Below are 72,089 nucleotides of genomic sequence, written 5' to 3'. Positions count from 1 at the left end.
AACACTGCCAGGAGCCATTCTGTTGCATCTGATACTTTAAGTACATTTTGCTGAAAATACTTTGGTACTTTAACTTAGGTAATATTTTGAGTGCAAGGCTTATATATTAGAGTACACACTGACTACATATTACTTTTACTTAAGTGAGCTACTGTATCTGAATACTTCTCCCACCACTGGCAGTAATTATGGGATGAGCTGGGAGATATTCCTGATCAATGGTCAATGAGCGTAAGACTATTTTGTGATATTTACATACAATCAGTGTCCACTTTAGTCTAAAACAAATCTATACCATAGTTCTGGCACGGAGTTTATTTCTATGTTTGTGTTGAGACTGTAAATTACAATACATGTAATATAAGCCAGTCCAGTACAACACCACTGTTAACTATGACCTCATCAATACACATTTATTTACACATTTCCAACCACAGGAAGTGAATATTCTAAACTTTGTAAAGGTAAAATTCATGGTTGAACTGTTGATTTGCAATAGACTGCACATGTACACAGACTATAATAAAGTGGCCACTGAGTGTGTATCACCATATGCTAAATGTGTTTAAAAATCACATTAAAAATCATTAGTGACATTTAGAGTCGTGACCCGTGTTTTACATTTAAAGATCACATTTTGTTAGTTTTAAATTCAAACAGTAAAGACGAGACATCTGTAGACATCAGGCTGAGGTCATATTGTCACAGTGATTCTGCTCAGAGTCAGTAAGTGATAATACCTATTACCATCCAGTCCAAAATGTTTATTTCATATGACTATACCATATATCAGCTACAGACTGTCCACCCGGTCATGGATCCACTGGTCCTCAACAGCCATAGTGGAGAAAATGTTCATTGCAACCACACTAAAAGTAGAGAGTGTTCTCTGATGTGTCTGTGTATTATTTTGCCAACATGCTCTCCTGGCTCAGCCCCTGTGGCTCTGATGGCTTTAATTGACTGTCTTGCTGTGATTAATGGTCACATGTTAAACATGCACATTGTGGACATTCTTACACAGATGTGGAAGGCAATTTGAAGGAGCGGGGCCATCTCTGGAGAAGCACTTATCTCTGACTGTGAGCTCAACGTTTGGGAAAGAGGGGCACTGCTCTGGTCTGCAGGCCCCAGGGCCGACCCACGCCGTGTGCAGTGACATTGAGGATATTTAAGGAAATGGCCTCCCCCCACTGGGCCTAAGACAGTGAGCTCTGATAGCAAGGAAATTCATGGCTGAGGCATGATGAAAGTTGGAAAATAGAAACAAGTCTTTGTTTTTACCATTCTTGGAAACCAACAGATATAATAAAAATGTGTGTTATTGGGGCAGAAATAATTCACATCAAGTGCCAATAAATCAGTTCAAAAACTAAAACTGAATTATATCCAAGTATTTCACATCAGCAGCTACATTTAGTGCTTTGAAAATCCACTAACACTGTCAAGTCACGTATGTGATCAGAGTCCTGTGATCCCCTTACACACTTCATTTGGTCACCACTGCAGATTACATAGCTTGCCACTGATCAAGGCTTTAAAGAACCAAGAGATTCACTGCAGTGACAGTGTTTACACAGTGGGGTCCACCAGGCAGGGCCCTGTATGGAAGCACAGGCCAGCATCAATCAACCCAGCACCATGCAGCTACCAGTCATCAAGACCAACCACTGTTCAGACTGATTATCAGGGTAGCAGTTACATCATTAGCCCAAACCCCTGCCCCTTTAGCCTGCCTCCTAATCACCAACAGCACTTGACAGGCCACTGCTGAAATGTCTTGGCCAACATAACCAAGGACCCACCATTACCAGGAGCCACATAAACACCAAACAATTTGACCCTGTTCACCGAGGGACAGGCGATAAAATGCACCTCATGTCAAAGCCCTAGAATGAGAGAGGTCAGTACTGGAGCATTTGATTGAGCTAATTGAAATCAACATCCATGACTGGACACACAGGCGAGGGCACTTGGCAGCACATCTCATGCCAACATCAGTCACCGTTCGACGTGGCCCTGCCGGCACTGAGGGCAGCCGGCTGAGGAGTGGCACGGGTCGCATCCCTGTCACGTGTTTACATAGGAAGGGATCACAGAGGAGCTTCAGTAGTGTCACTGGCACTCTGTGTGCCTGCGTTAGCCCCCCTTCACAAGGACGTTGAAGATGGAGATCAGAGGCAGCTCCGAGCCTTCACCCCGAGTCGGAACTGGACTGGGTCTAAAGCACTCTCACCTCCCAGCAGGCTGCCTATGGGCTAATGTTAATGGCGGCTGCTCCACACTCCCCCAGCAACTCTGGCACCATGCATGCCCAGGGCTGCACACATTAATGCTACACTAATTAGCAAAGGAGCTGACCAACCAATTATGCACAATTCAGTCAAGATTCAGAAGTTAAAGGGCATCCTAATGCTGCATCACACACTTCTAAATGATCTAAATGTACAGTAGAAATGAGCCAGCTGTGGGGGTCTCCAAACATACTGCACCACCCAAACAAGGTGCATTTTCACCTCATGAATTCAAACACGCACCTACTACAAAGGTATCATGAGAGACAGAAGGCACAGTCATTTAGAAATCACCACGTACAGTAGTACTGTATGTTAGGTTTAGGCAGGATGGATCAAGTGTTTGTTATGTGAATTACACAAACAAAAGCTGAATTGCCAACAGCAACCTCCTGGTAGGAGAGACTATCTGAAATATTAAGGTAGCTTGTTATTATTACATACCAGATAAATCAAGTTATTGTCTGTTTCACAACATAAACAAGTCCAGTATTCATCTAAACATCCTCATCAATACTGAGCTGTAAAGACCACACTGACTTATTGCTTGTTATTGCAGTGTTATTTTGTTGAGGTTTTTAATGCAACCTGAAGAGGATTGCAGCATTATTTATCAGTTATTGCTTTATTTATGATACAAAAAGTACAGGGACCCATTTCTGACGCATGCTTTTGTCAGTGGGTTGTCACACAAGAACAATGTGAATTCCCGATCATAGCAGATATCGCATTGACAAAATGTGATCAAACACATGACTGAATGGTTGAGTTCACAGAATGACCCAACCACTGATTAATAACAGCCAAATTAGAGTTTGTTAATACACAGAAATGATACAAACACTGGTCCATGACTGGAGATCCCTAGTTGGAAGCTATATAACTTTATGTGCACACTAAAGGAAGGCACAGGTACCAAGTGAGTACCACTGAGGATTCATTAACACAAATAATAGGATTTCATAATAAAAATAATAATTATCCTAAATTAAAATGTGTAAACCATCTTTATTCCCGTTGTAGTTGATCTGGTGAAACCTGTGGCTACTGGTGCATCCTAATAATACAATCCCAGAATTCTGTTCAAAACACGTTTATCAATCACTGGGGGCAGGAAACTTGTTTTGAGGAGCTACTGTATAGGACATATAACAGAAGAAAACAAATAACTCTTGAGTTACAGAGGGGCTGCTATATTTTTCCTAGTGATTTGGCCATGATGAAAATTTGATGTCTGCAGCTATACATGTTCCAATGCAAATATGCTTCCTATTCAAAATGCCCTAGTGTTTCCATTTATTTATTTTTTTTTTTTTTAGATTACTTGACATACGTACATACATGCATATAAATTATATGCAGTGTGCGCACGGCCCAGCTCTAGGTTTTCAAATTTCTTCTGCTATGTGCAGATGTTGTCTCCTGTGACTCTAGTGTGCAAATCTATGCAATTTCACTGCAGCGAGGAAAGAGCGGACTCTGCCACTGACAATGCGAACTGCATTACACAGAGGTAAGTGGCAGCATATTCAACAGCTAGAGCACAATACATGCTAGCCATAAATAGTATTAAAATGGGCCTGATATGATGAAAATGTTTGATTGTAACATTAACAAATAAAACAAAAACAGGACAATTATTGCTGACTGAGACCTAATTCTCTACAATCTATGCTAACAAATGAACCGTGACTCACCTTCTTGTGACAGTACCTTTTAATGAGTCTATATGAAGTCAAAAATAAAGTTAAAGGCCTTCACTTGATATGCATGTAACCACAACATCAGACTATCTTCCAGAATAGTGCAATCAAACTTCTGGCGCTGGTATCCAGGGGAAACTGTTTCTGAAATCTACCCACAGCCCAATTAGCAGGGATGTTTAAAAGAGCAGACTTGTGACCAGAAGGTTGGAATCCCAGCTGGGACACTGCTGTGTATCTAAGGTACTTAACCCGAATTGCCTCAGTAAATATCCAGCTGTATTAACAAATATAGGACATACAATGGGAACACACTTACCCTTCATATGGGATTTAATGGTCAACATGAGCACTCTGTCAGTTTTGCAGCTTTCTGTAAATAACTTCAATAACTTTGCACAAATGAAAAGTTTGCTGCCATAAAAGCAGCAACAGCACAAGGCTATGTATTATCCCAGAGGTGGCCATTATTGTGCCTTTGTCCTAACGGGATCCACAGTTCACTCTATTGGACTGCAGTCATTTGTATTCTGTTCATACGGCACTGATCATCTGCCACCATCTGCATAGTTTTACTGCCTGTGATCATGGTGCTGTTCTGAGGGGCTGTCATTATGCTTTACAGCATTGTTAAAGCCTGCCTGGGTACAGCATCAGAAGAAATGGCTCATTCAAACATGGCTCTCCCCTCTGCTTCTCCCTGGATCAAGGGTTACATACACCTGTTTTGCACACAAGTGCCTAAAGACAAATCTGACCAGCACTTTGCAAAGTGATACACAGAGTCACTGAGGCATGGACTTAAAAGGTCTACATTTTCAGTGCTGTGAGCAACAGAGACAGACTTTTTATTCTTCATTAGACAGACACAGTAGACACACACATAAAATATCCCCTCATACAGCTACAATACAGTCAGTCAGTTGCTTATGTATATAATAAAATGCTTCAATGTGAAATACAACAAGCCCAGGGTTATGATATGTAAAACCATATTAACTATTCAATGTAAATAAATCATGTATTTTACTATGCCATAAAAACAAAAATATGGAACTTCTCTGAATAATGACTTTCCAATGATTTAATGCTGAAGTCTGCTTCCTTCTGAGAGTCCCAGGTGATGGCACTTTGCATATTGTTGTGAATAACATCCGTTTGTGTGCAGGAGAACCTAGCATTGCCCCTTTGGCAATGTAAAGCAGCTCTTTAGTGCGAATCACATAGCCAGAGGTTATCACTTCATATTCTTGAAGTCAGAGGCAAATCAAAGGGAGATGTAATTATTCAAAAAGACAGTCAACTATTTTGTAAAAGTGGGTGTTGTTCAAGCTAAACACTTCAAATTCAGCTCATTTGCAGCTTTTACTACTTTATTAGTATGTCATCAGTAATGTAAGGCTTACAGCTGAGGTGCACGGCTCTTACTTTGCAAGAAAGACTAAGAAGTGCTGTGCAAGTGTACAGGATGGATTTCCTTCATTAAAACGTTCCTCATGAGTCTGCATAGCGGCCTGGTCCGTTTCCCGAGAACAAGACGAGTGAGACAGCAGACGTCCTGGAGACCAGTCGCTTCTATAGTATCGTTTACACAACATGTATTTTGTTTGTTCAAATTCATTTGAATGTTTCTTTTTCCTCTAAGTCACAACCCTACTGTTCATTGATGGGTTCACGTATATTCTTAAGGAAACAACATCACAATGAACCAACTTCCTAACCAATCACTGAGTTACATTAAATTTAATTCAACTGAGACTATGCAGGACACATTCTACAATTTAAAACTGAAAAGGTGAAATACTGAGCAATAATATACTGCTCAACACACCCAGGAGTGCTGCTACAGCCTGACTTGGTCCAATATGACCAGTCTCTTATGACAGCTAAAGTTAACTAATGTAATCCTATAGACAGACATTCAACTACTAATAAAAGTAGCTTATTTAACGCCTCTTCCTCACTTGTACAATTGCTGGAGCACACTATGTCCTGGTAAATCCAATTATCCTGCAACTTTCACTGTTCAAGAAAGCAGACTCACTTTGACAGTCCAGGGTTTCTCACCCCTGTGAGGCCCATGATGCCATTTTTACTCCGAAGACTCAAATAAAATTTGTCAATCTTTTATTTGTATTTGAAAATGGCATATGATATTTTCACAGATAGGCCTTTCATTAAAAAATACCCCATCTGTATACAGGAATATGCAATCCCAATTCCTAATATGTAAATGTGGTATAAATATAAGGCCATACTACAGCAATATCTGTATTGTACAAATGATCTTAACGGTGTTGTTGCTAATTTAACTAAAAATGGAATAGGCAGTAATATGAAGGCAGATAATGCAGGAATGTGTGACAAGTTTATAGGAAGAAGGGGCTAAGAAAAAGGAGGTGGTGGGCTCAGGAAGGCCTGTTGATTTCTAAAATACATTCTAAAAGGTCCCATGCCTAACTTTAGTTTGACAGCTGGATTTGTGAAGACTTTGAACTACTTCAGAACGAGGGTGCTGAGATAACTCCTAACAAGACAGCGCGGGTGTGGACTGGGCTAAGAGGGCCTTAAGGAGACAATCAGAAACAGCTGAAGACTGCTTCAACTGGGATTGGGGGGCCAACTGTGGGCTACAACCATTAATGGTATGGGAGGATGCTGGAAAAATACTTGGCTCAAATTTGCATGTAAAAAATGCCAGTGGCACATTCAGATAACAAGACAACAGAGGAGGAGGAGGAGGAGGAGGCAGGGTGGGAAGAGTCAGCAGCATCTTTAATAATATCAGAGAAAAGCCAGAAAATGAAAACTCTGCCTATAGGTACGGGGCTAATTAAGAAAGTTTTGTCTGAGAGAAGAATTCGGGGCAAAAGAGAATGGTTAGATTCAATATTCCCCACAGACTGTCTTCAAAGCTTAAACTGAGGATATTAAATGCATCAGAAATAATAATAACGTGAGTGTGTGTCGCTGCTGGTTGCTTCCGTCTCTCTGAGTAGGCAATGTGTGTGTGTGTGTGTGTGTGTGTGTGTGTGTGTGTGTGGTAAAAACCTAAGATGCTTTAAACTCATGAAATCATTATCAACAAACAACAATTTTCGTGAAAAGAACGACTATTTTCCATACATGCATATATTCCCAGACAACACACACATCCCCCCCGTCCTCTGTGAGACCCACCCCCTGGAGATCCCCCATTACTAATTAAAACTCTTGACAAACCGTCTGTCTGCATGGGACATGGTCACCATAGGACCCCATGTGTTGATGAGATGATGAACAACACAGATGAGCAGAAGTTTATTTTTTAACACATTCTCCTATAGTCAGAAGACAGCCACATTTATCTCCACAGTAATTGAACCCGTGCCATTCTTTCAATTCATCACCGGTCGGGACGGCTAGTTTCATGTAAATGTGCTCTCATCAAGCGACTCGTCTGCTGCAAAGTCAATGTATACTGTACAACGCAGCTTTGTCTCTAAATTCTTCTCGTTTTTGACAGAAAAATAATGTGAGATAGGGTTGAAAGCTAGTGGGCTGTGAGCCTTAAAGGCTGGTAATAGTTTATATTTTCCTCTTTGCCAACTAATCTTATAAACCGGTGCTACAAACTGTAGGACTGTGTGTGCAGCCCAAGACCAATGTTACTCCTTTGTGTCATAGCGTTCCACTGTTGTTCTAAAATAGTTTTATACTCTACAGTAAGCCCCACTGTTGCACTGAGTGACAGGTTCCTTTATTATCGTGAGCATGGGCACTGTAGTTGACCTGCACCTTCCTGCTGCCAGAAATATTCATTAGTGCATCAAATCAGCACATGCAGTTGTTTCAGAAAGCTCTTTTGCCTTTTTTATTTAAAAAAAAAAAAAAAACTCCAGTAAGGCTACGTGGGCTTAGGGCTGGATACGGATGTTGGAAAGTAGACAAACTGTTGGTTTTGTTTTTGTTGACAATATGACTTTTTTTTTTTTTTTCGTCAAACTACTATTTCACAGGTGAACACTGAACTGTCATGTTCAGCAACTTGCTCAGATTTTGAGATGTCTGTCTCCAAGACCTCTGCCTCCATGGAAATGATTGAATTTTCATTTTATTGCCATTAGGTTGCTCTGAACAATCCACAGATCACACCAGAAACAGTTTCTGTTAAATCCATTTCTTCAGTATAAAGTTGATCCAGTGAAAACTGTTCAAAGTGAAATTTGAGGATTATCGAGAGGACCAAGGACATCATTTCCAAAAACACACATTGTTAAATTATTTCAAATGCCTAACAAACAAGGTTCTTTTTATTTCGACTGTATAGGAAAGAAGTCTGGATAAATAAAAATAATCTGAGAAGCTAGTGGCTAACAGCTACCACTAGAGGCAATTCAGAAAATTCATATTTTGGAAACAACTCTTTAAGATCACTTACAATGAATGGGAACTATCTAAAGTGCATATCACTGTATAATCTCTGTGACTGTTGCAGTAGCTGCAGCAAAAACTGGTTAAAAGAGTTTTTCCTTTGAGGCAAATCTCAAATATCTAAGGCCAATTCAGCATGGCAATAAGTGAAGAATTACCATGGAAGCACTCTTGGTTTGAGTCCTTTAGGTTTCTTCCAGCAGCTTGTTTACAGAAGGGCTAGCTGAAGGTTGACCCCAGCTCTTATCAACCTTGAGCAGGTCTCAAACTCCAGGCCTGTCCCGTCCAGTGCCTCTATCCATTTATGGATCTTGGAGGGCTGAGCGGTCAGCTCCATTCTTACACCATCAAGCCCCCTTGCCTGGATCCTCACTCTGCCAACTCCACTTACCGTCTCCTGCCCTGTCTCCTGCTCCCTCTGCAGTCTGCCGCTACCTCCGACCGACCCTGTTACATAGCAGAGCAACACGAGACATTTCCCTCTCAGCCAGCAAGGAGGGTTATATGTTGTGTTATCTTTCACTCTCTGTGCCTTTCTGCATTTTTTTCCTCTAACTGTCGACTCACATTGAATTACAGTTGCGTGCTACAAGCCATTGCAAAGGATCAGCTCCTATTAGGGCACCTATTATCATCCCAAATCAGTCGCATTTTAGCATTTAAGTGTGGAAAGTTCACGCTGAATTTTCCAGCACCGTGCCTCAAGGTACAGAAGGCACATCAGGCTGCCGCCGATAACATGTTCTCTTCCTTTTTTCCTCACTACTTCTCTAACTCACTGTCTGTTTGTAAAATTACAAAGGATTTCACAGGGCCAGAACTGGGTGTGATGAAATGCTTGCTGAAAGTGCCTGGCACTAGCAATAAATGTTCACAGTGTTCAGTCAGTGTTGCATTGTACAACAAATATTGAGTTAATCATCAGTCACTTTTGTCTTCTAGGCAACACTCAAGCCCTCTTTATAATCCTATTTACCATTTCCAGCAAAGCCACCCCCTCCCATACCCACTGCCCACCCCTGCATCTATAAACACTCCCCTGACCCCCCCAGCACTCCGACCCGAGGCTGTTTATCTCTAATGAAAAAGAAGATAATGCACAGAGAGTCAGGATCACACATTAAGATGCCTGTCGTACACTGTGCCTTTTCTTCCACCAAATACTTCACGATGTCACTGACATTATTTAAAGCGGTTACATTTAGCAGAAGTGAATGTCATTGAACAGTACAATTACTATGGCAAATTTAGCCCCCGACATGTTAATCCCACCCCAGCCCCATCGACGCATGCAAACACAGCCACCACCTTTTAACAGACACACAAACAAATGTCTTGTCATCTATACTGTGAAAACTATACATGAGAAAACAAAGAAAACAATGGCTTATGTCTCAGTCGGTAAACAATGTGAGGACACTGGTGCTGGCTCTGTCACTGCATGTTTACAGAGCATTCACACTTTCAGTATCATCAAAATTAAAAAAAATAAAACTAACATTATTTATATGTCAGTTTGTGCACATTTCTCTTTTCTGTATTACAATTTCTATACAAAACTGATCCAGGGATAACTGTTTTGACGGCAGCTTTTTGGTTACTGTGAACAACACTAACAAAACATCAGGACTAATTGAATGAAATGCACCAACTTACTATAAGGCAATGTACATCATATTATATCTGTAGAACACTAACAATCAGTTTGGTGCATAAGAATTATAATATCAATGTAGAAAATCTGTCTGAAGGATAGGCGCACACACACATACACAACAGATTTTTTTTTCACAAGGACATGGAGAGCCTGGAGTCGGTGCTTAATTGCACGAGCTACCATTACATGGAAAATCAACAATTTTAAAAGTACACTGACCACGTTTCATCTTCACCCTCTTCTAATCGCACCAGTAAGAGCTGTCTGGAAGAGAGCTTGATGTAGTCAAACTATCTAAACAGTGCTAGTGGGTGCCTCACAATCAGCACCGCTGATGCAGATACTGTTAGACATGCGGAGTGCTGCAATGCTGCCTCGCACTGCTGCCATCCTCTCACCATCCTCTTGTCTCCAATAGGGAATCAGATGTGACCCATGTGCCATGTTTGCCTGTTTCGCCCATAGTGAACAGCAGACAAATGAACCAGAAATCGCAGACACCAACACAAATCTCTCCCAATTGTGTTGGTCTCCATTCACTTTTGAAAAACCATTTGGAGATTGGTGTTGAAACCAAACTGTTACTTATCTCTGTCTCTGTGGAACAGCGAGGATGCACTTGTCTCCCTCCTTCCCAACTGAAGCACTGGCCTCAGCCCTTGGGGAAATAATATAATGAGGATCTCTATGCCTACACTCTGCCTCATTTCAATTGTAAACGCTGCACACACCCTGCACTTTGGACCAGTGATGGTTGCATTATAGGCCACGCTCAGAATCTGACAGTCCATCATGTCCACACAATGTGCCGCTTCACTTTTCAGTGCTGTCTCATCCTGTTTATTTGACTTTTTTATGCTAATGCTGCTTTAAGAAAACATGAAGTTGATTAACACAGCAGAAGACTATTTAGAATTGCATGGCCTTTCTGATATAATTGAATAATTGAGCAGTACTTCAAGGCTGAATGCAGCAATTAGCAGAAACAGGGTTAGTGAATGAGTGACATGTCAGGTTAAAGGTCACATTTGAGGTAAGCAACAATAGCAAACTCCCAATTTACACACACACGCTGGTCCAACCTCTTAGCCTTAATATTGACAAATGCATAACAGCAATGTCAAGTGCTCAAGGGTGATCTACTTTTTTCCTGATGTGGGGCTCCCTGGAGTATGGTGCAGAAACATATTCTCTTCAAACAATCCCAATGACAGCCAAATAGCCTGCTTGTCGCTTGTAAAAAACCTTCTAATGATGCGTGTCGAGGGAGCGCCCTGCCTTCTTGTAGCAGACGGCTCCCTTGTGTACCAGGAAAAGCAGAAGGAAAAAATAATCATGTTTCCCCCAAATCATTCTTCCTCATGAAACTTAACGACACCCGAGCATCTAAACAAACCTCTCCTCCTCTCAGGATCTCTCACATTTCCTTCTCTCTACTTTTCTGATCTGCTAAGTCAACATTCATTACAATAACCATTAAATTTCCATTTTTAAACTGTATTTGCACATATGCACAGACTGGAATATGTATTAGAAAAAAAAATGACATGATAGGTACATGAGAGGAAGCACGAGGATCGTCATGCTGCTATTGCGTCAGTGTAACACGGAGGCAGCTGTTTCACTCTGTGCATACATTTCATGTTCTCCTCTTCACGTTTCATATTATAATTAGAACAAAATGATGAGATGTCGGATGTTTGCTGTCTGGGGCTTAATGTTCGACATGAAAAACTGGGGAAAGAGCACTATGACAATGTATTTCTGGTATGATTTATTGTTACAGTTCTACCAGTGACTGCCACCGGTACTACAAGTGACTGCACATTTTAGGCTGGAAATGCTACCAGCTAATCTTGGATAACATAGTTTTAAAGAATTCTTTTTATATACAAAAGGAAACAGAGGATGCTTGGGATTTTGGTATGAAAAACTGCCTAGCTGAATAATCGGCCAGCTCTTTTAACTGTAACAGCTTGCATATCTACATTTCTAACCCCAATTAGATTATGTGCAACTATCATGATGGTTATTTAAGTGAAATAGCCTCAAATTTTATAAAACAATAATTTACCAAGAAATTCAGCAGTTAATAAGATCATTAGAGAAGCAAGAGAATAGTATCTTGATCCTGAGGGAGCAGGCTAGTTCACTGTCAGATCACAGAGCCTCTATTAAAAACATATCTCTTCCATGTTCACTGAACAGATGACAGGGTAGCCAATGAGAGAGCAGGAGGGTTTGTGTCTTAATGCCAAGAAAGTAGGAGTGCTAACAGGCCCTGATTAGCTCCGTTTATCTCTAATTAATTACCTTTACCTAATTAGATGCTCTGTTTCAGCTAGACATGGAGTCAAGTAGACCAGATTATTAGTGTGCTCATTGGGCCTGTATAAAGGGCTGAAATTAATGTTATGTGCAAAAGAATCCGCTGCTTTAATTGCACAGGTGTTGCCTTATGGCAACACTTCATCATTCACTGGCTCCCAAGATTATTAGCGGGGATTTATACAAAGGGACTATTCTGTGAACAGCACCATCGCAACTGCTCATTAGTTAGGCTTGTTATTGTATTATTTATTACATTTGGCCTTCCCCCATTGCCCATATTGATTCATAGGCCCCTTTTTTTTTTTTACCTCCTCTCCTTAGCCAGTTAGTGAGCCTAATTTCAAAGCCTGTTTTCACAGAACACCAGAAGCCATAAACACTGAAAACGCGGAAGAGTACGTTTTCACACTAGCATCTCTTTTACGAAGAAAAGCCCCAATACATATTGAAATAACTTTCCTTGATAAACAAGAAAAACACAACACAAAGACAGTAGAAAAGGTTAAAAAAAATTATTTGATGATAGCTATCTTAACACTTAGTTACAAATAGAAATCCCCAGTGTTTGGTTTGTGGAGGATATTCTCAGAATACACAAATTTGTGAAAAGTCAGGCGAGTTTTCATTATGACTCCAAAAAGCAATCTGTTTTATACAGCCTACAGAATATTTGAAACATAAACATATCACATGCTGCTGCTAAACACGTATCCATAGGATTTTAAAGTCACATTCTGTAACTACAGCATATACCCTGTCAACCCAGTGCAGTTGATATTTCTGGACACAAATATGAAGAAAGCCTTTAAATCCCAGGCAACACAAGGTATAAAAAATATTTAGTTTTCATGCTAGCATAGAGTTAGGAGATGTTGCTTTTTGTATGTGCTATATGGAGCGAGGTAGATTAGAAGACCAGCATCACTCTTACAGCTGTCCTTCAAATAGCAGCCCGTTAGCTTAACTCAGCACAAGCATCGGGAAAACAGTGAAACAGCTAGGCTGGCTCTGTCAAACAGTTTTATCAAACAATGACAGAATCTCCTACTAGCACCTCTAAGGCTCACTAATTAACAAACCTATTTTACAATTAGACAGACACTCCTTCCTCCAGCTGTGTTTCCACTCTTTATGCTACGATAAGCTAACCAGCTTGTGGTGGCAGCTCCATATGTTCAGTAGAGAAATAAAAATGTATCAATCCTCTGACTTTCTGCAAGAAAGCAAATTTGTGTATTTCCCCAAATGTTTCACAATTGCTTTAACCAGCTGATCTGCTACATATCAGTCCACTGGAATAAAGGTTAGTCCTACTAATGAAAAGTGCTTAACAACAATGTCAAATTCCAAAACAAACTAAGTCCAAGTCCTCTGAGTATCTACATTGCTTTGGTTGATCTTGAGCCCTAGCCAGTCGACTATAAACAATAGGAGAATGACAGCAGATGTCAGACAACTGTAACCATTTGTAAAATACATGTCATGGAGCACTGCCAGTTGAAAATTACAGAACTGTGTTTTTGAGAGACAATAAAATTAAAGTGTCTAACAATGTTTACAGCTAACATGAGGTAGATGACAACCACAAAGACAAAATGCCTTTAATTGTCAGCAGCAGCAGCAGCTGAAGCTAGGCAGAATGGAACTTTTCTGGGTCTGAGTGCGAGGGTTTCTCTAGTCATCACTGCCTAGCTCCACCAGCTGTTTTTTCTTACTCGCATCCAATCTCACATCGTGTTGTTCTGGGGGAAAAACGAGGCTGACAGCTTGAGGAAGTCTGATGTCCTGGCACTTATAGGCCTTGCAAAGGAGTGGATAATGCAGTGAAGAGAGGGATGGAGACAGAGAGAGAAAGAGAGCCTGAGGGAAGCAGTCTACTGGACATGCATATGGACCTCTCCCGGTTAGATTCTCCACCGCCTCCTCCTCATCACTTATGGCCCCTCGCAACCCCGTCTTATGGCACCTTTGCCAATAAGAACGGGCAAGGCAGCTGTAACCAAGCATGCTCAAGGCCACTGACCTGGAAACGTGGCTCAACCCAGCAAGCCCACTCACGAGCCCCAACTGGATTTGTATGGCCGGGAGAATGTGAACCCCGCCTCCCACTTCATATCGTACTGCCTGTAACACTCAGCTTACTGGCAGCAGATTGTCCTACAATACAAGTACAAATGCTCAGTCCAAATATGTATACGAGCATGACAAGAGAAATTAAAATGTCAATATTCTGTAACACATTTTGTCATTTCTAGCATCAAGTATTAACATTAAGTGAACGCTTCAAAGCTTAGCATGTCAAGAGTCTGTGTCTGAGGATTTGCTTTAAGTTGCCCGACTATAATTGTCTTGAGTTGGCTGTGATGAATATATTAAGATAAATTTCTGACTGCAGTCCGCTCCATCTTTTCTTTATCATGTCTGTAAGACATCACACCATTTCTTTGTGTGACAATTTCTTAACAAGGCCCACTTCAGATTTAGTCAACAATAGCCTATCACTTCAGAAAGAAAAAATGGGCATGCCATGTTTGTTCAATGGCTCAGAATGAGTGAAATTAACAAAGATGATGTGACACTATCTGTCATCAGCCATTATAAATCAGTAGGCTCTCCACCCGCTCAGGCATATTCCCAGTGGTTTTACTTGCTTAAAAGTACAGCAGGTATTTTAATGCATGATGAAAGACTCATTTCATAGCCGAGCATGAAATATGAGGGACATGTGACGATTGGGATGTGACCTCCTGTCTCAGAAGCTTCTCACAGAGACGAGACGAGGAATCAAACATCACGTTTGAGATGTGACGAAGGGCTTTAAAACTGAAGTATCTTAACTTGTGTCATGTTTAGAAACAATTAGAGCCTATTGATGTTTGATGGCGGTGTGGGACTGTTCATTTTAGACGTTTAGCATCTCAAGTACGCTGACACGTTCGACTTAAGACAAAAGGCTTCATTCTACTGATCGTGTAATGACAGACATAGCTTTAGCTTGTCTTACACCTGTGTCATAATTAACTGACTTCAGCATAAAACAAGTAAAGATGACCTAATTGTGCTCCATACAGTAATACCCACTGATGTTACTTCTTTCATTCTATTCTAACACATATATATGTATGACAACATGGCACTTTTTTCAAGTAGGATGTTTGTCTGTAGTTTGCTTGATCATCTATTTCTGAACTTCTTTAAAACCAGTGAAAAGTTGGATAAAGGGCCCCTTGCAGACAAAGGTCACTCAAGAGCACAGAGAACATTCTCCTACTTCCCATCCTATTTCTTCAGAAGTGTGGGTGGAGCACAGGGGTGTCTCTCACACTCTCTCTCCTGACACACTCCTACCACACTGCTGTCCTCAGCATCTCCATGGGGCGGTGACTAATTGCCCCCGTAAATCACTGTGCGGGCCACGCGATCCTCCGTTTATTTTTCCTGACAGTAATTTAGTGCTTGCTCTTTTACACACTTGTCATCGCGTGTTTTTCCTCACATTAGAGGCTGGTGGAAAAAGGACGGTAATTAACGGTGAGACACGCGCTCGCCATGGCTCTTTCATCATAGTGTGATAATTGTGCTCCTTGTCTGTCACAGTAACCTCTCAGTTTCCCCTGGAACTTCCTCTGTGCTATTTGTCAACCCTGAGAAATAGGAAAGATTCTCGGGGCCTGGCTGTGATTCGGCTCGCCTTGCTGCTGGTTTTCCTATTTGTATCAAGACTGGGTCATTTATATTTCACACAAAACTTGTCAAAAATATTAGCCTTATCCTGCAAAGGATGATAAAAGATATATGGTAAACACACCTCAGTGCTTGATAGTTGAGGAGTTCCTCATCCTCCTTGGCTTTTTATTTCCTTTGTTTTTTTTCCCCCTGAACGTAAGGGAGGTCGCAGAGGAATTTGGCAGGGACAGCCTAATAACCAGTCTTTCCATTCATAGTGCTGAGATGCAAAAGCCAGGACAGTGGGGATACTCAGAACAGCTGAGACCATAGAAAACACATCCAGTAAACTAATCTATTTACAGGAAAGCCCAGCTCGCTCACCTCTTTAGAATTTACAGTGGAATAATGCAGTGTATACTGTATGCTGTAGAACATGTCATATTCTATTTTTACCAGCTGTGGGCAGGTGATTCACTGTCTACCTTGTTATCCTCTGCCGTTCCATGCTGGGGATACACAGTATCCATCACCCATAACCTGCACCCCAGAGGTTAAGTCATCAATAACTTTGCTGCTGAAAATATTGCAGAGGACTTGGAGGTTTGCGTAAGGTCCTTTGACTGGCTGTCCACGTCCCGCACCACGTCCCCCTGCACCCCGTTCTCCCAGCTTCTCTTGGATTTTTTTAATATCTTTATTCTCCTGTCACAGACAGGGGCTAATGGGATGTGTGGTCAAGATTTCAGGATCCATCACTGGCTTGCTGAAGAATTAGCATGGGCCCCATGCATCACCTGCCAGAGCTGTCAGGCCTGCTGTCTACTGCGCTTCATTATAGTGCTGGCACTGTGCTGCCTGTCTTCCCTCTGCGCTCGCTTCTCCCCAGCCAGAAACCATGGCCGGGGGGAAAAAATGCCCCTACCACGCCCCTCAATGTCAGCCCTGGTCACCAGCCACTAAATTAGGATACACTGTCGTGCTTTTAGAAATTAGGAAGAGGAGCGGACAGAGGTTCTGTCTGCGGAGGATGCTCTCAGAGACAAGCGATTCTCCCTCCCTCCTTTTATCCTTTCACTCATCCTTCTCTCTATGACTATATCGTTGTGTTTTTTTTAACTTTTATCAGGACTAAAAAGTCTATAAAAACTATTAGGGTAATTAAGTAGTATTTGGCTCCTGTCACGCTGAAAGAACTATTTGATTACTCATGTCCCTGTAGTTGGAAGTAGGGGGTACTGCTCTCACTTTTGGTGGCTAACCCCCTTGTGCCTCATTCAGAGCCTGGGCCCAGAAACCCCCCTCGAGAGCCATTCTTTATGTCTCCTCTGCAGCGCAGATTAGACCAGCAGTGCTAAGAAGGTCACAGTGAAAATGAAGAGAGCAAAGCAGGACTACAGCTGGGGACCCTGCCCCGGTCCTTTCCCTCTCCCTCTTATTAGCAAATCAAAGCTGCCTCCAGAAAGATTCACACTCCTCACCTGATTTTGTCCTTTTCCGCTAATCACATAGCCACTTTGCCTTGACTGACAGTTTTCTTTATAATTGGCCCATGATCTGGCAAGGATCTAATAACCAGAAAATCCCCTCTGAGGGTCCGCTGGGCTTGGGCGACCTGTCTCCACACACATACTGCCTCCACCATCCCCCTAACACCATCTGCAAAGGGTCGTTGCCATGCCACACTGTTTGTGCATGACAGCGGCGAGCTAATCTTAACATTCAAAAATGGTGTGAATATTCAATGAGCGGCCCAGGCAGAGGATCCACAGTAGCACACTCTAATTACTGTTCATTTGCCAGAGTATCAAAGCCTAATTACTGTTCACTTTAATGCTCCAGAGAAAAGGGAGGAGAGTCAAGGCAGGGTTAGAGGAAGATGCCCTCCAGAGATCAGTCAGTCTTTATACATCTCTTTCACTGTCTCTCTGTTCATTGTCTTTGTGAATGCGAGCGCTCGTGTCTTGTGTACATCCCGCATGCATTCGTACGTCTGTGTGTTTTACTGTGCTAGCAAACATTCAGTTTCTTCAAACAAACACGTTAATCAATCATTGAGACAGCTTAAAGGAGAGAAAAAAGTGAAGACATGAGAGCACAAGACGAAGGCAAAAGACAAGGTCCGTAATCCCGAGCTTATTGTTTCTTTTCTCTTCTTTATCTGTTTAATGTGTTTTGGGTAAATATCAGACAAGGAAGGGAGGGGACTGCCGTCATATTGTCTTTGCCTTCACCAGAAGAAAGCTCGCTTTTTTCCTTCCCTCTCACCTAATCCTGACAGAAGCCACCACAATCACTATCTGCCACCCATTTGACAGTTTCTGTCACCAATTAGCAGCTAAATCAGCATCTCCCCAAACAAGAAAACTAAGCAATTTATGTGTCTATTATTTAGCGCTTGTCTAAGTGGCTTTTCTTCTCCTTTAATTCACACTCTTACTCGTTCACATTAGAAAACAGACTGCAGTGCAGTTGGCGGTTCGCTGGTCTTCTCAGATCTTTGGGCTCCTCGTCTCAGCACAGGAGGCCCCTATGGGCAGGCAGTAAACCTTGTCTTCCCCTATCAGGAAGTTTGCCTTGTGAATTTTCTACCTCTTGCCTTACAGAATTTACAAGGCATAGACATCCCTTTTAATGAGGCACACCAAGCTGTTCGCTGGCTTTGCCTGTGATAGGATGTTAAATGAAAAGCTGCATGCAACACGTGCGGTTTGTTATCATTCAATCTGCTTGAGACCACAAACTGGTCATTATCCAGCCATTATTTTCCTTGATTTACAATCACGGGTGGAGGAGACGATTGCTGTGGCTTGTTCTCTCCTCAGTGGGACGGATGGGAACCAGCTTGAAAATTTGCATTTACATGATCCGGCTGAGCAGCTTATTAGATCTGGATATTTATTTTCCACTTAAACCGATGTTTGATTACACTCTAATAAAGAGCAGAAAACCCACTGAGCTGGCAGGGACTATCTGATTCTGCCCATTGGTTTCTGTGGGATTTTGGGTAATGAAATGAGAGAGATAAAACATAAGGAAGCTTAGATAGTTTATAATAGAGATGCAGATGAAGATGATTTGCAGGACAAGAACCGGGGGATCCAGGGGGAAGACCCTGTAAAAATCATATCAGTTCCCTCAGTACAGCTAGTCTGATACTGTCAAAGAAAAGCTAATCACGCAGGATAAGAAAAAGATTGAGCAACACTGAGATCAGATAAAGATACTTCAGACAGGCTTGCTGTTAGGAAGAAAATACCAAACATCCACACTATAAAATATGTCATAACCTACAACAGTGGCAACAAACACCACTGCAAAGGCGTCTCTGTGGAGTTCTAATAATACATAGATTCATCAGACAGCAGAAGCCTACATGAAGCCTACATGAGGACCAAACGAAGTTAACCCATACGACCAGAGAAAGGGATCTCACTGAGATAGTTCAAATCTATTTTAATAAAATAAAGCATAATGTGCTCTAAGGTGGCTACTAAACATTATATTTATTATTGACTAATCTTTCATCACACCACCCTATAGAGCCCAGCATGATGCTATCAGTTTGCTGTTTTTGTCCCAGCAGCACTTTTTGTTGCCAGCTATTTTGTTTTATACAGTACAAGCAGAAAAACATATAATGTACATGAAAGCAAATTTTTTGTAGCATTTTGGGACTCTTTTGGATTTAAAAAATTTTTGCACAGTGATTGAGATGTCCTGTATTTAAAGACCTCCTCCAAACATGCTTTAAGACATACAAAATTCTAAGCTTGCATAATTTTCCACACAAAAAAAAAATATCCTAAAATACATGAACTCCCTCTTCCTCATTGTAAAATCCAGAATACTGAACACTGTTAATTTAACTACCGGACACTAGATGTCTCCAAAAAGTCCTTCCTTACTGTATATGCACAGGAGGTTGTCCACATCACAAACTAGTTGTAATGTCACATACAATAACATGTTTGTACATACAGTACAATGTCTGTAACCGAGAATCAAGATGAATGCTGACAAACCTGAGGTTGAGATAAGGATCCCCCTTCATCAGCTGAACATGAGAAGTGTCAAGGTCTGCACATATAGCCTAAACTGTTCTGAACAAACATCTATAGTAAGTGAAGTACAAGTAAGTAAAAGACGTTTGAGCGGAGGGGAACTTGAATTCTCTGGATTGGCCAAAAGCATGCATGTGGTCATTTAAACCAGCTTTTGAATTTACAGAAAACATACAGTATATTACAATACCAACAAATATGACAAATACAATTACATACACAGCGATAGATGCTATCCATATCATCTGTCTCTAATGTATTCACCTAAACTCCCACAATATTCAAATCACTCAGCCAGTTTTTGAAAAGTAAATTGAGGTTAGATGAAAAACTCTAAAATGATTCAGTGACTCAAATACTGTGTGCATGTCTTTAGGGTCAGAGGTGAAATCTTCAGGGTACTGGTTATTGAATAATATATTGTCACAAACTGTACAAAAAAGGAATCCTGTCCCAGCCTCTGACAGGACATATGGGACTGTGAAACAAATGAGTATGTCAGCCAAAGCAAAAATGGAAAATACTGCAAGACCACCAGCCATAATTGCTTATGGACATTTGCTTTAAGCCAAGTGATGTTACACTTGACTTAATCAATATTTGCCTTAAGAAGCCATTTATAATCAAGTCACAGTTGATGAATAAGTCACAATAGTAGCGTGTATCTCTAGTGTAAAGCAAAAGGTCATGATCCGTGATGGGGAGGGGGCTGTAGGAATGATGTGGTTCATGGACACACTAGTTCATTTCTTGACTTCAAGATGATGCATGTGAGCCAAACAATAGGCTTATTTATGACACACACACTGGAGGCAGCGCATCTCACACACAGCCAACACAAAAGCGGAATGATAACGACAAAAGGTTAATACCCAGCACTTTGTGAAATTATAAACTTGAGTTAGAACTTCACTAGAGTGGACTTCCACACATCCTTCCCACACATAAACAACTCCCGTCTCCCTGTTCCTGTAACTACAGCTTGTTGTCCACCGGGCAGCTCAGGCGCACAGAGAGATAACACAGAGGTGAGCCCTTGGCCTGAAGTGCCCCTCATTTAAGACAATCGACAAAATCAATAAAGTGAAGTATGTTTCCTCACTCTTTTGGCTCCGCTCCCGCTCCTGAAGCATTCCCTCAAGTAATGTACTCCAGCTGAGTTCTATTACTGCTGCTCTTCCCCCATGTGTAAACATCCTGAACCACTTGCTCTTCCCCTCAGCAAATAAAACTCCACAAACTCTGGTGTTCTCTGAATGGTTAACACAACAGTGAAAAACTACTGGAGCCTTTACACAATTGCCAGAGAATGGCAATAATTCAGTTTTAGACTCAAATACAAGTGCTTTTACATGTCAACATATACAGAGGAAGCTGGTTTATGTTGGAGAAAGTGTTAATTAACAAGCATTTGTGTTTATTATTAGCAACTGACTGTCTATTAAGGTATGAATGAGCAGCAAAATGTCTAGTGTACTGTAACCAATAACATAAGTCAACATATGATGATAAAATATATATAACACTGTATTAAGGAAATAGTTTTGTGGAAAACACAATGGGGGGTTCACACTACACAATTTTTTTTTTATCTGATACAATGGTCACTATGCCAGATCACACGATTATTGTCATAAATTCTTGGACGAGGGATATGACAGGACTACTACCTGACAGATCCCGGCCTGATGTCATTCACTTGGAGGTACCAGGGACTAGAAGAATGTAAACACAGAACAGTGTCTGTGGTGTGTGTGATACTGGCTGCTTGTGTTTGGAAAAGCATTTTTTAAAAAGGGGGTTAGTGGAGGCGGGAAACAACTCGTCTGTGGGCCGTAGCCTGTGTTGTCTATCCTTCACAGAGAACTTGGGGTAGCACTTAAAATAAGTGTTTTACTGGTAGTAAAACCTAAAACAACTAGCTAGCTAGCACTAATAGGTGCAAAGTTAAAAATGACAAACAGCAGCACCAGGAGAAAAAAATACACACACCACCAGCTCTGCAATTTACATTGTTAATCATTAGATGTGGATCATCCTCACATGCATGGAGGTATTTAGGTGTTGAATAGACTGATGTTGCTCAAAAGACAAGACAAAAAAAAACTACAGTCAGTTGGAAATCCATTGCTGTAAAGACAACTTGACAGTGTTACACCATCTGCAAACTAACCAGAATAGGAAGTACAGTATATGAAAAGCTTTGGATCAATAAAGTCTTATGATTATACTCCATTATGTTTTAATTTCACTCAGAAAAGTAACTAGTAACTAATTTACTTATCACATAAACAGTATAATGTTTTTTCTGGAAGAAGTATGAAGCAGCAGAAAATGAAAATACTCAAGTACAGATGCCTCAAAATTGTACTTAGATACACTACTTGAGTAAATGTACTTAGGTACTTTCCACCATAAATTAGCTTAGAATGAAGTCCAGAAGTAACAAAGTCTAGCTACCCACACCACAAATGCTGTATTCACACTGCACGAAACAGAAAAACCTACTTCACACATATGAACTATCTTGGATTTATGTGCTAGCCTTGTATTCACAGCCTAAATTTGTGTCAGGTATCTGTAGCAGTTCATCAACAAGCAAACCAGAAAACGGATAGCATACAGGTCATGTTAAACTACTAACTATGATTCTATTAGAGTGAATATTTGAGTTTACTGAAATATAACTGCCTGTTGTGGGCAGTTGTTATTTTCAATGGTAAACAATACCGTTGTCCTTTTAATATACATTTTTGTACTTTAAACAAACAAGATTTAGCATGTCAATTACTGAACTTTGAAGCTGCTGGTATGATGGCTAGAGAGAATATTTTATTAACCCCAAAGGGAAATTACAGTGGCTGTAAGCTTTGTACAGGGCCAGGCTACCGGTTTTATGCCATCTATAGTCTTTATGCTAAGCTAAGCCTACGTGGCGGCTGGTTGTAGATTCATATGTACACACATGAGAATAACATCAACTTTCTTATCTCACTTTCGCAGGAAAGCAAATAGGTGACTTTCCCTGAATGTTGAACTATTCCTTTAAAAACAGATGTCCATTACTTTTGTGGATGTTGCAGCCTTGGCTGATTTCCTGTTAGCCATTTTGCAAGATCAACAAAACACAATATAATACAAGTGAAAATAAACAATTTAAAAGGAGCATTTCTGGCATTGTATGTGGAAGCTTCATTTGGAGAAAGGTTCTGGTCTTGTGAGTTTGCATTGCACATAATCCCCCCCTCACACTATCTCCTATGTACCTCTCTGCCACAAACTAAAATGTCATAAACTGAAAAGCAAAAATGCCAAAATATGTTAAAACATATGATGCTTCACTACAAAGCTCTCCTCACATATCCTGAAGAAAGCACTGTGCTCTACCATCAGCAGTTTCAATAAATGTCACACAAGAGAAAAAAGGGTGCGTCTTTTTCTCCTTTTTTATTCTCAGTATGCCCAATTAGCTAGCACCTTGCTGGGTGTGCACTCTCTCCATTGGTTACTGTACAAACAAGAGACAGACTGAATAAATCTTGGGATTTGAAGTCTTTGACACAGACATCCCCAGGGTGTGTACCCATCAACATAAAAGTAAATCAGTAGTAAAATATACAAACCACTAAACACTGCTATTCAGTTTTGATACATGCTTGTCAGTGAAATACATTCATTCATTTCTCAATACAATATCATCGCTTAAGCCCTTTCAAACATGCACCGCAACCCTGAACTTATGTAGACATTACCCAGCAGAGCTGTATGTGTGAACACAAATGTCGGAGTCAGCTGGACAGTAAACAGACTGTACCTTGCCAGCTGCCTAGCACAAAATCCACATAATGTCCGAACGAGTCTACGTGTGAATAGAGGCCAGAGAAATCAAGCTAGTGGGCTTGTTGATGACGTTTCATAGAAGAATATAAACATCACACAATGAAACAATGAAGAAAAAGGGTTCATTTACACAATGACACCAAAGAAAATTTCTAACCACACAGACGATGAAATTCGGGAACTTCTGCCTTTAATGGGTGATGAAACTATCAGATAAATTCAAGGAACAGCAAGATACCACATTCCTGGCCTGATTCTCTAGAGTTTACATGTGAAAATTGCTTTATAAACATTGACCACAAACTGCATTGCTTTCTACTGCATCAGTGTACACTGTACTGTACAAACAGCACCTGAAAGGCAGACGATTGACTGGGACTCACTGATTCCTAGTTACATCTTTAATGAACTCACCAGCACAATCTAACAACGAAAAAGTGCGCATGCTCTAATGTGCCACTGATACATCCACATTTTGGGAATCTTAGATGAAAAGATTAGTATCACTTTCCATCTGGAGCTTGACATAGGAAGTGATTATCTTAGCTTAAAGACTTTTGATAAAAGTATTCTGGCTAATCACAGCCAGAATGCAAACAAGTGAATACAATGTAGTACATCTGGTTAGTTTAATCCATATAAAACCTAACATCAAAATGACAAATTATGGTTTCATGGATCAAACACAACAAACAAGTTAGTTTCTTTTAGATCTGTAGGTGGATTTTTCTGCTTTTGCACAGAGCCAGGCCAGCTGCTCGCTCAAGCTTTGCATTTAGCGTACAGATTTAAGGATGATCTCAGTCATCTCATCTAACTCTCTGCAAGCAATCAAATAAGTGTTTTCCGTAATATCAAACTATCTTTAAGTAACTGATTATATTCACTGAAGAAAACAGAAAACTCAATCTAAAGCAGGAATTACAACTGGGGACATTCATAAAAGAATAACAGTACTACTGTGTGTATTGTTTCATCCTAAATCAAGTTTGTATGGAAATTGTGGCTTAATTTGCCAAATTACTTCTTATGGTTTAGGCCACAGAAATATTTTACCGTGCCTCCTGTATCTGTATAAAAACCAACTTTCCTCCACGTTCTAATAAGGGCTGTTTGAGGCGTGAGAGATGAAGGGGGAAACAAAGCTCAAGTCTGCAAGGTCAAATCTTTGGGTTCATAGACCCCGAGGAGGTAAATTGATTGTTGAGTGTTAGGGGAGGGGTAGGGGGTAAGCATTTAACTGCTGACAAACAAACCCCGGCCCTACAGGGGAGGGTAGATAGCACATTGCTTGACATCATTTCCACAGGCCTGTATTCCACAATCCTCTCCTGTTCAATGGGGCAAGACCCTGTGCTTTTGTTACAATTAACCTATTAGGAGAAGCCTTTCATTCGCAGGTGATTCCATATTCCCTTGCGTGCCTCAATAACATTATTTTGATCTGAGAGACTCTGGCCTACAGACATCTGCCACATGAATTCTGCTGAAAAGTAGAAGATGTTTCATCCAAAGTGATGGGTCAGCACTGACAGTGTTCTTTCAAAATTTAATCACTTTGGTTGAAATAAACAACATTAAATGTACTTTAAATCCTTGTTGTTTGGAATAAATGTGTAGTTTAAGCAGCACATAATATGTAGTATATGGCCTACAATAAAAACAAATGACACTTACTCTTGGTGAAAAACATTAAAGTATTTAAAAATTGACCCCAAGGGTCTGCTTTGTCCATGGCTGGAGGCATTATTATGCCCTGGTTGTCTCAAAGCACCCCCTCAGGTCATTACTCCCGGGCAGCTACGGACCCTTTGGCAGACAGAAGCTGAGCTCCATTATCTGGGACGCAGAGAGGGCTGAGTGGAGCAAAGAGGAAAGGGGAAGAAGGGAGACGAGCTGGCCATGGATCTGAGGAATCGGAGATGTTGCAGGATGGCACTGTTGTGATGTGGCATTTTCTGGAGCCTTTCTCAGGCCTGGAAACCACCCATTTGGGACAGGTTCTAGAGGATGTTGGCATGTGCTGGCAGAGAAAAAATTAACCCAATCAGGGACATAATTGCATATTTTTTCATCTGCTTTTCATTTGATGCATATATTCTCTTTACTTAAATTGTTTCCTTCTTGCCAGTTCCAGCCCGTTGGAGTGCAAATGAGAGCGATGTGCTTTTTTGTGTATTAAATCAAAGCTAAATCTCACTGCAAAATACATCAGCCTTGCCCTTCTGAGGCCAAACAAAGAAATATGTGTCAATCCACATAACTGTCAGTGTATAATGTATACTATGACAATACGTTCACTTTTTAATCAAAGACAGAGTATTCATCAAAGTGCTGTCCATAAGTACTTGGACAGTGACCCGTTGTGTTGGTTATCGTGCACAAGCACATTGGGATTTGAAACTGAACAGTTTAAACTGTCCTTGAATTGTTCACCTTCATAGTGGGTGAGTACGGTATGACGCACACCAAGATGAAAAATGAAAGCAAACCAAGGCATTAATGTTGCATACCTTAAAACCAAAAACAAAAGGCTGAAAGACACTAAAATGTTCCCAAGAGATTAGAGGAAATGTAGACTTGGGTGATAATTGTCGGTGGGGTTGTCAGTAGGAGCTACACCTTTAAGATCACACAGAGCTTTTTGAGCCACTGTTAATATGAAAACATTGATTTCAGCAGCTTTAAGTTAATGCTAAGTTGAGTAACTGCTGTGTCCTTCAGGAACTGCTGGACAGTGTATCGATTCCTGTCAGCTCATCCAACAGCTCAGCTGAATGCTACCTGTCACCTCCATCACTGATTCAGAATACATTCACAGGTGTGATCACTGCATAGTGTTCCATTTATATTGTATATATACACAGCTTGGAGTTTGGTATTGTGTGCGCTTTACCTGTTAATTGATGAAATCAAGACAATGAATCATGGCCTGAATGATTACCACTTTCAGTCTGAATGTGATAAACCACGATCATATAACAGAGTGCATATGAGCTGGCACAGTTTTAGAAATGATCCTGTTAATTTACCTTGAATGTTGAGATGCAAAGGCAGTAACATGGATCTGATACTGTGCCATGCTGTTATGGAATGTATGCACATTTCCCTGCATGAACTGTGAAATATTTCATCTATATAGATGTGGTTTTGTGGAATTCCTCATTCATTACAACTTTGGTTTGAAGACAGCAGATCCATCATAAACTGTGTTCACACTGAATCTCTTCTCCTCTGCCAGAGTATCACATGTGCATGTCAATCTGTCAATCAAACACGACAACTATTTACACTCACTGGGTGAGATGAAAGGTTCTGGCTCAATCGCTCAGGCCCTGTTCACCTAAGAGAATGGGAAAGAAGACAGACAAAGCAGGAAAGGGGCCTATAAATTTTAGATTCTGGGCTGTCTCTGATGCTTTCCTATAGCAAGCACACCAAGTACACACAAACCTGAAGCAGCTACATGGATGTGCGTGTGTGTGCAGAGTTAGAGCACAAATACAGACACACATTGTTACTAATACTGCAGTGCAGGCCTTTGATGTTCTAGGTGCTGGATCTGTTGTGCATGTCTGTCCTCTCAAATCATTTCCAGCACTGGGAGTAAAAACATGGAAACAAAGGCAAACAACATATTCAAAAGCGTCAAATGACACATCTGGTGTTTCATGTTAGCTGGATGTGGTGACATGGAAGCAGCTTCAGTCAAGATGCAGGACAGGCTAATTGACACTGGCTGATGTAGGAGGTGAGAGGTTACAACGGCAGAGAGTATCCATCTCTGTCGAGACTCATCTGCCAGTAAAACTAAAGATAGATAAAGAGTTAAAGGGAAGATTAAGACTGCCAGTGAAGACCAGACGGCACTGAGCAGTGGTGTCCCCAAAATTTTACCAATTCTGATGAATGTTGAACCATTTACTGCAAGTTATTCATCACGCAAACAATGTCGAACATGGTTCCGGTGTCTTTGGGAACTTGTGATGGCAACTCTCTTTGGACATTTTGTTGGCTAACTTAAAAAAACAACAACAAAAAAAAAAAACAATACATTTATCAAAAATGGCAAGTCATAAAAAGTAGCCTTAGCATTCATTTGGAGTTTGTTCCTGCACACTTGCTGAATGTAAGACCAGTATTCACTCTCCTCCTAGCTCCGACTTGGTCTCCACCAACTCCTGAGTAAAATGTCTGGCTCATTAGTTGCCAGTGGTTCCACTGTGTTCACCAGCTAGCCATTAACTTTGTGTGTCTGCTGTTTGCTGCTGGAAACAAGGTTGATGTAAGACTTAGAACAGCCACACTGCAACACTAAAATCAAAACAAACAGCTGAAAACCACTAAAACACTCCCTGATCATGGGAACTGCAGAATCAGGCGATACTTCTCTGCGAGTTCACCAGAACTGACCTGTTTCATATTACGCCAAATAAATCATTTCAATTACTGCTATAAATACATTGATTAGTGGAGCTTTAAGGGCATATTTTCAGTTTATGTAATCAGTTATTTTTTGGAGGAAGATGTTTTTTATTGGCATCAAGGTCTGTCTGATATGTCATCATGGGCAACACTACTGGGCCATCTTAGCCTCTCAACTATATTGGTATTGGCATAGACTGTATGTATGGTGATACTGTAGTACAGTTATGCCAGAAATTGGTTTGACATTATTTAGAAACAGAGTCACTATCACATATTTTGGCCACCAAAGTGTAAAATGTACTAGGGATATAACGATACGATATTGCCCTGATACAAAGTCCACAATACGATATTTATCACGATATTAAAAAATTTTAAAAGCCTCTTATTAAATAATAAAGCAGCAGGTTTTTGTATGATTATAACTTAAAGTGCCCCTGCTTTCCTTTTTTATTAAAATATATAATAAAAGTAGCCTGGCATGAATTGTCATTGCCACTGAATGACTGATCTGTCTGTACAGCTGCTAAAAAAAAAAAGGCAGCTGGATCTTGTATAGTGATACATCAGTGCGTTAGTGACCCAAAGCCACTTTAAATTTCTCTGGTGATCATGCCGACCGGTGGTCGGGTCCTGGAGCAATCGAAATGGGAATCCCCCACAACCACCAGGGGCAGTAGTGAGAAAGCCGCTGCTTGGCAAACCAGAACAAGGAGAAGGAGACATCAAACTACACCAGGACAATCCACATAAAAGTTAGATTTGTGCTTTACTGGAGGTGTTTTTCAAACACTGTGGCTTCCTTTATCAAAAGAAAATATTGGTAGTTACTAAGTGGTTGGTTTTGCTTTTGTACATCCTGTTTGCACATCAGTTAAATTGTTGTGTCCCGATTAAATGGTGACAGTATTGCCTTCATCCAGCTGTTTGTCAGCTTCCTTTCCACCTGTCATTTCTTACAACAGGAAAACTGAAATGCTGCAACACAACAGCTCTAAAAGGTGACGACAGAGCATCCACCATGTCAGTATCAAATTCTGTGACCTGAATGCAGTTGTACTAATAAAATAATCATATGTAATATGCTTGCAGATGCCATCACCATCTGACAACATTATCAAGAAATTTTTCTAGCGTAATATTGCAAAATTACAAATATCATTAAATCCCTAATCAGTACATATCTTGGTCAAAGTTCTTTAATAGCTAACATATCATTATTCCACTTGTTTTATTCTGAAATGTCAATTGGTCTCAAAAGCCATTAGCTGTCACTCCTAGTGGTTTGTCAAGCAACTTAAAATTCTCTGCTGCTGAAGTTTAAGTGACTTGCTGAAACCACTGGTAGCCAGTAATGTAACCAGTAATGCAAACTGTTTTTTCTTTCTTTTGCTGAAAGATGAGGACATTTTTATGCAATGACTTGGCCATTGGCTGTTTCATACTCTTCTATACAGCCCTACAACCCCTGTGTGGTGAAGACATAGAGATGACATTACTCATTAGCACCTACTGTAATATGAAGGTAGTGTCTGTTCTGACATATAGCACCTTCATCTCTTCAATGGAGAGCACCTTATGGGCAGTACTAGTGTTTTTGCATGTTTTAGCCAATTAATTAATTACAAATCATATATACTTGTTAAAAGTAAAGTCTGAACTGTATTTCAATTTAATAATAACTCTGAACACAATACAAAAAGACATGATGTTTCCTTTCAAGCAAGGTTCAGGTTCATGCCTTACAAAAAGGCGGCTTCCAAAAATGTACAAAGAAACATTAAGTAATCCAAAACACCATCTTTTATTGAGAAATAGTCAGCAGACATGTAAAGTATACTGTATGTGATTTGTAGCAAAAGGGCTAAAACGTGCTAAAGTACCAGTGTAGTCCTTTAGGATGTTACTGCTCGTCCTGCGTCGCTGTCTCTGTAACTTGGACACTGTCTCTGTCAGTGCAGGTAATCTACAGCAGATGGTTGATCAGTGACTCCCTGCTAAATGACAGCCGTGACTTTCAGCTCCAGTCATAAGTGCTCAGTTCAGTGTAAAACAACACAAAGGCATCCATCTCACACCGTGTGTCAACACTTCAAAAACTAAATGACTTCAAGGTCTGAAGGAAAAACAACTCGGTGTGTTTTATAAATCATTTTAGAAAATAATAATAGATGCCAAAATAAATTTGACAATTACTGGCTGAGGGGAAACTTTTCAAATAAACAGGTTTATGGTAAGTCATATCACTTGGCAGTTGATCATCATGATCACTCCTGGATTGTCCCAGAAGGTGGCATATTTATTAGGGTGCAACAGATGGGGAGCATGCATTTTCCTTGCTAAGGCCTGGGAAATTGGTCTTTTGGTAGCAGTATAAATATGATGAACTGTAGCCTATAACAGGCACTGGATCCCACACAAGGACAAAACGTCCAAATGAGCAGCAAAAGTCGTGTTGTAGCTGCTTTACAGCGGTGCCATCAATGATTGATCTACACCCCGCTGAGCCACTACAGGAAACAAAGTATAGAGCCTATAATTTAGCTGGGAAACAATGCATGAGACCATCAGCTTGTGCATCCATTTCAGCACAAGCAGTCCCTAGTGCAGATAGATCATTAAACTACCAGGCGCTTTGCAATATGGTGTAGTCAATGTCAGTGAAAAGATGGGACAATAAAGTGAGGTAGGGGATTGCAACAGCAGGAAGAGAGCATGGAGATGTATTAATGTCACACAGGCTTTAGCTTGCCTCCTTAAGCCCTGCGAAGAGTCACCCAAGCCAATTTCCATTATCATATTGATTGAAATAGTTCATCATAGTGTAATTTTAGGTTTATCGCCACCCGGTTGGGAATAAGACCAAAGCATTATCCAACAAAAGCTATTGTTCCAGGGGACGTTTCGCTGTTCCAGTTCATTGATGGAGTTGATTAAGTTTAAATGAAGCAGACACTGGATAAAAGTGAGGGTATTGACCAGCGAGCGGTGTGCCGTGCTTGAAAAAGCCTGATACATGCGGAAAAGCAAGATTTGCTAAATGCTCTAATCTTCAATCAAATCTAACATCAATACAGACAAAGTTTGGTAATGAGAGATTCAATGAAGCATGCAGCAGAGAGAATTAATCCCGCTCGCCTAAACTGAGTTCAACTTTGATGCTTGGTCCTCAGGACAGATAGTTATCTAAATGCTAAATAAGAAACGTATTGTACTTTTCACAGCATACTAATCATTTGTTCATTTTGCCTCCATTATTTCTTCTCTCACACTTGGCGGCTGTTGATCTGGTGATTAGATCAACCTTGGATAGTGGAGGAGAATGGAATAGTGAGGAGCCCGTAATGTTCAGGCCTGTGGGGACGCTGCCACGTCTACTGTTACAGTTCACAGAGTGGGAAATTGGTCAGAAGAAGAAGAAGAGCATGTAAAGTGTAGTATAAAGAATACTTCACATTAGTCCTCAGGTTATGAGATTATTCTGAATATTTAAAGAGCTTTATTATGGTTTACTTGGTCACTCATCATTTTGTTTTTAGAAATTTAACATTTATGTGCTTGATATTCTCTAATGTACAACAGCAGACCTGTGGTACTCAGCCTTTTTGGCTTGTAGCCACTTAAAAATCCAGACTCAGCGCTCCCACTTAATAAATAAATAAATAGCCAAGTAATTTTGTGTAGCAGAAATAGGCTTTTCGCACTATATTTAATCGTCTTATGACCTTTCAAACTTACCTTGAGACCTGTTTCTCCACCCCAGGGTTGGGAAGACTGAACCAGACCAGAAGGCCACGCAGGAGTATCTGGAATTGTATGACTCAGAGTGAACACCTGGTGCTGAGACTGACGGTGTGTTGTGTATCACTGTTTCAGACTATGCCTCCTCAGGTTTCGTGGGCTTGGTGTAAAGTCAGGAATGCAACTGAGAGTTTCTTTACTTTCAGTCAGTCCGATCGAGGCTCCCATCGATGTCCACATGAATAAACCCATCAAAGAAATCAACGCAAACTCACTGCATTCTTAAATATTTGCAAGCAGCTTTCTCATAACGTGACGGAACAAACTTTGCAAACTACGGCTGTATTCTCCTAAACACCGCGCTCCGGTACGAAGCCTACCTGCGTTTCCTGGATTTACATGAGGGCATGACCAGGGGTCACGTGACTTTTTAAACAGCGATAATATCAAGGTTTAAAATCCAAAAAGCATTCAACGTTTCTTCAAATTAGGTGATATGAAACTAGAAAATGATTTAGCATTTAGGTTTTTGATGCTGTGCGTCACCTCCACAAACAAGAAGCAAACCTGACATTGTTGCAAATTTTAATTTGAAATGTATGGCAATATAACCTGAAAACTGTCGACGTTTAATATTGTGTACATAATTAATTAATACAAAAACATTTCTATAATAAGTTAAATCCACTCCACTTGATGAACACACAACCCGCACTATAAATGAAATTCAGATATTTATAAAGTCATACAGATTATTGACAAATCTCATAAATATTTTAGCGTTTATTGCCAATTCGTCTGGAGCCTGTGCCGGTGCCGGTGCACAGGTCCAGCGGCGCCGAGGTGCAGCTGCTGCGGGCCTGCTGAGGGAGCGGCATCCTGGGAGGAGGGCGGAGGCTGTGCGCGCTGCTGCTGACTGCAGCCTGCTAAACCACATAACAGGTGACAGCTCCATGCACTTAACGAAAATGTTACACGTGCCTTGCGAGGTCGGATTTGTTTCTGCTTTAGAAAGCGAATTCGTGCTGGCTACGCCCAAACACTGTGCCCCAGCGTGCATGAAGAGAGACCTTTTGAGGTTGAATCTAGAAATAAAAATGTTCTTATCTTGTGTCAGATCCCTCAGATTCACGTTTATCACATTTTAGATTCTTTTGTATTATTTCCGTCTTATTCGTGTCTAAATAAGGCTCTTAGTGCCACTTGCCACCCTTTCGGTCTAAGGCGGGCCACAGCTGGTGCTGTGTACTGACTTCCATATATTCTCAGATGCCACCTCATTATTTGCATTTACCTTTTGCAGAATGACGGTAAGTCTGAGTGGATTTTTCAAGCCTCTTGTTTTCATTGTTGAGATTTGAGCTGTGGGACATGAAGTGAGCTGTGTGTTGTCAGAATCCAATCTAATCTGCATCTTTGTTTCCTAAACAGGGCATGTTCGCGTATCCCACCTTCCTTCTCTGCACATCGACAGGAGATGCAGCCCAGGAGAAGTGCATTAAAACAAACTCTCGCTCTCAAAGGTGTGCGCGGCTTTGTACAGGCGCGTTTTGCCTGTTAGCTGCACATCCTATGTCTTTTCATCTGTCAGTTATTCCCCCTCATGTTTTGTCATTTGTTCTGTCTTTTCATTTGTCGCCTGGTGTTTTTTTTTTCGGTGCTTGCATACACCCGCGGTTGTAATTAAATTTATTCCTCAAATGCAACAAAAGAATTTGTTCTGAGATTTGTTTGATTAGTGATGTAATGTTGACACAGTCTGTGCACCTCCTGCAGACTTGTGCGTCCTAGGAGCAAAGCGAGGATGTGCGCCTTCAGTAGCCACAGCAGATTGATAAACACGGAGAGGAATCACATGCAAAAGGGGCCATGTGTTGGATCAGTGTTTGGTGCTCACTGTCACATGCAGGCTGCAAAAGGTCCGTGAGGTACAGTTGATTCCACGAGATCTAAAAACGTGGCAATAAACTGAAGGAAAATGGCTCAGACAGCTTGAATATGTGCAACGAATTAAAAAGTAAAAGAAAGATTGTGCAGTGTTTGGGATCCATTCTTTTACTCTGTTAAATTACTGCCTTAACTTCCCGTTGTTATTTAATTTTAGCTCATTTATTTTATTATTATTTACACACTTCTAGCTACTGTATGTGGCTCCTGGCTCTCAGAACGAAACAAGCAGCGCCCCCTGCTGTCCCATAATGAAACCTCACAGTGGCACCGGCACACACAGTTAAAGCTCATGGGCCCAGTGGTAAGTAAACAGTTTTAAATCCCATAGAGCAGTTTCACACTCTTGTAAACGATTACTGAGATACACTCATAAGTGTAAATATTCACCTTCTGTGAGACTGATTTCAGAGCACACAATCATTTGTTTTGTTTTGTTTTTATTAATTGAATGTGGCACAAAGACTGACGAGAATCTGTGAGGATGGAAGTCTATATTTAAGGGGAAAGTGCGGACGTAATAAGAAGGATCACTACGCGCACTTCCGCCCAAAAATAGACACCTTAAGATATGGATTTTCTTTCTCTCTCTCTCTCTCTCTTTCTTCACAATTTATTCCTTGGCTATTCCCAAAAAGCTGCCAGACTCGACATTTCTGGCTCATATTCTACATTTCACCCTTCATCCTAATCAAAACCCTCTGCCTCGTACACGGCTTGTCAAGCCTCCAGTTTAGTGATGCAAAAAAAAAAAAAAAAAAAAAAAAGGAGCAGCCTGAGCCCGGCGGGATGCAGGGCAGCTGCTCCCTGACCAGTTCCCCCGTCACACGCACTGCAGCCCCACTTCCAAGGGCATTTGGTTGGCTGGTAATTAATAGGAAATAATGATGTTGCCGAAAGTGCGGCATCACTACCGCGGTTGGCAAGACATGGGCATCTTCTTATTGTACATGACAAACTGATGCTGATGAAGCTGCTTTGATTTCTACAGTGGCTGTGATGGAGGCACCTCAGCTGAATTAACATGCAAAGGGAGTCATTTCTTTGTGCAGTTTATTTAGATGATAGCATTTGGGACATTATTTATTTATTATCAGTAAAATCAATTCATCGGCCTTGCCACTATGTATATCAGCTAGAATAATTCTTACATTTTTTTAGAGTCATACAATGGAATATGAGTCTTATCGTCTCAAAAACACACAGCAGACTCTTGTCTTTCCAGAAAACCCTTCTGACTTGAGGAATGACACCATATACTGTAAGCGTAGCCTGGTGTAATCGCGCCATAACGCACTTGTCTGCCCAATTAGTCGAAACAATTATTGCAACTTTGACTTTAATTACGTCTCAATTTGTAGCCCAGCGCTGGTCTATAATTCAGTGATTAAAACCCTCTTTGCCCCAGCGCCTTTGGGGCAGAGCATGATTAGGACCTGTCAGCTGCTGGAGTGAACGGAGCCAGCCATGCGTGATGTGCAACATGACCCGCTGTTGTTAAACCTTGTCACCGTATTAACCTGAATTCCCCAGTCATTATAGACTGAATATTGCCTACAAGGAGAAAAAAATGTACACATATGTATGTAATTGAACACAAAAAGTAGGGTAGTGTTTTTTTCTTCAAGCACATTAACAAAGATGAGGCCATAATGTCCCAAAGCCAGGTTCAGAAAAAAGCTTAAATGAAAATGATGTGTAAGCTGCAGATACATGCTGAAATAGGCCTCCTGCTGGTAGCCTATATAACGGATCGTAAAGGTAACATGCTGCGAGTTAAAAGTGTTAAGTATTAATATGGGTCTAACATGTTAGTAAAAGTCATCTCAAAAACCACAAACCATCTGATCATTATCCAAACAAAAGTAAAGAGGTTCGGCATGGGGAGACAGCCTGCATTGGGACGGCCAAAAGGTTCGTCTGAAGCGCATTTCATTCTTGTCAAAGTATATTGATTCCTATTCTTTCAAGAGACAGTTGATGTCTTCCTTAATTCTTTGACTGGCCATCTGGACTGACTCATCCGACTCTTGTTTTCTACTCAAAGATTCACGATTCCTCTATTGTCATTTCCACGCCGTGCGCAATAAGAAACTAAATCTGAATCTCACCGTCCATCACAGACAACTAAAAGAAAGAATAACCATTTAAAAATAAGTGAGACATCATTTTTAAAAGATATTTTAAAATTGGTTAAAATGACAGCCTTATATAAACAAATTAATAAATAAATAGTAAATAAATAAATCGCCTCAGTCCTACTGAAGTTCTTTATATGGTGGCAGAAAAAAGGTGGGGGGGGGGGGCGTTTTTTCGTTTTTTAAATTTCAACTAAGTCGATTAATGAGTATAAAATAATCATTTCCAATAAAATAAAAAAGAGAACATCTATCCTTTTCTTGCAAATATATATATATATACACACACACATACACAGTATAGGTATATGTGGTATATGTGTGTGTGTGTGCACTGTAGTCAGTCAATAATACACAATTAAAAGTGCTGAAGAATGGAAGCTCAATACACAAGTTAATTGATGTTAACCCATTACCTGGCCCCAAAAGGTGGAGCGTCAGGCCAAGGTGTCATAAATCTTCAGAGCCCCACAATAAGCAACATCACTTTCCAGACCTAACCTAATCTTCATACAAAGCATTCGTGAATGCTATCCTCACCCTGAGCAGATATGTGGCGTGACACGCAGCATCTGCATTGTATTCACTCATAGTGGCTGAACCAACTGGCATGTAATGTAAATATTCTGATGCATGTTACACAATATATAGAATTTTGCATGAGTTTGAGGCAGTGGGCAGGCAATGGATGCAGCCCTGGGTTTATGAATTTCCCTTCGGCCAAAATCAGTGCAACCGACTTTCCTTTGGTGTATCCAGAGGTGAATAATTTATGGGAGGATAAAAGCATCGATGGTAGTGAGCTAGAGTCAGACAGTAGAAGGAGGCTGGCTGGGAATCCCCCCTCCCATCTCACCCCTTCGCCCCACCCCAACCGAGCTCGCCCCTCGCCGCGTGGTGGTCTTGCACTATACCTCATCGGACGGCTGCTTGAAGTGCAAATCTGTGTTCCAACTTGTTCCCGGTGCCTGTCAGCATGTTTTCCTCTTGTCGGCAGTGACTGAGTGTGGGCCTGTGTCACCCTTGTACTACCGCTGTAACAGGATCATTGACAGGCCAGTGACACTGCCCAACCAGATAATGGAAACCTATTGATTTTTCTTTTTTTCTTCTTCCTCCTCTTTTTCCTTTTTTCACACAGGCAGTGTGCGGTGAATAACTGGCCAAAGGACAGGTCATGATCAATGGTCCTGATCTTTGGATCATGCCTGCCACAGACAGTGAATGACAAAAACAGCAGACTACCAGAGAAAAAAGTCCTGTCAGCTATAGCACGCTTCCTCCTGATGCAGCAACATGCACTGTAAAATAGATAAACAGTTAACTTGAGATGAAATAGTTTAAAATATATTTAAAACCAAATAATTCAAGGTTTTCTCCTTCTTTCCATTTTAAATTGTTCAATCGTAGCAAATGTTACTTCTGAATTAAATGCAGATATGCTGTTGTTGTTCTGTTGTGTATACAGGGGTTGGCATTAAAGGTTTTAATGGAGCAGTCTCCAGAGAGGAGCCCCTTTGATACCCATGGCAATGATAAGCAAGCATTGACTGCCTACCATTGGATCCCCATGGCAGATGGCAAGTGTGGCTCCTGCAACAACACATTTCTTTATGTCAGTCTTGTTCCCCTCTCTCTCTCCAGCCAGTGGAATAATGAAAAGCCCAATTCTGGTCATGGCTAACTCAATCTCATTATAATCTCTCCTTTTTTATTCATTCAGCCCCTTGGGATGCTGTCTGCCAGCGATGTGGCTTTCAACCGCCACAGAGAACATCTTTTGAAACAGCCAGGAGACCTAATGAAGTCACAGAGTGGCACAATTATTTCCCAAAGAAGGAGCATTAATGTACTTCAAAATTCCCTCTGGAGAAGCATGATGACAATTGGTTTGTACAGCTTTGATCGCTGCTTTAAATTCTGCCCAAGATAAACTGCAGGGTTAGCCCCCTTTGCCACTGGTAAGTAGAAAGCCCAGGAGTGGCTATCAAGCACGAGCTACATCAAATATTCAGCCTGTGACGCTAAAATCTGGAGTTTAAAATAGCACATAGCCCTAAAATTACTTACTGTTGGGAATAATGGTGCAAAGTGACACTGTAACATGTATCTTTTACCCAAAAGATTTGCAACATGTTTTGTCAAACATGTCAAATGAAATTGGATTGTCTTGTGGGCAGGGAAGTATCACACAACTTTAATCAGCTGAAAGGGACAGAGCTGTGCTCTGTAATCACAGCTTATCAGATACTGTATGTTCCCGTGAAATGAAACTGAGTTAGACTATAATATAAGTTTTTACCTACAGTATTGTTCGGGTTTGTTTATGCTACCACTTACAGGGCCACGGTCACAACTGTAGGCAGTGAAGTAAGCACAGAGAGGCACTTCTGTTGTTATTCAAGCTTCTCTACACTGTTGTCAAAAACAGGTCCTTAAATTAGCCCCGCTTGCCACCGAGCAGGTGTTGGCTGTCGACCAAAGAGGTTGTGTTCTTTTGTGCATAGTGGGTCAATGAACGAGCAAAAACCGAGGTTAACATTGGTTTAGCACTTTGTGTTTCAGCAGTAACCAGTGTTCTACTGGACTGTTGAATGCTCTTCCTAGTCGGTTAACAGGGCAAAGAATGGTCTGAGCAGCTTATGGTGTCAGTTTGGTTCGAGTCCCACTCAACCCTCTAGCTGAAAAACACTGTTCCATCTTTACACCAACCTTCATTTATGTAGAAGCAGATTCCGCTTCCTCTCATTTTTCCAAATAACTCCATTACGTGATCTGCTCTGTATACCTGGAACCCTGGGACTGGTATTGCGCTGTCTGAGATAGAGTCGCTGAGCCAAGTCTCCAATATGCATAGAGCAGCAGAGCGTGAGAAGTCAGAGTTAGTCTGGGTGACGAGAAGGAGTTCATTCATTTGTTGGCTAGAGAGTGGAGATTCACTCAATGGATAGACGGGAGCGGGCCCAGGTCCCTCTCAGTCCTAACTTAACCAGTGCCCCTGCTCTCTTCCCTCACCGGCGTTTTCTCCAAGTCCCGTAGAGGGCCGTTACCCCTCCGACCAGAATGTCTGCACAACTTTCTGCATCAGCAAAAATCAAAGAAAAGGTGTTCAGAGTGAGTTGTTTGATGTTTACTAGCTCTTATCTGGTGAAGGTAATCCGGGATGGCTTGCAGAACATCAAGAAAACAACAAGCATATGAAAGAGCTGCACAATCGAGGCAGCCATACATGACGCCATGATACATAATAAATACAGTATTAATGTTTTTCTTTCCTATATTGAACTTTAAAGAAAAATAAAGTATTAATCAAACTTATGAAGCGTGAGCTGAGGTTTGTGACAATGATACATATTTATGATGCGTACGCAGAACACACACACACATACACACAATTAAATAAATAAGAAATAATTATCCTGGGCAGAAGACAACATGCTAATCTCCCTGCTGGGACAATTGAACAGCTGTAAAGTAAAAAGTAAAATCTTTTTTACTATAAGTGCACCATCAGTTCAAAATGATATGCCATCTTTGCACATTTGCCCCTTTTTCTGTTTGAAAATATGGAACCGCCTCTGCTAATTTGTTAAAAACAGCACAAAGTTTGCACAGTTTTATGGAAGACAGTCTATGGACATGGAGTGTGTATGTTATTAAAGAAACACTACATCCCTGTGTAGTATGAATACTGACCATAATGTCACTAATTGCAACACATTCTTGCTCATGAGAGAAAAAAATCAACAATCTTTGCTCCAAGCCTCTAGGAATCCAGAGAAAAAATAAACCTAAACAATATGTTCTACAGGTCTAACCACATACATATTAACACCACCAAAACCAAAGAGATGGTAGTAGACTTCCAGAGGCCCTAACCCCACCTGAAGCTGGTGTCCATTAAGGGGGTCTGTGTGGAGGTCATCCAGACCGAGAAATACCTGGGTCTGCATGTGGGTGACAAACTGGACTGACCCACCAAACATAGATGGAAAGGACAGAGCCAGCTGTACTTTATGAGGAGGCTGGGGTCCTTAGACATCTACAAGAAGCTGCTTCACATGTTCTACCAGTCTGTCATTGCCAGTGTCTTTCTCTATGCTGTAGTGTGCTGGGGAGGCAGCATTAAAAAGAGAGATGTCTCACGGCTAGACAAGCTGGTGAGAAAAGCTGGCTCTCTAGTGGGTACAGAGCTGGACTCCCTTACATCTGTAGTGGATAAGAGGACCCACAGTTGGCTGCTGTCCATCCTGGACAATGTTCACCACCCTCTGCACAGCACCATCGCCAGGCAGAGGAGTTCATTCAGCAGTAGGCTGTTGTTTCTCTCCTGCTCCACAGTCTAAAGAAGCCATTTGTCCCTCGGGCCGTAGGACTCTTCAACTCCTCCCAGTGAGGAGGCCTGATCTGGACTTTTGGACATGGACGTGTGATGTCACTACTCAGCTGCATAATATTATGATCCCACTATGACACTATACTACTGCACTGCGCACTGCGTTTACCCTTGTTTGTACCTGTGCACATAATGCTCATTCATGCACATACTAGCATTTGTTTTTATCCTTGCACAGTGTTCAGTCCTGCACATATTGGTATTGTGCACAGGTACCCCATGCACATTTACTTATTATATATACCCTCTGTATACTGTACACCTGGCACGTCAATCAATATGTATACATATAGAGACTCGATATGTTATGTTTCTCTCTCGCTCTCTCTCTCTCTCTCTCTCTCTCGATAGATAGATAGATAGACAGATAGATAGATAGATAGATAGATACAGTGGGTACGGAAAGTATTCAGACCCCCTTAAATTTTTCACTCTTTGTTATATTGCAGCCATATGCTAAAATCATTTAAGTTCATTTTTTCCCTCATTAATGTACACACAGCACCCCATATTGACAGAAAAACACAGAATTTTTGACATTTTTGCAGATTTATTAAAAAAGAAAAACTGAAATATCACATGGTCATAAGTATTCAGACCCTTTGCTGTGACACTCATATATTTAACTTAGGTGCTGCCCATTTTTTCTGATCATCCCTGAGATGGTTCTACACCTTCATTTGAGTCCAGCGGTGTTTGATTATACTGATTGGACGTGATTAGGAAAGCCACACACCTGTCTATACAAGACCCTACAGCTCACAGTGCATGTCAGAGCAAATGAGAATCATGAGGTCAAAGGAACTGCCTGAAGAGCTCAGAGACAGAATTGTGGCAAGGCACAGATCTGGCCAAGGTTACAAAAAAAAATTTCTGCTGCACTTAAGGTTCCCAAGAGCACAGTGGCCTCCATAATCCTTAAATGGAAGACGTTTGGGACGACCACAGCCCTTCCTAGAGCTGGCCGTCCGGCCAAACTGAGCTATCGGGGGAGAAGAGCCTTGGTGAGAGAGGTACAGAAGAACCCAAAGATGACTGTGGCTGAGCTCCAGAGATGCAGTCGGGAGATGGGAGAAAGTTGTAAAAAGTCAACCATCACTGCAGCCCTCCACCAGTCGGGGCTTTAGGGCAGAGTGCCCCGACGGAAGCCTCTCCTCAGTGCAAGACACATGAAAGCCTGCATGGAGTTTGCTAAAAAACACCTGAAGGACTCCAAGATGGTGAGAAATAAGATTCTCTGGTCTGATGAGACCAAGATAGAACTTTTTGGCCTTAATTCTAAGCGGTATGTGTGGAGAAAACCAGGCACTGCTCATCACCTGTCCAATACAGTCCCAACAGTGAAGCATGGTGGTGGCAGCATCATGCTATGGGGGTGTTTTTCAGCTGCAGGGACAGGACGACTGGTTGCAATCGAGGGAAGGATGAATGCGGCCAAGTACAGGGATATCCTGGACGAAAACCTTCTCCAGAGTGCTCAGGACCTCAGACTGGGCCAAAGGTTCACCTTCCAACAAGACAATGACCCTAAGCACACAGCTAAAATAACGAAGGAGTGGCTTCACAACAACTCCATGACTGTTCTTGAATGGCCCAGCCAGAGCCCTGACTTAAACCCAATTGAGCATCTCTGGAGAGACCTGAAAATGGCTGTCCACCAACGTTTACCATCCAACCTGACAGAACTGGAGAGGATCTGCAAGGAGGAATGGCAGAGGATCCCCAAATGCAGGTGTGAAAAACTTGTTGCATCATTCCCAAAAAGACTCATGGCTGTATTAGCTCAAAAGGGTGCTTCTACTAAATACTGAGCAAAGGGTCTGAATACTTATGACCATGTGATATTTCAGTTTTTCTTTTTTAATAAATCTGCAAAAATGTCAAAAATTCTATGTTTTTCTGTCAATATGGGGTGCTGTGTGTACATTAATGAGGAAAAAAATGAACTTAAATGATTTTAGCATATGGCTGCAATATAACAAAGAGTGAAAAATTTAAGGGGGTCTGAATACTTTCCGTACCCACTGTAGATAGATAGATAGATAGATAGATAGATGACTGACCTAGGTAAGCAGTTACTGGATACCTGAATGGAAAAGTTGGACACGGAGTGCTTGTGTATACGTCGTTGTTAGTGCATGTGATGGTTACGGAGGGCCACACCACTCTCAGGCACTGGCAGACTCCCAGCAGGGATAGAAGAAACAGGCAAAAGAGAAGGGGCATAGTTCAGGTCAGATCCTGCTCCTGAATTTCAGATAATTGCATTATCTCCATTAGATTCATTGCCATACATCCAATGGTTGTTAAGATACTTCACTCAAAGCAATGAGATATCAGTCACCCAAGAAACAAGATTTAGCCTCTGGGGACATCAACGCAATGAGAATCCATTCAGTATTTGTCAAGTTATTTTTAGTCTAAACCAAAATGATGAACCAATGTCAACCTATTAAATATAACACACAACATTAGGGAAGCTACCAACCAGTTAACCTTCATGGAAGTGTTTCTAACTACAGCATATGAACAGTCACTGCATGTACTGTACTGCCATTGGTTATATCAATTTTTAATTTTTAATAAATTAATATCCCCCAGGATCAATAAAGCATCTATCTACTGTTTCCATCTTATATGTGGAAAGTTTACTTGTCATAACTAAAGATTTTTCCATCACAAAAAGACGATGTCATGGCTGTAAAGGGAGCCAGATTTCAGAAATGACACTGATGGCTGAAGGTCAAGCAGAAGAACAAACAATGACAGAACAAGTCATTCTAACATTATGCAGCATCTTGAATGTCACTTTGATTAAGAGAGTTTCTATCCAATGCAGACTCAAAGAGGTGAAATCCTACAGAGCATCTGCAAACTAATGACAGTCCCATGTCCTGTACACTGCTTAGCACAAGCACAATTTCATTTTATGTCCAGGAAAATAAGACAAGAACTTAATTCAAATGCCCAGTTTCTCATAAAAAGTGAGAAGGATATTGAGAAATGTTTCTTTTTAAAATGAGAAAGGTTTCTGCTTTTGGCACAAAAAGTTACATATTTTCACTTTATAATGTAACACTTTGCCATTATAACGAAATGCTTTGTCATAATGACAAGGCACTTCTTATGATGACTAACACATGAAAACATGTATATATTTTTTACCAGTAGCAGTTCTGCACTCTCAGACCAGATTATAGTGAAGCCTTGTTGCTGCCCATACTGCCACTGTTGTGCCTAAGTAACTTACTGTATATAGCCGGCAGTAAAGAGAAATCCTATAATTTGTATAAGTGTATCTGACAAGGCAAACCATAGCAATAATTTTTTGCTGATATATACATTATTATTAATATATGCTGTTGAAAACAATCTGGTTTAATTGTTATATACTCCTATAAACCGTTGCAGATTAAAATAATGTATTAACCATACTGTACATAGTGGGCGATCCAGAGTGATGCAATTCTACATAAGGTTTGGCTGTCTACGAGACATGCTTATTTCTATTTTGTGATGAAGACCCAAAACCTCCACCATCCCTGTCCCTGCATGGGGCACGCTGGTGTGCAGAAGGTGCCTCTGTAAATGCCTGATCCAATCCTCCTGGACAGACAGGGGACCCTGAAAGACTAGGTCACAGAACCTGCAAAGATAAATTGAAAAAAACAATTTATCTGTAGCCATTTTCTACCTTGTATCAAGATCTCCACCACCCATTTAGCCTACAGTGCTCACAAATGTTCTATTGAACTGAGGTCAGGGCTTTGTCATGGCCACTCCAATAATTTAGTTGTCCTTAAGTCATTGACTTTGTTGTCCTTAAATCATTTTGCCACGACTTTGGAAGTCTGCTTGGGGTCATTGTCCATTTGGACAAGACCCATTTGTGACCAAGCTTTTACTTCCCGGTTGATGTCTTGAGATGTTGCTTCAATATATCCACATAATCTTCCTTCCTCATGATGCCATCTATTTTGTGAAGTGCCCCCCCCCCTTTTTTTTTATCTGTAAACAAGTGTTGGAAAAAAATACCTGTGTCATGCATAAAGTACATGTCCTAACTGACTTGGCAAAAAGAGCATTTGTTAACATAACATCTGTGGAGTGGTTAAAAAGACAGTATATACCTGTATATAGATAGATAGATAGATAGATAGATAGATAGATAGATAGACAGAGCAGCTATTGGTGCTGCATATGATGTAGCTGAGTAGAGATCTCTCACTTTGCTCTTTACTCAAACAGAGAGCCATACAGATTAAATATGTAATCTTTCATTTCAATGTACCTGCAGGTGAGTGTGTATATCTCCGCACTCAAGGAAGGTAAAATCTTCTGTTTTAGCCCAGGCCTTGGTCTTGGCTTCTTCAGTTTATAATCATAGCCTAAAAGACAAAACACTACACTGCTTTATCTGAGGGAATGTATTATGTTATCATTGACAGGCGCCATAAATAATTAATTCCAAAGCCAAAAATCTACATCTATTTTTTTATTTCATAAGGCATTTCTACCAATGCATCATTCTGTGCAAATATCTGGTTTCTTCTTAATTTGATTCTACAGATTGAACTTGATTTATGTTGTTTCTACATTTAAACAACACTTGTTATTGCATGGCACAAGAAACATATGTTGAAATTTTGCTGTTATTGTCAGAAACTTACCTAGTTCTTCCAAAACAGCAACTCTCTTGCTGCATGCGTAGGCTTGACAGTGACCAGGCAGACTCACAGCAGCGGGGAAGGTGCTGTTATACTGAATACAAATCCCATTTGAATCATATTTCTCTGAAAGATAGAACATCAGGAAAAGTGAGATTGATCAAAAATGTAGTTTAAAATTGTATGATTAAATTGTGCATTTGCTTAATCCTGAATTAATTCATTTCAGTATAATTTAGTTCATACTTATGTCTCAAATCCAGGATTAGGATCATCAGAGGTCTGGTTGTATTTAAAGAGAATAGCACTGTAGCATCATGTCAGAGTTCATGCAATAATTTTATTATCAATAAAACTGTTACTCCCAGCGTGAGCTAATGCTTCTTCCACCTGGTTTCCTTCTAAGCATATGATTTGCACTCTTCTGTTTGAAAAGTGTTACTGGTAAAGTTTAACACAATCGTGTGTCTTCAGGGGGGTTATTTTCACATACACTACCCTACCTCTTGAGAGTCACAGAGTATTCATAAACTACACAAAAAATAACAGATCTGTTAGTCCTATAACGGAAAACTGTCAATGATCCTGCTGTGTGCCTTTGCCTTTTAATAGATAGTCAGAAGTGGGATGCTTAAGAAGTTATCCCAAAAGATCTTCTAAAATTAAAAATAGCCTGATTTTACTTTTCAAAGTAATTTTAGCTTGAAGAAAAAAAAAAGCCTCCCAAGTCAAAACATCTTTGCAGAAAAAAGATAAATATTGATTTTCTGTGTTAACTAATGTGTAAATTGGCTTGATGACACTATCAGCCACAGCTCAGTGATGAAAATGCACTGCTATTAACAAGCAAAGATATATTATCATTTTTAGGGGAGGGCACACAGCAGATGGACATCTTTGGGAGGACACTGCAGTTGTCACTGTAAAGCCATGAGAATGACAAGTACCATTCAGTTTAAAAGACAGTACAGCAAAGTGGAATTTGATTTTAAATATTTAGCAAACTCTTTGTGGTACCTGATTGAGAGTTTGATTTAGACAGCATGGGCAGAGACACAGGGTGGCCAGGGGTGGCACTGGCCACCTCTGGTGCCAAGCCTGCCAGAGTCAAAATGTGATGTGTCAGTGTTAATGAATATAAAATGAAAAACAATGGAAAATTGTACAACTAACATTTTCCTGGTGCTTCATAATTGATATTGGTCAGATTAGTTTTATTTTATATCATGCATGCAGCATGATATTTGCATTCATTTCTCTGACTGTGTTGTTGTGGAGCACTTGGCATGATTCGCCTCAGTGGGGGGAAACCACCACACAGCAGCAATGTCCCTGACCAGGAGTAAATAAGGAGTGCCGCACAAGTTAGTTAAAGGAAGCACTATGTGTTTCTCGTTTCTATACAAAATAAACAAGTTTAATCTTAATCATGTATTGTTTATTATTTCAGAACTAGCAGTTTAATTAAATGTTTTTATGTATTTCAAATATGCCACCCCTCTCTGAATCTGTGCCCCAGCCTGGCCACCGCATCCAAATTTTTCTACAACATGAATAATAAGCGTCAAACTCAACAGCAAGAGGATCTTATGATTTTTTGATATGAACTTCAAACTAATTTTGATGGCATTAAATGTGTTATTTCCTCAAATCAAATGATTGTGAACAATTTTCATACTGTTTAGTGTCCACCTATAGTATACAGATTATCTGTATTGTGATACTGTTAATTTGTGATTGATTTTATACTCAGTACTAAATTTCTTTTAACTTTATGCACTGCCAAAGGAAATATTTATGTCAAAAATTCTAGTCCCAAAATATTGATATGGATCTAAACACGCCACTATTTAAACCACAGACAGGAGCTCAGTAATATACAGTTACATGACTGTAAAATCAGTAGTGTATTTAAAGATATAATGCCCCATCTAGTAATACCAATATTATTGTAATCATATCCTAAGGGAGCTTTCCCTTTAATTAGGTTAACCTGAATTAAAATGGTAGTGTACCATCACATTATGCAAAACTGCAAAACATGATTCTTTTTATATAACACTGTATAATGTACATACACAATGTAACTGGAACAATATACAAGTTCTATTCCTTCGCCAAGTGCCATTGGATACTGACCATAACCAAGGCCCGTTTATGAGGGCTATCTGTGCATTTCTTATGAAGTCCCAATACAGATGAATAATATCATAGCAAGAACAAAACATGTTTCCTACATTTCCTACATAAAAATCAAAGGTGAGGGTCATGCCCTGAAACACATCTTACAATATGTCTTATGGGTGTCTGTGTCAAACATCTACAATTAAAGTATAATTTAACAAACCTCTGGCCACTGTTCAAGTTTTTTTAAGATGTATTTGCTACTGTACTGTGACTCCTAAACATGAAATTCCACTTGCAGAGACTTGAAATTTACCAGTGATGCTTTAGAAATAATGTTGGTACTGTACTTATATAATACTGTTAATAGGATAAAACATGCAAAAACTGTTTTATGACCTTCTAAGATACTGAACATGAAATTGCAATCAAACATAGCATAAGGCTACATACTGTGAGTCCACTGTGTTGCCACACTGCTCATTTGTATCTCCTCCTTGTATTCTTTGGCCATATCACAGAACTTCCTGGTTGCATAGGCTTCCTGGTTGTTTCTTACTGTAAGCTCCACATCTTCCTCTCTTGTCTGGAACAGTTCAACTAAAGTGCCCAAAGAGGCTTTGGTGCCACTTAGTGCCTCTACTTTAAGCTTCTTCCTCTCTGAGAAAGCCCCTACTTCCTGTTTTGGTACCAAGCTATCCAGTATGGGATATGGAATCCTCATCCCATACTGAATTTTTACTGGGATTCCAGTTTTCATCAGAAACAAGCCATTGCTGCTGATAAATTTCTGAGAGACAAAAGGTTGTGGAGGAAACCGGCTCTTCTTAAGGAGTTGGAGGATGTTCCGATGCTCTCTTTCGTCCTGTAGCAGTTCATTTAGGATGCACAGTGGTGACTTACTGGAGCTGCTAACACTTCTGCCTATTCGTTTCAAGTGTCCCCTCACATGGTTGGAGAGGCCAGTCTTAGTATCAAACCAACCCCAACACAGGGGACATGTGTGCTCTCCTTGGGTCTCTGGCTTGGCAGCTGTAATATCACAGTAAAAATGAAATGAGAGAACAGAAATTCCAAAATAGCATTTACTGGACAAGCCCAAATCAGAAGATGTTGGGACAGTATGTACAATCAAAATTAAAACTGAAAGTAGTGATGTGTAAATCATCTGTGTCCTGAAACACAACAGTGTTTAGCTGCTATATACAGTAATTGGCCAAGGATCACAGTGGCTATGAAGCTTTATGTTTCACTTTTCAAACTACAAGGGAAAGGCATTTAGAAAGAGCAACAAGGGAAAGGCATTTAGAAAGAGCACTAACCAATGTGCTTGGTGAACACAACATGCGACCCAACCAGTCACAGCTGTTGTTATCTGTGTCTCCATGATGTGCAGTTACATCTCTGGATGTCAGGCTACTGCTTAGGCTATGACATGGGGGATGGGGCTATGCATTATCTACATCATACCTATGGTGCAGATTCGATGCAGAACCATAAATCAAGCTTAAACTTCACTGAATCTAATCTACCAATGTTAGCCTACAGTCTAATGCAATAGCATCCAGAGCCTGCTCCCATATAATGGTGAAATCTTCCTTATTTCCTTTGCTTTATAAAAGAAAAATACGTGTGTGGAGTTGTTTACTTGTCTGTTGTGTTGGTTGAAATAGAACTTGTACCTTTTCTCATTTTCTTTGTGCCAGCAGAGATCCTTCTGCGTATTTGGAGCTGATTGTCCCGCAACGCCACTTGTGCTGGTGAAACCATGTGCCGGGCATTATAGCTCAGGCCAACTCGATGAAGGTGCCCTCGCACATGATTAGACAGACCCACCCCAGACTCAAACACTGCAGGGCAGTATGGACAGGGCTTGTGTTCTGCCACTTGTGTGGGGAAAACATCAAAGTTGTTACTTGTAGCCACACAAGGAGATTCTGGGGAATCATCGCACGCTGTAGCGTCGATGTACTCCTCCTTGATTATGAGTTGCTCTATGTCACTGCAGTCTTCTTCTCCACCATCTTCATCCTGGAGTGCAGGAGGGTTTGGGTCTTTGTCAGAAAACCTCTGCCTCTTTCTGAAATACCTCCGGGCATAAGGATTCCTTTCATTCTTGGTGCTTTCCAAGGAACTGACTGGAGCTTCACTGTTGTCCTTACTGAAGTTACTGCTACCCTCACAGCCTTGCTCAAACTCCATAACTGTAGACTGTTTCTGAAGCCTCTGGCTAAGCTTTGGCAATATATTATCATTCAGATTGCCAATAGTGTTGTGCAAAGGTGTTGGCATTTTACTCACTGATGGGGAATGTTGGTTTGTTTGCACTTGTAAACTCTCACTTGCAGGGCCATTCTCGCGGCCCTGACAGAACATCTGGTCTAATTTAAGATTTCTGGCTGATAGTAAAAAATCAGTGGTTGCAGCACAGTTTGCCTGCTTTAAGCTGCCAAAAGCCTTGCAGTCACTGTTTTCAGTGTCTCCTTCCACACAGGTGAGATCGGTTGCCACATCGAGGTTTTCTACTGGTTGTAGGAGTAATTTTCCATGCTTGTCAATCGTCCACAAAGACGACAGCATGTTTTTGGTGCAACCAACATGGTACTCGAACAGAGGAGAATTTACAGTTTTGTCACTGGACTTGTGAATATAAGTGTCCTCTAATTTATTGGTGCTGTGGGGGAGATGGGCTGTTTCTCTAAGAGCAGACTTAAATGTGCTCGGCTTACACCTAGCAATTTTTGGCTGGCCAGCAATTATTTTAAAATGACCATAATGTGGTCGCTGATTTTCCAGCTCAGAACATCTTCCCAATACTACTTGGTCTCTGCTAGAGAAAAAACCCATTTCACACTGAAGCCGAACGTGGTCTGCTTCCTCTGCATCATTAGTATGAGTCATTTTCCTGTTTTGAGGCTGGTATGTGGTGAGGTGTGCAACCTGCAAGTGTGCTTCAAGTGCCTGCTGTGTCAGGGTAATGTAGTTACACTCTTCACAGAAGTAGTAGTGCTTCAGATTATCTTGTGTTTTGGCGTGCTGGACAAAGATTTTCTGGGAATTACAACCAAGTACACACTGAGGGCGCTGTACTGTGGTGGGCCTGTCTTCAAATTCAGTCTTTTTGAGACCATTGATTTCCTCCACAGGTTTTTCAAGCCTGTCTTGGTGAATAATGATGTGCCTCATGAGGGAGTAGCTATCACAGAACACACGCCCACACTCCCTGCATAAAAAGGGCTGCGAAACATTCTCGCTGTTCACCTGATTATGCTTGCCTAAATGATACATCATATGTCTGTGGAAATGCCTTTTTTCTTTGAAACTAACATTACATATTGTGCATGAAAAGAAAAGTGGATCTTGTTCCAGCTGCTCTGTATTCAGCTGATCCACTTTTGGACTAAAATTGTCTTCATGTTCAGGGTCATTTTCATTACACCCTTCCTGTGTTGTGCTAGAAATATGGTACCCAAAGTCTAAAGCTGTGTTCTTAGGAAGATCTTTGAATGGTGCAACAGAATATTTAATATCAGTCTGTGTACTTAAAGAGCCATCCTTGTTGGCAATGTCAACATTTTCACCATCATCACTACTGCAGAAATGTCTGTATGTGCAATACAAGCTGTTGTTACCCTTTTCTAGGGAGCCTGACGCTCTTTTTACATGTGCATAGCGCTTCCTGTCTGTTTGGTGCATCACTTCGGTCTCCAGCCTTCTGCCATTGTGCAAGAAATGCTCTCTTGCTACCTCCCATCTGATTACCTCAGCATCATCATATTCATCCGAGGAGCTCTCTGACCATTCTATGTTCCGTCGAGATCTTGCTTTTATTGTCTGCTTTGTTGAAGGTTGGCTAATGTGCATTTGCTCTGCACTGTCACCTGACAGTGTGGAAAAGGCCAGTTTAGACTCATTCTCCTCCGAGTGAGACAGTGGCGTGTTGACACATGGCTGTGTGGCCAGTGTTTTTACGGCGGGCCCCGCTGTGCTCCTCCAAGCGTCTGATTGAAGCTCACTAGGTGGTTGTAACACCTCAGGGCTCGTGTCCTTCTCCGCCTGCCACACGGCATCCAGGACATTGTTGGATAAAACAGTGCCTTTGTTCAGGACACAGTGTACCTCTGAGGTGGGGTGTGAACCAGGTCCATTAACAAGTGCTCCTGAAGGCAATGAATTGCCTGCATGGGGAACAGCAGGGACACTGCTGTATACAAATGGATTCGGCTGGGTTCCATTTAAAGGGTTTTCATGTTCATCTGAGGACAGACCTGCAGCATTGTTCTTCAGGGAGAAAGTGTGACTCTGTAATGGCTCCTGAGTACGACCCGGGCTGTCAGACGACGTTTCTGCATCTTTGTCCTCTTGTGCATTTGGCTTCAGATCAGACATAGTAGCAGCAGTACTTTCTGAAATATAAAAGAACATCACAACATTATTAAGTGTATCCTAAAACGCGCTGTCTAACAAGCACAGAATTTCCTCTGTTCTTTATTTACTGTCTTCTTTAGTGCCATATTCAATCATCTGAAGAAAATTGGCAAAAGAAGTAATGCAGATGAAAATTACAAAATGAAACACTATACAACAGGTACAATAAAATCGAGTTCTGTTTTCTCATTCACGCTGACAATGTGGTTCTGTTAAAAAAAATTAGTTTTTGGGCTATTCCCACTGCTCCATAAAATGAGAGTGGTATTATTCTGTGCCACATTATGATTTTCCAACACCCGCTTTCGCCACCTCTATTCACAACAAACCCTGCTGTTAGCCCTGAATACCCTGGCGAGGATGCTTAATTATGTGAGCGTACCTCTGGGGTACAACCTTCCTGCTTCTCCACCTAAAGTTCTCAGTCGTCTGCTAAAATTGACCAATTTCCATGGGAACAAAGTACACCTCCAATGAGATCATAATACGTCTTATCACTCTGTGATGGTGTCAACACAGATCCCAGCATGAGACTGTTGTTACTTGAATCCTGACAAATTGGCAGGCACACAATCTGTCTAAAACACAAACACAGACCCACACAAAGACAACATTGCACATACACATGGACAGGCGTGATTCTTTTAAAAGTGGCTGAATTTAAGGAACGCTAAGTTTTTTATCTGGACAAACATATTCATTTGGTGGTTTTGCATTAATAACTAGCATCATAATCAGCATACATTTCAACCTGTGCATGCTACATTTTATCACTGATTACACTATGCTGTCCAAAACTGATTTAGTTTAAAATGTACAGTATGCTCGGTGGATTTGACATCCAGGGCTGGTCGCTCTCTACAGGAAGCTGCATTGCTAACGAAGTGGTAAATTCAGTGTTAATGAGTGGCTTCACTGTTACCACCTCAGAGGTAAAACCTTCCGAGCTCCATATTCTCCCCATCTGTTGTGGTGTTAGAGGTTCGAAGAGGGAACAGACGCTCTAAATTTGAAGCGAACTTCAGTGTTACCCCCAAACGGCAGGGTGGCAAAACCATCAAAATATCTTGGTTCAAAATGTGCAAGCCTCATTAGCAGCCAACTCACGCAACTGGCTTCTATATAAAATGAACAGAGGTTCAACAGAAATGTTTGGTTTTTTTATTTGCTTCTATTTACTTAAGCTTAGTTAATGCTCAAAGGCTGACTTTGCCTTGCCTGAAGATATTTACAGGCATTGTTTATTACAGTTAAGCTGTATGCACAGATCAGTCTGCTATGAGCTTTACCTCACCCTGTCTGGATTGTTTCCCCAAGATACATGCCTCATTTTTCGTTTCATTGTTACGTGCCTCAGTTTGATAAATTAGATTTACAATGAGCATCATCACCAGGCAATAAAAAGGCAAACTAAGACACCTTTCAGTTTCATATTGAGCAGTCATCATATATATATCTTCCAGGACCTGAAGTTTCTATTTTGTATCTTGAAATGAGATTGAAAAATCCTCTTTGGAAAATGTAATATACTGTGTTGTTACACATAAATCTCTGGTGTTATTAGGCAGATGTGCACAATGTGATGTACTGTATATAACAATCCTACTTTTTTGAGCTTATATGGTTATAGTACAGTAAGAGGTGCTTCTAATACTCTGCTCTGAGTGGGCAAAATATTCCAAACAACCAGTCCAGGTGGCTACTTTATTAGATACATCTTTATAATCTTTGCAACATAACATCAGTTCTACCATAAATTTTAAAAGTTCTAACATTTAGTCAAAGAGGTTTTATTGTTTAGGGTGTGGTTAGTGCTGGTGTTGTACTGCAGAGCATTATACTGACAGGTGTTTCTAAAGTTCTGTCTAAATGAGGTGGAAAAAATCTAGAAACACATCTCAATACGCAGTAATGTAGTCCAGTACCGAACCAGTACCTATGACATGGTGCTAATTCAAACAAAACGCAATAAACTTTAAATAGGTAGGATGTATTGCAAGGATGCTGTAATGGATGGCACAAGAATGTAGAGGAACTAATAAACTGGAATATCCACATCCATTACAACAGAAGCTTTGATTTGTAGTTTACTAAGCGCAAAAATGGAACAGTTTCAGGTTATGAGTCAAACATGATCTCCTGCAGCCTGTTCTGAGAGCTGTTGGGCTGGGAAGCATGCCATGTCCTACTCTCATCAGTATGGCTTTGAATCTGGCTCACAAGCTCACCTCATATACAGTAATGCCAGATCTCTCTTCCTGTTATTTCCCACTAGGCACCTAACCCTAATACCTGAAAATGCCAAAACATTCTCATGTAATTTATTTTTTGCCTCATTAATGTATAAGTAGTAATACTACCTCATAATCTTTATTAAAGCAATATTAGTAGAATAGCAGGTGCATATTATTCGAAACAACATCGTGCTTCCATCACAACTGACATTAGTGCAGAGGCCAAGTGTTACTGACCTGTCAATGCATAAACTTTTTCACCCTCTTAGCTCCAAGGCATTGTAAACTGAATGCCGCTGGGTTTTGAACTGTTGGTTGGACAAACAGCTGAGCGCTGAAAACATTCTGAGAGGAATTCTTCACTATTTTCTTACAGCACTGAAAATAAACAACACAGTTATCAGATGTGAAAATGAATGTTATTTGCATCCTGACAGGAGACAAAGTCCTGTTGGCCGGTACAATGGACGTCCCAAAAACATAGTCACTGTGACATTTTTATCCTACTCTATCTTAGACGTTAATGCCAAAAACTAATACAAACCTTTAAGCCTAGTGGGACAACAATCTGATTGAGCCGGAGGATTTTGGCACTGTAGACTTGTGAGGTTGAAAATGTCTAAGTAAATTCCTTCTTCCTGTTCGACTGAAGACCCAGGCTGGCAGCGCAGTGGAGAGAGCACTAAAAACAAACTGGGACCAGTCAGCCAAACACTGTCAACTACTGGAGCTGTCTGTGTGGATCAAGAGGCAACCTTAATGTACAGTATATTCCTCTACCATTGCCTTTACTGTCTAAACAACAGGCTTGGGGGTGCCTCAACTACTGGACTACACAACTTCCTCAGCTAATGGGATCTATTGATTTATTTGACACAGTGTGAATTTATGAAGCAGCCTCTTTAGTGTGAGAGTATCAAAGTGTGGCTCAAAAACAGAGATTCAGCTTGACACTCCAGTAATTCCATGATGAGCATCATCTCTCAGCAAAGGTGCCACAGCGAAACACACACACACACTGTGAAGTTTTCTGCCATCTTCACCCTGCAGTTACCCATCGTATCAAAGAGAAATTACACCACAAAATTACACCAAACCTCCCTTTCCTATGACTATGTGACTAACTGGCTTGTTCAGAAGAAAAATGTGAAACTAAAACTTTAATTTCTTAAATTATCACATGAGAAAACATAGATCAAGTGACTTCACACAATGTCATTGTCTGGATTACATATTCTTTTATCCCCCTGGATTTCTGTCACCCAAAGGTCATTTCCATAAAAATGGTCTCCATTCTCCCTAATGGGATTTTGGCTGTAATTATGTATGCCAGCGTCTTGCACAGATGCTATCAGCCCTGTCATCCTGAATTGCACAAATGTAATTACACAAAGCCTTTGATAACTAAACAATGTAATTTACTGCTTGAGTGAAACTATACACTGGGGCTATATGACTCAAATTATACACTAAAGGAAAACCTATGAGGACCATACTGTATGTGTATGCTGCACAGAAACTGTTATTTAGAGTAAGAACAAATTAAATACTAATGCATGGTTTAATAATAAAAATATCAGCATGCATTCAAGAGATAGAAACAAGAAACAAATCACAGGTAATTATTACTAGAATTAGTGTCTTAAAAGAATGGTTTGACATTTTGGGGAAATAGTTGTATTCACTTTCTTGCCAAGCGTTAAAGAAAAGAGAGCAGCCAGTTAGCTTTGCTAAGAATAAGCACTGGAAATGCTGAACTAGCTGTGTCCAAGCAAAAAATCAAAATAATAAAACTAGAGCTTTAATAATGTTTCCAAAAATCTGTGAGGGTTATACATATGTACATAATTGAGAGCCAATAAGACATATGAACTTCCAAGTTATGTTCCTCAAATGAATCCCTTGGGAAAAATGAGAACCAGAACAACACAAAATGGGTCCTAAAAGCCTTGATCCATATCCGATCCAGATCATCTTTTAGAGTATGACAGGCACTTATACTGTGCATCTTACCTGGACATTTCAGGTGTTTTTCTTCATTATCAGCCAAGTTATGGCAGAAAATATGTGTTGAATAGGGTTTTCAATGTCAAATTTAAATGGCTGTCAGATACAGAATCTGGATCAGATCCACAAGAAATCTGGTCTGGTGATAGACACTACCACCCTACATACAGTATGTGTGTCCAATTTCCAACAAAAAATTATTTTGATGACGTTTGATTGAGATATGATTCTTTTTAATTTAGCTCCATGTTAAAGGTAGGTATTTTTGCGATTTTTTTTTGTGACCTCGACCTTTTACCCTTTTCAGCCAAACTCTCATCAGGTCTAGGGTTGGTCCCCACCAGTGTGCAGTGTACCAAGTAATCCTGCTAACCAACACACACAGAGAACCAAAAACATAACCTCCTTGGAGGTAATGACAGTTTTTTACCAGTGCTGCCATACTAGTAAACTTAGATGGGAGCTGTTTGTATGCTCACAGAGTTGTTTAACTTAGGTAAACCTATGAAAGTTTCTGTTTCCAATAACACACTCTGTGTTGAATAATAAATTGCATTTATTTCACAGAATGAGCTGGAAAAATATGCTAAATGAGAGGTTCCGTTCAGTTACAAAGGTTTGCTCAATTGTGACATCAAGACTTTAGCTCTCCAACTTATAATGCTATAGCAAGCAGCTGGCTAGCCAATAGTAGCTTAGCATTTGCTCTGGAACCATGTGTATTTTGGTACCTTCAGACACAGCCGGGCTGGTCCTTTCCCCTATTTCCACTCTGTTATGCTTAGCTGCCAGCTATAGTTTTATATACAGCGGACTGATGTGAGAGTGGTATCAGTCTTCTCATCTAACCCTCAGCAAGTAAGCAAATATGCATAGTAGTATGATAAAACAAGTAGCTCAGCAATATGTGGAGGCTTTAAGCATCTATAATAAACAAAGACTTGCACATCCAGGGGAGACAAAAGCTACAGAAATACTCACGGAGACAGAATAAGGGTCAAACTGAAGAGCGCAGTGCCTTGAACCACAGGTAAAACTGTCTGAATCTCACAAACTGAAAACAGTCTTGCTCTTCGGTTCAACACTGGCAAAAAAAAGAAGAAAAAAATCCCCCTGAACCTGCCCACAAGAAAAGTTTTTCTCGCACCCCTCTCCTGAACAAGGGGAATGAGTGAAATGCTGGTGATGGTAGATTTACTGATGAAAAAGGGTGAAGCGAGAACATTCGGAGTGATAAAAGGGGACAGGGAGCAAGTGACAGTTGGGTTAAGACAGAAGTCATGTTCAATAGCAGGTAGAAACATCAAACAGTGAGTTCACAGGAAAACCGTGCAACCTTGTCTTGAAGGAGGATTTTCTATTGTGTGGAGTAGATTATATCTGTTCAAGCTGCTGACACGGCCTCATTTGCTGCCCGTAGTGTTGGAGGGGGATTAAACGATATAAACTTTAAAGCTTTAAACAATACCTTTCAAAATTAAATGGATTAAGGGAGGGATGTCTGATGGGGATTTCCCAAGGCTTTGTTAGTTTTAAACTCTACTCCTTTTAAAGGGTGGAAGAAGAAGAAGAAGAAGAAGAAGAAGAAGAAGAAGAAGAAGAAGAAGAAGGAAAAAAAAAAACACAGCAGTTAGAAATTTCTCAGGCATGTGACCGTTTTAATGAGGCTGCTCTCACGTTGAGGAGGGCAGTGGGCACAGGAGGGCTGCCAAGCAGATGGCTCTCATAAACATCATATCTGCTCTGTTTAAATACATGACTTCTCATCTCCCAACACTGAGAGGAAAACAAACCCAACCATCACCACAAGCACTACCCACTTGCCTGCGTTTGGCAAGCTGTGTCGGCTCGCTGAAATGGCACATTTCCATTTCCTGCATTTCTCCTTCATAACAATATGCATGAGCTGTGCAATTGATATACATAACCTGTAATCTGTTATAAGTATGCAGAGAAGATGCAGAGATTGCAGTGGTGGGGAATTTTTGTTTAGCGGCAGTTAGGATGTTGACTTTTATAAAATGTCATTATTACCATATAACTGAAAGTATATAAATGCTACACAAGACAGAAGTTGTTGCTATGATTAGACATGCACCGATGCTTCCCACTTCAGTGGAGATGGAAAAAATGAAACGCACACACACATATACATACATAAAAATATATAACAAACTTTGCTGCTGCTTTGCCATAGACATGTGACCATTCAGATGAAAGGGAGTCGGTGTCAAACTGCTCTCCAAATTGAGAACAGGCACCACATTGCTGAGCAGACATCATTGAGCTTAAATTTGGAGGCATGTCAAGCATCGCAGGTATTAGGATGAAATCTCTCATTATCTTTCTTTAAGACATAATATGAGTGCACCACAGCAGGAGCGAGGGGGAACCACGGAGAGCAGGGGCCTCGTAGTCACTAATGGCAACCAAAGTGAGCCCTCAGTAGTCACCTTGAATTTTATTATTAGACCAGGACAAACTCTGAACAGAATCAAGTATGTTGTTTGCAGATTCTGATTTAGAGACCTAGAAGTGGCTTAAAAAAAGCCCTACCATGATTATATGGGGTCAAAGACATGACATGAATAGCAGAGCCCATAGTGAACAAAGAAGAAACGAGCCTCTGAAGAGAAAACTGTGGCTGTCAAAGAGTCACAAGGAGGCCAACAAAAGCACATTTATCTAACTCTATCAGGAAAAGTGGACAGCTTGAGCTGTGTAGCCTTGACAGCAGTGGGATTCCCTTGTCATTTCCCAAGGTCCACACATTCACACGCACATACACACGGATGCATGTAAGACGATTATTCAGTACCGCTTGTCAATTGTACCTTTTCAACCCTGATCAATGAGTCGTCTTGCACCAGGGGCCTGTATCAGCGCCAGTCATTAACATGTGAGTGCCACTCTATCAGCTCCAGCTCCAAATAAATCAAAGGGTCGGCCACAAAAGAAAAGGGGCTAATATTTCCTCAATAACCCTAGAGAGACACCATGGAGAGATGCAAATTGCCTCCCAGGAGACCCTGGGGATGTGAAGGAGAAAGTTGTAGGGAGGCAACGGGAAGCTAATGAGTATAATGGTAAATGTATACAAGGACTGAGAGAAAAGCCTCTATTCATACCAATTAATACAATCTTATCAATGGACGTGCACTGTAAGAGGAGGGCCCATGTCTAACCCCAAGCCCTCCCCCTCATTTCCACTGTGCGAGTAACTGTATTATTCAACACGAGCCAGGCTATGGTCATTAGCCCTGTGGGAGGCTGGGCCGGGCCTGGGGAGTTAAGGAGATTTTAAAAACCACTCACTCTTCACATCAAAACAAATCGGGCCAAATCAAAGGGGGCTCAAAAATATCCTTTCTTTAAAGGGGTGACTGAGGAATTGCCATTGTTATGAAAGCCTGCTTTCTACAGCATCAATGCACAAATTCATAAAACATAAAGATAGCAGTAACTAGACGTGGCTTTGTCAGTTATGCTGCATTTCTTAAAAAATAATAATAACTGATATCACAATCACAATAAAAAAGCATTAAACCATAGCAATGTTACAAATATTTGCATAATACCTAGAAATATGGCATTGACATTCATTAAATAAAAGCTGCTTAACAACTGTGACATTTGACCTTTCCTTTTTTTATATGACTACCAGATTAACAGGCTTTGGTTTGGTTTGTGGTTAGAAGGAGGCACTTCCTCATCTGTTTCCAGCTGTTTAAGATCAAGTGACATTTTCTTGATTTGAGAATAAAAATGCTTTACTCTCTCTTGTTTCAAATGATTGACTTTTTTTTCTAGTTAATTCACGAAACAAGTGAATTACTTGAGGAAACTGGTTAAAATAAACTCAGTCCAGAGATGTGAGAAATGACGTTATTATTAAAGACAAGAACCTGCTAGGATAAACATTTTTTGCAGTGTATGAAATTGTGATTTTGATATCATATCTCAGAACAAACATCTGACCGTATGGAGCATTCCACATTGATACATTTCATCACTGATGTTAACAGCAAGTTTTCAGTCACTTAGTATGATAACTTTATTTTAGTCACCTTGCCATGTTAGGCACTTGGCTGTAAAGACAGTACACAGGTCTGCATGGTAACAGGCCATATTGATACATTAACGGTGCCTTGTAGAGTTGTCTCTCATTAACAACGTTATGTTTACATTCAGTGTACATGACAAAAACAAAACACAGAAGAACACTGCTCCACAGTGCCACTAGTGGTCAAAAACTCCAAGGGGGGGCCTTTAAGTTACCTCTGAATCAATGCAGCCTAATCACTGAAGAACCTAGGAGTGAGATGCAGTTTAAGGAAACATTTGAACTACCTGAAAGGGCAAACAAATGCTTCTAAAGTATAAGAAAAAAGGGAATACCCTATCAGTTTGAAGGTCATTTATCAGGGTGGAGAAATACCCCTGACAACAGCTGACTGGAGAGGATTTGCCTACTAGAGATCACAGAGGGGACTGAAATGAAGGTTAATCACTATATAACTTTCTACATGTATAATCCTACACTCCAGATTTTTTTGAGAATGTCTGTAAAAGCCCTCTGTCAGCATGACTGTGCCTAACCCATGCCCTGTGTGCTCAAATCACCGAAATATCACATTCAACTTGAGGAATAAATGGTAAATTAATGAAAGAAGTGCTAAGCTCCATAGGTATCACAGAAAAGGTGAGCCGCCTCACCGCTCAGGTACCGTAGAAACTCACTAATCCACACCCTCGATGACAGAGGTCGTTTAGACTGAACTCTAAGACAATACTGATTTGACATGCTTGTAGACCTACACATACAGTATTTCAATAAGACCGAAATATACCACAAAGTATTTGTTAGGTAGCCTGGAAGAATAAAATTATAAAACCACAATTTACTAAGATACTGTACAAATAATGGAAGGCTATTCCTCAAAACTATGTACAAAATGACTTGTACTATCATATTATTATTAAACATCAGGACAGTCTTAATTCATAACTGCATACCGTTTTGATTTTTAAACAGATTTCTTTTCACCTTTTTACTCTCAGATTTCATCCAATGATAATCATGTATGTAAAATGGTGAGACATTCTTTGTGTCCATCTACATCTCTTCTTTATCATCGATTCACTTTAACATGATGACACAAGCCACATTAATTGATGTTTCTTTTGAATGTGTCAACCCTTAAAGTCAGGGCTTTGACTATCAGTGATCATATTCTGCCCCTTAGTGGAGGAAAGGGTCCATAACCTGAGTGGAAAGGGATAATAAGAGGCTTGATCTGCAGAGGCTGAGGAGCAGACTGGACTGTGGACATCTACAGCTTGAGCCAGTTCTTCATCCAGCCTTTGATGGACTGCAGAGTTATGCAATCTTAGCCTTTGTCTGTTTTAAAACAATTTCCTTGCCAGAAATTTACATGAAGTTGCTCCCATGGCTGCTCTAAAAGAGGAAGGGGGTGCTATTTAATTCCAATATAATCCCTTTAGAAGAAGACCCAAAACTAGACTCCGAACATGATGTACACCGTTTTTATATAATCAGGCTGCATCATATGTCAGAGAATCAGAACCAGAGAATGAAGCCACATCCGTAGGAATTCTGCAAATCCTTCTCAGTAGAGCTGCTGTCACAAAAGCTTTCTCATACCTCCCTACTATTTGCTACAGGAGCAGCTGTAAATGTTCACTAATATAAAGTGAAATGAAAGGTGAACAAAGAAAACTAAGTGCTGAAACAGGCAGAGGTGAAATTAAGGCTGTAGTTGCACATAGTGCATGTACTAAAATCAGCAAAATGTGAAAAAACAATATCTCTAAAGTATATTTGTTGCCAATCCTACCAGAGGCCAACATCTGACATTTTACCTGAAACTTCCTCCAACAAAATATGGATGTACATCTTGGTACTTATTTGGTTTCTTTGAAATTCTGTGCATGGCTGAACAGTGACAGCTGGAGATTAGACAAAAAGTGAAATGGTATTGAAACTGACACTATATAAAAGACCAAAATCAAAATGAAATAGGCCTGCAGTTAACCATATTTCAATGATCAAATTATGTAATGTCACAAAACAGTGAAAGAATGTCCATTACAGTCCAACCAACAGTCCAAACTCAAAAGATATTCTCTTTACAGAAAGAAAAGAAAGGCAAAGAAATGTGGGAAAATGTTCATGAATAAGAAGCAGAAGCCAGGAAATGTTTGACATTTTTACTTGAAAAATAATATGTCCCATTATCAAACAAGGCGATTAGTATTTAGTCATGAAAAGAGGGTGTGTGCAGGGCCGCGTAGAGCCTGTCTTCAATGAATCAGATGTGCAGAGCATGTGCTTTGCTAGGTTGTTTAGAATGGCCAGTGCTGAACTATCAGTGAAGTTGTAGCCTATAAAATAGAATATCTATTTATCAAAAAACAACATCAGCGTCAAAATTCACAACAATGGCTTAGATTTTAAGAAAATGAAACAAAGACCAGAGTATTGTAAATAGTAGTTGTGCGTCAGTAACTCTGTTTCACACTGGAAAATAATCAACAGCCAGCTTGTCACTCCCTACAACCTGCCAAGTGTAGGAGTGGAAGCACTGACACATGTAACTGACATCTCAGATTTAATTTGACTGGTAATCACACCCAGAGCATTTCACACATCTGAGCTACAGTTTCAGGTGTTAAGCTGGTAAGGAGACATACAACTGTGCCTGAATGATAACACCTCATCAGATACAGTCATATTTTACTGTAGGTTTATGCTCTGCCATAATGATTATAATAATAATACTAACAAGAATATAAGACCTAACATAACACACATTTTATTGTTTTCAATAAAAACACAATCAACACTCTGCTTTTTCTTTTCAGATGCTTTCACTTTGGTTCAGTGGCTATTTGACACAAAACGTGCTGCCTCACTGCATGTCACCTTACTGTGATTCTTGTCTGAATCATAAACCATGAGCTAATAACATCGCTTCTAATAAGAAACAATATTCTACTAATACCACCTGTGTTTGTCAAATTTGAGAATGTTGATCTGCATAATCATGCAGCATGCTGAGCAAGATAAGACAAGAAAAAGAACCAAACAGTGTGCGTTCACCGGTTTGTGTTGAAGCATGTGGCTCAGCAGGTTAATGTTAATAACTCTAAAGATGCCATATAATTAGTCGCAGCCCCAGTTATTTTGCCACAGCATGTACTGTATGTTACAGCAACAGTACAGTTTGTTAGCCCACATGGTAAATAAGCACCTTGACAAAAGCCAATAGAGCCACAACCAAGCGTCTGTTTGCTACCCATTCACAAACTGAACCTTAGAACTAAAAATGTTTAGACAAATTCATGCCTTCCATGGTGGAAATGTAACTAGTATGGAGGCTATAGCTGAAATAGTCAGTCAGTGAATTAATTACTTGATCAACAGGAAATTAATCTGATAATTAATTCATTGCTTCTCTAACCCTTTAAGCAAAAATGCCCAACATTCTTTGGTTTCAGCTTCTGAGCTTAGAGGATATGCTGCTTTTCTCTAACAGTAAACTGGCTTTTGGACCATCTATTTGGGGGGAAAGCATTTACTGACATCATTTTGGCCTCTGACAATAGAAACATTTTTCACAATTTAACCTGATAATGAAAATAATCTTTGATTGCAGTACTAATGTTTTCTGAACAGCTTCACATTTTAATCACCAAGAGAAATAACTGTGAGTCATTAATTTCATGCAGATGGATTTCACTGCAATGTGAATGTGACTCCATGAAAACCTGCCGCTCTTATTTCCTCAGCTCTGATATATTTCTGCAGACCTCTATATTCTTGGTAGATCCACCTGATTACTAAAATATCTCATCTCTGCAGCTGTTCCTCAGCTGACTTGCTAATTCAGGCCAGTGTACTTCCATTTAAGTAATCCCAGGTGTCTTCATTTATAGCTGTGTAAGCAGGCAGCCAGGCCAGCAGAGAACACACAACTGTTTGCTATGCTGAGCATTCAGGGACTTTAGGCAGCTTGGTTAAAATATTTGACCTTGTCAAGTGACATATAATCGATAACATCAACCTCAACCATCTGATTTATTTAGTCGAGCAGTTGATTCCTTTGCTCTGTGCAGTATACTAATACAGTAAAACCTACACTAGCCTGTTAAGCTGCCACCGGCTTCTTCCTATAGCCATGTAAAGCTCGTCCTCAGGCCCCTACAGGGAGTAATGGACTCATTTATGTAGGTCTTCATTCCCAAACTGATACAGGAGAAACAATAGAGTCCTAATTTTGCCACTATGTTTGTTATCTCTGCTGGTTTTGTTTAATGATTAATTAATCTGATGAAATCACGTTACAAAATTGAGAAAGGGGTGTCGAATTTTTCATTTAACACTGATAAAACCGTTCTGAATGGTCACCATTTGCTTAAGAATGGATGTATGTATAGATGTATGAATTCTTGTACCCCCACTTTACTATTATTTACTTTATGAAACAAATTGTCCCCCTGTGACCAATTCATTATAAGCAGTGCTTGCAGGACAAGCCCACATTGTGTTACAGTCTGTAACTTTTCATTTTGATTTAAATTTTTGGTTCATTTTCAGAATTTCATGCTATACAAATTTATTCATACATAAAAATATCTATTTCCAAATATAAAAAAAATAGGCTACATATTACAAAAACGTATAACAGCATCAAACTGCGATGTAAATAATCTTCCCTAGGTGTAAAAGTTCTTTAATGACAGTACAACAATGAATGCTCACTATTTGAAGCAGTCTGTTACCGAATGAAACCAGATCCAAAAAGAATACTTATAAAAACAGCTAAAAAGATTTTATTATCGTTTGCATTGCATTTCATGTGGATGTAATTGCAAGTGGTGACGCATGTGTAGCCGTCCTGTCCAGTTTGTTGACATGTCAGAGCCAGAACACCAGGCACTCAGTATTTTAGGGACACTTCCTAATGAGTATCACTTCATGTCATTACTAACAGATGTTTATATCAAATGTGGTTAATGCTAATCTAGAAAATGCAACACAAGCTTGGATTGTTAGCAGAAAGCATGAAAATGGAGTAGAGAGTAGTAGACGTGCCATGGACACAGCTTATTTCGCTGTGTTGGGAATATTTTTGAGGGCCCTATTTAATGAGTCAATTAAACGCTCCACACATTGAACATTCAAACTAAATAGGGCGCAGCACAGAAAATACACTGCTGATCATCTGGGTCAGGTGTCTTCACTCAATCTGAACCTGCCTCGAATGAGTGTATTTCCTACACAAATTATCAGCACAACAACAAACGTTGTGTCGTCCTACGAATTCAAACTTAACAGCTGTTTCCCGAGTTGCCACAAATGGTCTCTCTGTCTGTTCACACTGAACCAGCTACACAGCAGAGACCATAGCTGGCTTTATTTTGACAGGCTAGCCTATGCGGCAGCCATACCGAGGACCTGTATCAGCAGTGTCTTAGAAAAAGACTCCATGTTGTAAGAGTGGACTAATTCGAGTTGAGACGATATTACAGTAAATAGCAGCACTGCTCAGTTATCAGTCACTGCAGTGTTCGCGGCCGACGACGACAGCGACACATCACTGACTAATGACGGCGCCTGCTTACACTGTATCCCTGCGCGCATCAAACCGTACAGACTGTCACACCTACCTCAGGACGACGACTCATATCTTCAAGTTCGTTACTGCACTTCCCGCCGTCGCTCGTCCTTCCCCCTATTAGGCTGTCGCCATTTTGTTTTAAAATCAAGCTGGTTGCACTCTGCTCCTGAGAAGAGAGGCGTTTAAGAAGGGAGGTAGAGAAAGGAGCGTCTCCCAAAGTGCACACCGACCCCTTATGCACATTTCAGCTCCTCACCCTAACAGATCGAGGAAACTGGGGAGAAGCGCCTGACCTTGAATCCTACATTACACCACTTAGAGAGTGTAGAGTGTGGCTATACGCCTTTCTACAGAGACAGTCAGTGTAATAACTGGGCTGTCACTGTCACACAACCGGCTTACACAAAATGAAAAATTTATTTTGCAATATATCTATTATTTATTTAACTTGGCCAGTATTACTGTAATCAGGGAAATGCGCCTGTGTTGATCTGTTACAAACCACAGCAGTGTCATCCACATGTGTAACACAGAAGGAAATGGTTAAATTATGGTCTTACATGGCCATGAACTGAATCTCCCAGTGGCTCCACTGGTTTCGCCCCTGAAATCTTTTGTTACTGTTGTATATTTAGCGCTTAATGGCACTTGTAGCAGTGAGTGCTAAGCCTAATTTAAATTGTAGAATAATGATGCATGCTGAAAAACATCATGAGTCAAGAGGAAATATGTCGTTATCAGTGCAGTCATCCTTTTTTTTAATGTTGTAATGTTATTATTAACTGTTGTTGTTGTTGAATATGACTTTATTTCTGATTGCGTCAATGATGGACAAATGTCTTTAATTTACCTTTTGCCCCTTCCTTATTTAAAAAAATATTCAAAATGTCTGGATCATGTCTAGATGAAATACATCAGAGGTTAAACTGACTAGAAACTGAGTCACACTGCAACCGCAGCTTTGCCATAACAGACATGACCTACACGGCGTAATGACAGAATCTACTGTACATAGACACTATTATTATTCTATGTAAAACACAATGAGGTAGCAGCATGTCTTTGTTCAGTGCAACAAGGAAAAATGTGTGCTGTCTGCAGTGGGTGATTTTAGTGGTAATTCTCATATTCATAAGCAAATATTGGTTGGATTAAGCAAAAAACTAACAAGTCTTTGAATGTACATTGCTCCAGTGTCTGCTATTATCAACATGAAGCTTACATAGTCTGCAGACAACTAGAATCTCTCAAAATCTTTTGAATATTTATAGAGTGGGCAAAGTATGACTTATTTATTTTTGCTAAATTATTAAATGTGCAGAATGCAGATCATTTATCATTAATATTGATATACTGAGAAACTGTAAGACATAAATATTTGTGTCTAAATATTTATCTAGTCCATTCCAGTGTGTGTTAATTCTAGATTTAACTCTTTATTCAGCAGAGATATGTTTCTTTCAGAGCTGTTTCCAAGTCACTTACTGTATTTATGCTTGCCTTGCTGTGATCTGAACTTATCATTGTATGCACCTAGACAGCAGAAAACACAAAGCACTTCCAAGGAGTGCGTTGTCTTTTTGTGTGAGATATAGGAATTGACACAAGCCCTCTGTTTTCAGAGCATGAAGTAATTCTTTTAATGGCCTGCCAAGTGTGCACTCCAAAGTTGGATTTTGCTCCTCAAAATGAGAGCAAAAATCTCAAACAATTTATTATGCTGTTTGTGCCTCACTTCTCTAGTTATCGTCTGCAATTTATTTCCTACCTTGGGGTACTGTGAGCCATTTTTCTCCATTTTCAATGGCTCACTTTTTTTTTCTTGATCCTGCACACTGCTGACTAAACTCCTGCCTCCAGCCATGCTGTTGGAACATCACAGAAAACGACATCATTATACTGAAGCTAGTTAACAAAGAGAGGCAGAGAACCCGTTTAAATCACAGGGCACAGGACAGTATGAGAATTACTGAGCTCCCTATCTTAGCGGCAGCAGCATTCCTCTCTCCAGATGAACAGCACTAATGAAGGCTGTTTCACACCTCAGTCTGAATTCAAGGTCAGCACCTGATCACTCTTCACCAGTTTAAACATATTTCCTATATTATATATCTTATATACTCTAGAACTATATAGCTTTGGCCCAAACATATGTAAGTCCTGTGTCTGCATCAGCTGAGCCCAGTGATGCCTTTTATCAGACATTTACATTAATTACACCGGTGCATTTCCTACTAATGCTGAAGTGATGATTTATCTGTATCTGTTTGAATTGTAAAGCAGATAATCCTAAGGTACATGAAGTGACCTGTGGTTGTACACTAAGAGTTGGCACGACAACTTTGCCTAGTGCTGCATTGCAGTGCACCATATGCAGCTATTGTTGATGACAGATCCAGTTTAATCTCAGTCTGAAATGCAAGGTCCAAATAACTAATACACTGTAGAAGAAAATCATTGTGGATAAACACTATCAATTGTTCAATGTACTTAATAAATTCATTTGTGGAAGAAGTGTTTAGATCATTTACTTACATAAAAATAGCCATACTACAATGTAAAAATGCATTACAAGTAATGTCCTACATAAAATATGGTACTTAAGTAAAAGTACCCAGCAAAGTATAGCCAAAGGCCCTGTCAGTGTTGTATTATATATATTATATTATTTAATGATGATTACTTAATGTTTTGGGTGGTTGAGGCTAAGTTAATATCTACCTATATCTCTGTTATATGTACCATGCACTAGTTTTATCTTAATAATGTGTTGGTCAGAGGATTTCTATGAAAAATCTTCAAGTACAAATTGACTATAACTGTCAAATAAATGTAGAGAAGTAAAATTATAATATTTCCCTTTTTAATGTAGCAAAGTAGAAGAATAAAGTGGTATAATACAATATAACGTAATTAAATTACAAGCAGCCAACCTCAAAATTGATCTTAAACAGGTCACAATACTTAGTTATAATCTACCACTGATAAATTGGCAACACAATATTAGCAACATGTTAGCATGTGGTTCAATGCTGCTAGTGTTGCAAATAATTACATGCTAAAGACCAAAGGTTAGCGTTCACCTATAAATTCAAAATAACTAACATTCTCATTTGTATAGGAAGCATTATACAGGAGCCTACATGCTAAGCAGTACTTGTCATGATGATCTGTAAAATCCAAGAAATGCCCTTGTTAACTTGTATTGTAAACATCCACTATACACTATGCACAAGTACACATCACATGCAAACACTAGAAGTCCAAAAATGTGGCTGTAACATTCACCATGTCAAATATATAGTAAGGCGATAATGTTTCTGTATAACAATGTTTTGAACACCTCTTCTCCCCTCCATCTCTGCAATAGGACTGAATGTCCACAGGGTGGCAGAGGGAAGCCTCATGAGTCTGCTTCTACTGTGCCTTTTTTAAGAGTCTCATTAACTACCATTAAATCACCGCTCACAGATTGCATTTTGATAGGCCAAACGATTTTTAAATGTATATTATATGCTGTTTTAATCCTTAATATCAGTAAATATGGTGTATTAGGGCTTTTAATATTCTTAAGAGATTATCAGGCGCTCATTTGCCTGTGTGCTTATGCGGGGTTTCTGCATTATCAAATATTAATTTTTCTAAACTTGCTCTTTTAAGAGGGCTTCTTTGATGTTGATGTAATTTTTCATCAACTAAGCAGATCTCACAGAGTGGAATCTTTTGGAAAGCAGTGGGCCATAATTCATTGATGAGCCATGAGCAGCTCAGATATTCACATCCGAATGCTTTTGCAAGATCTTAAACAGTTCTCAGTTGTGCAATAGATACACCAGAGTGGAGCTGCACTGCTGGCCTCAGCAGGGCTTCAGATTGATTTAAAGGGCCAAGCAGAAGGCAAGAAAAACTAATCTGTGTGAATTTTGTATTCATTTAAGATCTGCCAGCAAAGTCTTTTTTAAATCTGTAGACATTGGGATAGATTAGAAGACACCAGGGTTTCACAGACAAAAGCTTTGCAAGCCTCTTTTTCAAATCTGTGAACAGCTAACAGTTATTAAAAAATGTTTTTATAACCACTATGAAATAAGCAAGTAGCACTGCTTTGATTCTAGTCGTGCCTATTTTGAACAAAAAAAAAATCATGAACAATTTTACAGAAGCAATTATAGCAAAACAGAAAGTTGAAGGTTATCATTATTAAATTATTCCGTTTTGACAACGTTGGCCCTCAGAGTCTGGGAATTGATCTCTGTGTAAACATGCTAAAGCAAGCGAGACTGACATAAATTGCAAAGACGAAGCCATCTTTTGAGCACTTTGCTTGCTCTTTCATGTTGCCTCACTTTGGGGCTGAATGTTGCTAACCGTGCTGCTAACACGGACTGATTAGTTTTATACACTCGAGATGAGAAGTGCTTTGGAGTCTGCTATGAGATCTTTTCTTTTCACACCACATCTGAGGAAGAGAAATTAAAAGAATGCTCAAAGTTTCACCAACGTGTTTGTTCTCTTCAAAGAGGAGAGGAATCTTGTGAGTCTGTGTCAGATGTTGTAGGTGCATGCTCATTATTTCAGTGAGCCAATTTTGCCTCCCATGAATGCTCGATAAAGAAAATAGTGGCTGACCCTGGCTCTTCTTGTTAAGTTAATGCTTTTGCACAAAAGAATAACAGATGCCGGTTTGGATAACAGTGAGGTTATGGTGGGACCCCATCTGCCTTGTTATCAGAACGGCTCCCTCAAGTGGACCAGATGAGTCTGCCTCAAAACGCAGTCCTTTGAAACATACTAGTCTGCTTGAGCTAATAACACACAAGACAAACAAGGTCTGTGTGGTCTCTTTTGTAAAGTTGTTTACTAATGGGATAACTGATTGACAGACTTTGTGCTTTAACTGTGTTATTTACTTTTGCACTTTCATGCTTCAGGACTTTCAATTTAATTGAGAAACAATTGGACATAAGGACAGCACTGCCATAGGGGAACTCTAGCAATGGGACAGTTTTAATGATGCCTCCGCCAGAAAAGTGTCTGCACTCTGATCTCACGGTGACAGTATGCTGCAAGTGACATAGTCATCATGTTCTCTGTGAAATCCCATCCCAGTTAGATATAAATGCATGTTGGCATCCAGCTGGTCAGTCCATGTCACTGTTAATATCACAAATCAATTCTTTTGTGGTGCAGGAGTTTCACTAGTTTTTTGTAGAGCAGCATATGATGTACTTTTTTACTCAGCAGACTCAGCCAGTTATTTCCAACACTTTGGCACAGTGTCCAACCAGCCAAGGTGATTCCTGTACATCCAGCTACCCTAAAAATGCGCTCCAGATTGTTCTGTGCTGCTGGGGAATGTAGACTTTGGCTCGGGCTTGCAGTCTTTACACTCATCCCTCTCGCTGTTTGTGTCTGTCTGTGCTGAAGGAGTTAGTCAGGTTCGCATGCATCTCAGAGAATACCGCTCCATAGTCTGATCTCTGCACCTCCATCACTGTCTGGTTTGGCTCAGCAACCAAACAGGACAAGTACAGACTTCAGTGGACAGTCAGGACTGCAGGAAACGTCACTGGTGTGAGCCTGCCCTTCATGGAGGACCTGTACACCTCACAGGTCAAAAGGAGGGCGGAGAGGATCACTGCAGTCCCCTCACACCCTGGACATAATCTGTTTGAGCTCCTCCCCTCTGGGTGGCGTTACAGGTCACTGTGCACCAAGACAACCAGGCACAGGGACAGTTTCTTTCCCCAGGTTGTCACTCTGATGAACACTTAACCCACGACAGTATGACTGGACAATAGCCCTCAGAGCAATACCTGTAAATATACATTGTACAGATTATACAGACTCGTACAGGTCTTTATTTTTATTTTTAAGTACTCCATTTTCATTCTATTTTTATCTCGTCTCCAAATGAACATTCCTTTGTCTGACTGTATTTTTTATTGCTTGTTTATACTGTTTATTTTGTTATACTACACAGCCTTATGTTGGTATATTGTTTACTTGCCACCTTTTGTTGCCTTGCATGGGGATATGTACGTGCACACTGAGAGCCCCTTTTCCAGAGTCAAGTTCCTTGTGTCCAGCACACTCTGATTTGGTTTCAGATTCAGATTCTGATTCTGATAGTTTCTTCACATTTCCATCAGAGAGTGCTTAGTATGCCATGTGCTTGAATTTATTGACAAACAGTCTGAAGGAAGCACTGACTCAGTTCCTGCTCAGACCTTTACAAAATGTTTTATGTGACCAGTCCTTTCTGTTTAGGTTTTAGTTTGAAATTCTTCTGGCAGAAACCTGTCTAATGAAATGACTAGCAGGGTAAATCTCACAGACACCCAGTGAGATTCAATCTGCCATTTTT

General features: G+C 40.3%; 2 protein-coding genes across 7 annotated transcripts; one reads left to right on the top strand and one right to left on the bottom strand.

Annotated features, from left to right (window-relative positions):
- The first annotated feature begins 32,181 nt into the window (after positions 1 to 32,181).
- LOC109965727 (uncharacterized) lies at positions 32,182 to 38,167 on the top strand. Of its 5 annotated transcripts, none has more exons than XM_020609998.1 (6): positions 32,182 to 32,248; positions 33,569 to 33,660; positions 33,914 to 34,056; positions 34,276 to 34,388; positions 37,691 to 37,837; positions 37,946 to 38,167. In XM_020609998.1, exons 1-6 carry the CDS (start codon positions 32,213 to 32,215, stop codon positions 38,153 to 38,155), a joined length of 741 nt encoding a protein of 246 aa, XP_020465654.1. In that variant the 5' UTR covers positions 32,182 to 32,212; the 3' UTR covers positions 38,156 to 38,167. The 5 variants fall into 5 exon arrangements, 4 of the variants coding, with proteins under 4 accessions (XP_020465654.1, XP_020465657.1, XP_020465656.1 ...); XM_020610001.1 differs by having other exon boundaries at positions 37,691 to 37,802; positions 37,946 to 38,091; XM_020610000.1 differs by lacking the exon at positions 32,182 to 32,248 and adding an exon at positions 32,925 to 33,079.
- A 1,069-nt stretch (positions 38,168 to 39,236) lies between these two features.
- znf644b (zinc finger protein 644b) lies at positions 39,237 to 66,057 on the bottom strand. 2 transcript variants are annotated; one of them, XR_002275683.1, is made up of 7 exons: positions 65,772 to 66,057; positions 49,092 to 51,815; positions 47,863 to 48,441; positions 45,289 to 45,411; positions 44,910 to 45,006; positions 42,705 to 44,264; positions 39,237 to 39,301 (listed from the first exon to the last, which is right to left on the bottom strand). XR_002275683.1 is itself a non-coding variant. In XM_020609997.1 (6 exons), the coding sequence occupies exons 2-6, from the start codon at positions 51,796 to 51,798 to the stop codon at positions 44,087 to 44,089; spliced, it is 3,684 nt and encodes a 1,227-aa protein (XP_020465653.1). In that variant the 5' UTR covers positions 51,799 to 51,815; positions 65,772 to 66,057; the 3' UTR covers positions 42,656 to 44,086. The 2 variants fall into 2 exon arrangements, 1 of the variants encoding a protein (XP_020465653.1); XM_020609997.1 differs by lacking the exon at positions 39,237 to 39,301 and having other exon boundaries at positions 42,656 to 44,264.
- Positions 66,058 to 72,089: the final 6,032 nt, after the last annotated feature.

The sequence above is a fragment of the Monopterus albus genome, unplaced genomic scaffold, assembly GCF_001952655.1.
Source record: "Monopterus albus unplaced genomic scaffold, M_albus_1.0 scaffold103.1, whole genome shotgun sequence".
Lineage (NCBI taxonomy): Eukaryota > Metazoa > Chordata > Actinopteri > Synbranchiformes > Synbranchidae > Monopterus > Monopterus albus.
The sequence above is the reverse complement of the archived record's forward strand: the minus strand, read 5'-3'. Positions and strand labels throughout refer to the sequence as shown.

Excerpts from the sequence above, each read along its gene's own strand:
- LOC109965727 (XM_020609998.1), top strand. The coding sequence starts at position 32,213 with ATGACTCAGAGTGAACACCTGGTGCTGAGACTGACG. Across the intron at positions 34,057-34,275 it reads TCACATGCAGGCTGCAAAAG|CTACTGTATGTGGCTCCTGG; the intron begins GTCCGTGAGGTA and ends ACACACTTCTAG. Across the intron at positions 34,389-37,690 it reads TAAAGCTCATGGGCCCAGTG|GGGTTGGCATTAAAGGTTTT; the intron begins GTAAGTAAACAG and ends TTGTGTATACAG.
- znf644b (XM_020609997.1), bottom strand. The coding sequence starts at position 51,798 with ATGTCTGATCTGAAGCCAAATGCACAAGAGGACAAAGATGCAGAAACG. Across the intron at positions 45,007-45,288 it reads TGCTGTTTTGGAAGAACTAG|GCTATGATTATAAACTGAAG; the intron begins GTAAGTTTCTGA and ends TTTGTCTTTTAG. Across the intron at positions 44,265-44,909 it reads ATATACACACTCACCTGCAG|GTTCTGTGACCTAGTCTTTC; the intron begins GTACATTGAAAT and ends TTATCTTTGCAG.